This window comes from Henckelia pumila, chromosome 1, assembly GCF_033568475.1.
Source record: "Henckelia pumila isolate YLH828 chromosome 1, ASM3356847v2, whole genome shotgun sequence".
NCBI classification, from domain to species: domain Eukaryota; kingdom Viridiplantae; phylum Streptophyta; class Magnoliopsida; order Lamiales; family Gesneriaceae; genus Henckelia; species Henckelia pumila.
Genome location: NC_133120.1, coordinates 124,663,695 through 124,724,642, shown reverse-complemented (window position 1 = coordinate 124,724,642; position 60,948 = coordinate 124,663,695). Strand labels below are relative to the sequence as shown.

Here is a 60,948-nt window from a genome sequence, read left to right as displayed (position 1 = left end):
GTTTCTTTAATTGAAGATCATCCGAACTCCATTGTTTGTTAGGATTTATTTCTCCAATAAATATTTGCTTGGGCGTTTCAACCCTTGTAATGTCTTGAAAGATCGTTGGAATCTCAATCATTTCTTTAGATTGTGAATTGTGCGAATGCACACTGTTTGATAATGCTAATCCAACAACATAATGTATGTTGATTGGTGCATTTCCTGATCTCATTAGATCATTTCTCTTAAAATGGTATTCGAGTGTTAAGACTCTATTAGTATCCTTATCTTGAATAGAAACTGAGAATTGTAAATAAAATTTAAGTTTTGAATAACATAAATTTCCTATAATTATTCCTAATATATAATCTTCATAGTTGTTTATTCGTTTATCTCGTACAAAAATTTCAATTGGTGAATCAATTTCTTCCCTGAAATGAGCTGAAACTGTTATTTCAAGTCCTCCGATATATATATATATATATATATATATATATATATATATTAGTTTATTTCTTTCGGATTCTTTTGCTCGTTTCATAATTGACTCTACTTCTGTTGCTGTTAGTAACAATATTTCATTTTTATGTTCAGGATTTATTCGTAAAGATTTTTCTTTTGTTTTTAGAGAATAAAATATATGATTATTTTTTGAGTTTAATGTTTGAGATATTTTAGTAAAAATACCTTGACTGATTAGCAATTGTTGCGAAGAACTGTAGTTTTTAAGTTTTTTAATTTCTAAAAACTTTTGTTGATTGAATGTAATATTGTTCTCAAATTCTTCGATTTCCAGATCTGCCATCAATAAATAATAGAAGATCTTTTCTTTTTGAGATCTATAAGTCTCTGTATTTAATATCTGCTATATCTTGAATTATTATATCATCTTCTTCAGGATTCGAAGAATAATTTAGAGCCTTTATGTGAGATTTTAATTGTTCTTCAGACATATCAATTCTAAAACTGATATTTTTAGTTGCTAAATTAAATATGTTGAGTTTATATTTTGATCGTACTAAAGTACATCTTTTATTAATCCAAGATTTTCGTTCTTGAATACTGTTTCCAGATCTTATATACATACATGTTTCTTTGAATCCTTTTCCAAAAGGATATGTGGATTTGTTGGTTTTGACATCTTATAGTAATTTTATTTCTGGCTTTGATACTAAATTGCGGAAATCAATCATCATTATGATTAGTATATATCTTGTAAACTGTTTTCAACAAATTGTTTAATTAATTTGGATTCTAAATAACATATTAGTCGGTTCACCAGATTATATTCTTTCGTATATCAAAAAGTATAATGGATATGTATTTGACATATTTTTTATTTGATCTTTTAAGACTTGAAGCTTTCTATTTAAAATGCGTATTTCTAGTTTAATAGTCATTCCAGGCATGTTTAGAATTTTTGAGAAATTTTTTTTAAATTAAGGGGAGCAAAAGGTTTAGGAAGGTTACCTTGCTTGATCAATCCTTGATCTGGAGTAGAGGCCAAATCCTTGTTTTCCCTTGACGAACACCTGTTCAAATGGTACTCACTTTTTGTATCTCCAGGTTTACTCTGATCATGAATTATCAATTGTTGGCTTCCAACCTTCTTCCTCCTTAAGCCCTGCTTGTTTAGTTAAATTCCATAAGACTTAATTTTATGTTTATGATTTTATGTTTCTTAGTTTTTGATAATTTTCGTACGTCTTGTATGAACCAGAGGGTAAGAAACTTAAGAGGAGAGAGGGAGACTCAAACTTCACTTGTTATTTCCATAACAATCATCTCCCTTTTATAGAAGGAGAGATCACAAGGTACAAATATAAAACAAAAACAAAAGGGACCACCCCTGACTCTACATAATTTTAAAAATACATAATGGAAGACAATTCATTTATCGTCTGAATGGACGCCTTTACACTTGGTGTGGTCCACGATTATAATTTTATTACATTGATTCGCTGTCTGTATCACTGGTGGCTTCAGACCACTTCTTTATTGTTTTTTTTTCTTTGAAAACTGTTTTTTCTGTATTTTCGTCTGTCTTTAGGCAATGTCCACATTTGTGAGTGGAAATTATTGTACCTAATTTCTTGCATAGCATCTGTTGAGTTTTTCTGGTCAGGTCAACTCTTGCTTCATAGATCGGAGCTTCAAATTGGGCTAACATGGCTTGATCTTTCTTTTGAATGATCTTCTTGTGTCTAGTGGTTAATAAAATTTTACTAGATGCAAAATTTATTTTAACCTTTGAATTTTCATCAATATTTCCAGTTTTTGAGATCATGTCGATTAGTTTTTTTATTCTTATCTCCGGAATTGTCGAGATATCCATAACTGGTTTTTCTTCATTTGATCCTTCAAATAAGAGCTTTTTTTTATTTCTTCGACATTGAATGTATAACATTGGTTGGTAGAACTTGTCATTATCCTAATCTGGAAGGGTTGAATTAATGTTCAGTGTTAATACTGGATCGTATTTAAAGACTGTTTTCTTGAATTGGATGATATTATTTTTCAGCTGGTATGAAAATAGTTCTATCTCTTGATTTTTGGGACTGACTTCTAATCCGCTTAATAATCCATTTGAAAAGAATCTTGCAACTTCATGCGCTGGAGCACCTTGCACTGTCCTTGCTCTGGATATGTTTTGTGTATTACAAGTTTGTAGCCAAAATCCTGCAGATGGTTTGACTATTCTCAAATAGTTTAATGTTTCAAAGAACTCAATATTGATTTTTTTTTTTGTAAAATTTGTTTTTCCAAAAATTTGTTTTTGTGGTCGCAAATTTACCATCTTTCTTTCTCTTTTTCAAGAGATTTTTTAAACGTCATTCCTTCTTTTCCATTTTTCTCGGTGCTGGCTGTGACCACCAGTTATTTTTTCTTTTCCTTTTATTTTTCTTTGTTTTCAATGTTGGCTGTGATCACTGACTGTTTTTCATTCATCTCCATTATTTTGTCAAATGGAGTTGCTATTTTGATTGGTGTTCTTCGTGAGGATGATGTCATCTTCTCCTTTATCCTCTGAAATTTTCTGAGTACATTATTTTCTCTTTGTTGAAGAATTTGAATTTCTTCTTGTATGTCGATCAGTTGTTCCTTTAATTGATTTAATTGCTCTATCCTGCACAAGAAAACATATATATGTATATATATATATATATATAGTTTCTTTCAAGTGCTAACCTACCATGCCCACCAATGATGTGGCACTATTCTATTGGATGTGATAAAGATGTGATAAACTGTAGGTCCAATAGAACAGTGCCACATCATTGGTGGGCATGGTGGTGGGCACTTGAAAGAAACTATATATATATATATATATATATATATATATATATATATATAAATGGTTAGTTATTTTACTCTTTATCGTGAGTAATTCGGATAGTTTTATTATGCATATCATTGCATTTGTGGATCTTTTTACAAGAATCGAACCAATTTTCATAAATGAGATTGATTATTTTACTCATAAAGTAATTTATGTTTTTGAATATAAATCTCATTTCATCAATTTATATTCCCCATGATTTCTGAGGCATGTTCGGATGACTTTAAATCATTAGGTAATTAATGTTTCTGAATATAAATCTTATTTCATCAATTTAAATTTCCCATACTTTCTGAGGCATGTTCGGATGACTCGGAGTCATTTTCTGGATCTTTTAGGATCTCTTTTGTTATTCCGTTACTACGGATAGTATAATTTGGATGAAGCTCTCTTGTTAATGCGTCGGGTAATGAATTATTTGTTCCTTTGACATGATATATCTCGAACTGATAATGATTCAATTCCAATTGTCATCTAATTAACCGTGCTGCATTTCTTCCAGCATTTCTTGATATTTTTCTTGATTTGAAAAAAATTAAAGCTAGTAATTCTTTTTCATTTGAGTGATAATTTAGTTGTGCATCTTGAAAGGTTCATGATGTATAATTACATAATTCTTCGTTATTCCTAGTAGCTGTTTTAGTTAGTTCTTCTAAATTTCTTTATCCTGTGTATGCTTTTAAACACGCTCCCCAGTATTCATCTGAAACATCTGTCTCAATTATTATTATATCTTTATTTGATGGAAAATATAATTCAGGGAGATTATTAATTATTTTATTTTTAATTGTATCTATGTAATTAGTATCTTATTTTGACCATTTTCATTTATAGTCCTGTTTGAGTTTTGTCAGTAGAAGTTTTCTTATTTCTGCTAATTTCTTAATGTAATTTCATGAATATGTTAGTATTCCTAGAAATCTTCTTAATTGATCTTTATCCTTAATTTCACTTGGAAAATCATGAATTTTTTTGAGTATATGTTGTTGTAAACAATGTTTTTCGTTTTCAATTTGTAATCCTAAATAAATTATTTTTGTTTTAAACAATTGAGTTTTCTTTTCAGAAAGTATAATTCCATATTTATGAAAAATATCTAATACTGTCATGAGGTCTTTATAATGTTGATCTAATGTTTTTGAGTAAATTAATATGTCATCTATATAAACACAACAAAAATCTACATATGGTTTAAATGATTCATCCATATATCTTTGGAAAATTCCTGGTGTTTGTTTAAGTCCGAAAGTTAATACAGTCCATTGATATTGTCCTTTTGGACAACTGAATGCTGTAAGTAATTGTGTTTCTGGATCTAGCTGAATTTTTCAGAATCCCGATTTCCAATCTAAACTGGAGAAATATTTCATTTCTCCTATATAAGATAGTAAATTATTTTTGTTTGAGATGTAATATCCATTCATAATTATTGCATTATTCATTTTTCTATAATCAATTACCATTTTTTTCTTATAAGTATCTTTCTTACTAACATAAAAGACTGGTGAAGAATTTAGACTCTTGCTTGGAATGATTATCTTAAGTTTGAGTAATTCTTGGACCTCTTTTTCGAATATTTTTACATCATCCATGTTGCATCTTCTTGGTGTTTCACGTATTGTGATATTAGGATCTTTAAGTTTTATTGAAGCGATAAATTGTTTTCTTTTCTTAATTTTGTCTTGAGGATTTTCAGAACAAATATCATGAAATTTTTTCATGATTTCTTTTTCAGGATTAATTGTTAAAATATTTTCTATTTTTAATTTTATTGCGTTTGTATTTCATTTATGAAAATTCTTTGTAAATCCTTCGTTTCCTACACGAAATGATGTTCGTATTTTAGGAATGTAAATCATTGATGATCATTTGTTTAAATTTATGTGATCTTCAAATTGTGTAAATGAAAGATATTGTCTTAAAAAGTTATTCCCTATTATAATATTCATTCTTGATTCTATTTGGTATGTAATTGGTATTACAAATTTTGTTTCCTCAATTTTTATTTTTAATTTTTCTACTACTGTATCTAGCATAATAATTTATCCATCTCCTATTCTAACTTTTAATCATTTATCATATTTCTTCCAATAATGATTTGAGAGTATATGTTTGCTTGCTAAACACATACTTGATCCTGTATCAACATAAGAATGTATATGATATGATTTATGTTCTTTAATTTTAATTTGAATTTTTATATAAATACCATTTGGATTAGTCTTGTTTTTTTTATGTCCATTCTCTCACCTTTTTTTTTTAAATAAGGGTATTTTGGAGATTTTTGGAAAAATTTTCTCTTTCAAGGGAGTGAAAAGTAAGTTTTATTTAAGTAGGGATTTATAAATAAGTTGAGTTTAGGTTTAGAGATTTATTAGTAATTTATCGTTGAATTAATTCTTGAACCGTTACCTAATTCGTATGCCTAATTTCAACCAAATTTTCTTGAATTGTTAGGTAGGTGGAAAATGCCAGTGGGACAAAGAGTTAGTGGTCAGCTACTTAATATCTTCATATGATTACAATAAATAGACTTTTTTCTCTAAGAGAAAATTGTATTTATAACGACTTAGCATATATTATAATAGAAAATTATTTTTGTTTACTAGCTGTATATTATGGTACCCATATCAAAAATTTTCAAATTAAGCAAATGAGTAAGTTATCATGAGATGGTCTCATATATATTTATGCGTGAGACTTGTGAACTCTGTTATATTTATAATAAAATAATATTTTGACGTAAAAGTGATTATTTTTTTATGTGCGATCCAAATAGAACATTCGTATCACAAAATGCAGTGACTCGACCCAGATCACCTACTAAACAGATACTTAAGCATGAAATTATTTTAAACAAAAATAATAATAAAAGTTAACCCAAAAACTTAAATAAATGGCATCGGAACTAATATGAAAACCAAAGATAACTGAATAATACAACTCAATCGAAATAAATTAAATACCAAAAATAACTTAAACTAATACTAGCGGCAACCTCAGCTCTTACGCCTTGGTCTCCAACCAACCACTGATTCAACCCTAGATAACCTGCAAACCTACATCATTGAATGGGGTGTCTATGATTAAAAAAAAACAAAACAAAGACGTGAGCGAAACTCGCTCAGTACATATATACGAGTACACAGACTGACATGGTGCATGCAAATGAAATGACTCGGTATACTGGGTAACGAGATCAATCCTTCTCAGACTAGGCGCCAATAAGTGAGTAGTATCATCTAGGGTCCAATCCGTTGTGCAGCTCACACACTCGTATATATCACCGTAGCCTCGGTCTCCATCATCACGGTAGCTCCTAGTGTCAGATCATGTAACTGAGCAACCCTGTCAGTACAAATATCTTGAAGGAGATTGTTAGATAACAATATGATTTTTTTGCATTACTTGAGTTTAGATGTTCATATTTTTATCCAAGTTTTGTGATCATAAAAAAGGAGATTTTTGAGTCCGAAAATACAAGCAATCTTGATTTTGATGATAACAAAACTTGTTATTGTATTTCTAACATATTTACTTAAATGTCTAGGTCATACCTCTCATTTTGGAAGTGATAGGCTTCTGAAACAAAATTCTAGCACAATTTAGTTTCTGGCGAGCTGAATTGTTTTGATAATATCTCATAGCTCGATGATCCAAATGACCAGCGGAGAAATTCTGATATTTGGGTCATATCTTGCAGCTCGGTTATCCAAATGGAACGATTAAGTATGCATTACGAAGATAATACAATGATATACAAATTATATTCAGAAATAAAAGTCTGAATCGGAGCATAAGGAGCTGATAAACTGCAAGTTTATGGTTTTGCACTGAAATTTTGCAGAGTAGAATTTCAGACACAACTGAGTATTTGAAGCATATCTCTCTCTTACAAACTTGAAAATGAATGATTCTTGATTCTATAGAAATAAAAGATGAAAGGATACAACTTTCATGTTCATCACTTTGCCCAAAAGTTAATGAATCAAGAGATATAAACAAGAGAACATGCTACTGAAAATAACGGGATTGAAATCAGAAGTGCTCAAAAGCAGTAGGCTCCAAAATACAGCAAAGTCCAAACCATTAGTCACTAAAAACCAGTAGCCGCCAAAAATCAGTATCTGATACAAATAGTAGACAACCAGTAGCTACTACACCAGTAGAGCCCAAAATCAGCAGAAGATGAGGAAAGTGGCTAGAAGCGTGAATATGACCGTTTAAATAACAGAAACAATACAAAACCACTACTAACTGTCATATTCTTGTATCTAATGTATATATCTCTTTTGGAGGATATAAATACAACATCATTCAGAAAATCAAAGAGAGTAGAAGAGCGCCTAAACAGATTATAAGCTAGAATGAGAGCAAGCCAAACAAAAGTTGGGTGTGAGGAACAAGAAGAGAGATGATATTTCAAAGTTAAATCCTCCAAACCGAATCAAGTTTGTAGAACACTCTTTAATGTTCAAGTATCTAAGAATACATCATTTGAAGAGATCTAACTCACACAAAATAGAGATATATTTCATAGAATAGTTGAGTGAGAAACTGAATCTTACCACTTGAGACAATTCTTAATCTCAATCAGAAAATACATTCCCTACCATAATATTGTAGATATAAATATCTTCCATTATTGTGTAAACTACCATAACCGAGGTAGCCTTCTGAAAGAGTGGGTGTCCGGTTAGCCAACTTGTGGCTAAGGGCTTTTATGACTCTATGTATAAACAATCTTTGTTTAATATAATTTACATTCATTAATGGCATTTTCTTTGTCTTTCTTCATATTGTTATATTGTGATATACTATTGTTGTTTTGATAAAGACCTTGAATATACTATAGTGTAAGTAAGATGAGATAGTGAATAAAGAGAGATCACTATTATGAAATACATCTTATAGTCACTGTATATTCTAAACAGTTCCTAGTCAATTGAGCCGTCCACTAATAAGGATAAGGATCGTTCGAGATTGAGACTAGCATTTGTGATGCCAAGTACCACGTTTCATTGGTAATGGACATGGAGATGTTCAAAGAATGCAAATGGATATTCATATGATGAATGATCGAACTACCCTATTCGAACTTTCCAAGTGGTTATCACTTACCGAGTGGATAAAGTCCGCGATTTTGGTTGTACATCATTAGTCCTTACTACTTGAAACATCATTGAGACTCTATATGCTAGTACTGTATTTTAACTCGTTTACCGACTCTATTGGGGTCATCAAGTGTTGGGATTGGGTACAGTTACGACACATATAGGAATCGATGCTTTGTTGTCAAGGATTCACCACATACTTGCGAGTGTGAATATCCTATGCGATCTGAGGAGATATTAGTGTGAAAAATCTCTGGCCAGAGTACATGATGTGCTTTAAGAAATGGTTTCCTAGTAGCACATGCGATGTCACTATTTGATCTTCAAGATGCATTGCATAGTTTTCGAATCTCGAACGACTCTCGATATACTATTGGTTGTTGATTCGATCGGGATATATGGATGAAGGGACCGTACTGTACGATAACCAAAATCTAATGGTTCTTGCAGGCACTATCAGTGATACCTAGGAAATCATGGGGCGATGTTGCTAGACGCTCTTACCATGATTCGATGGGTAAGTCGGAAATTGTTGTTCCGAGTCACAAGAAGTTGTGAGCCCACGGCTAGCTGTATCCCTGAACCATTGAGGGTCACACAAGTAATGGATTACTAAACCTCGTTGAGATAGTTAAATTTAAAGAGTTAAATTTAATGAAAGAGAAGTTGGACTTTTTAACTAAAGGGAGTGGAATTTCCTAAAATGACATAGGGATGGACATTTTTGGAAATCACTGAATTCGGATTCAGAAAAATTATCTTGACTTTAAAAGATGCAGAAATGATTTCTGTGCACATTGGTGAAATTGGTTTATCAATCGGAGTCATGATGAATTTTATATTAATTTCTATAATAACAGGCTTGGCTTGTTGGGCTTAAGTTATGGATTGTGGGCCCTAAGGAGTTAGAGTCCTAATACAATTATAACTTAATCTAGTCTAGAAATTATCTATAAATACATGTGTAGTGTTCGAAAATCATAAGCTTTCAGTCTTGAAATTTTTGAATTACACACATATATTTTCAAGAGGAATTTTCGAAAATTCTCTGCTCCTTTTTGAGATAATTCAGTCTGTAATTTTTGTGAAAAATTACATTCTGAATTGACAGATCAAATCTGTTTATTCTCTTCGATAAACATCTGATTGATTTCTAGTGCAATCAATCAAAGGGTTTTAGTTTTCTATTCGTGGACTTAATTCCGGAGGTTGATCGTGATAGTCATCGGTTCCCGGGATTTACAAGAAGAGCAGATTAAATTCTGTTGGAGTCCATAATCAAGCCTTTGCTTGAATAGGTAAAATATTTAACTGTGTTTATTATTTTACTTGCAAAAATTTTAATCGTTAGGATTTGATACCCACGATATGGAATCGTTCCATATCGAAAAATAAAATTTTTAAACTTCCGCTGCTCCGGGTATCACATCCGTGTGATCAGAGAACGCGTGTTTCAACATTGGTATCAGAGCCAGGTCGTAAACTTTGATCAAACGATTAAAATTAATCGATTGTACAAAATTTTAGCCTCGGTTTTTGAAACAAAACGAAAAATTTTTAAAAATTAAATTTGAAAGGAAACAAGGCAATCGGGCAGCGATTGTCGCTGCCTGTCCCACGTGGAGGCGGGACTGCCCGGGAATGCCCCGGGCAGTCCGGAAATTTTAAAATTTGATTTTTTGGAATTTTTGAAATTTTTGAAATTTTAGTTTTTGGTCCGATCGAAAATTGTTTTTGATTGGTCCACGAGGCATCGGATCAAATTGTTTGAGTCCGAAATTTTTAAAATTAATTTTTGGATAAATTTGAATTTTTGGAAAATTTATAAATTTTATCCGTTAAATTAGATTTTATAAAATTAATTATTTTGGTACAATTGATGATAAGATATGATCTTATGAAAGGATAAGATAAAATTTGATTTTATCTTTTTAATTATGATGTCATTGCATGTTATCCAATTATTTAATTGTTGAATTAATTATTGGATAAAAGAATGATCGATTGCCATGACCAATATTATAGGTGTATGTTAGGTTGTTTATATTTGGTTTTATTGTTGTTAGGTTTTATTAATGGGCTTGGTTTATGACCCAATTTGAATTGTCATTTTTAATAAAAAGTGGGCCTGGTTTATGGCCCGTTCCCACCCTTAAATATGTATCCCCTACTTGTCATCGAAATTTATTGTAAATTTATTAAACTTAGTGAGAGATAAAGATTTCAAAACAAAGGTGGGCCCAGCAGACAATAAAGACCAAAGAAATGTAAATTGAAAGCTCAATGTAATAGGATTGCATTGCATACTTGCTTATCACCTAGGATTGGACTTAGACTTGTGATTGGCAATCACGGGTCGATTAGTGATTGGGATCGATCATCCTTTAAATAATATATGATATTATTGTTGTATGCATGTTTAGACTAAATTATATGAATCCCGCAAGCATACAAATATTGCATGATGAGACAATTTTCAAAATTAAAAATCCAGCATTTTAAATATGATTTAAAATTGATATCAAGATAAACAAAAGGGAATTTAAATATTGTTTAAATGTTCCTACCTTCCATCAACGATCAATGTATGAGATGCTACCCGCGGACACGGTCCGAATCATATTATTGGGGGGGCCCGTTCGTCGAAAAGCTGTACATTGGATCGACACATGTTGTAAGTTGGGTGGAACTCCCATGGGATTGACTCATATTATTGGGGATCCACATGGTGACCGTCCATCACAACTTAATATTGATGGGTCATCTTGACATGTCACATTAAACGACGTCATATTATTGGGCCCTTATTGAACATGAGGTAAAAACAAGGGGGTTTCTTTGAAAGCAATTGAGCTCTACCTTTTGAAAATTATGGTTGACTGATATTATTTGGGACTATAATTTGTCAATTGGACTCCATGTTCCCACTAAGGAAACAAGTTTCCCGTTTTCACTAGAGGGTAGTGAAATCGTTAAAACAGTGGGAGCGAAATTCATAAAATTAAATCTCGCCATATTTTATGTCTTAGTAAATTAATTAAACAATCACTGATTATTGTCTGTTTCTTTTCAGTATTTCATTACAATGAATTCGCGAAATCCACTATACTCAATTTTCGAACAAAACAAATTGACTGGCGCAAACTATACGGAATGGTTCCGTAAATTAAAGATTGTTCTAAACTCGGAGAAAATTTTCTACGTGTTAGAAAAGAATCCTTCAAAGGAAGCACCAGCTAATATAAGTCCGGAAGAATTGGCAAAACTTGATCAATGGTGGGACCATGATATCAAGGCTAAATGCTATATGCAAGCTTCAATGTCTGATGAACTCCAGAGGCGATTTGAAGATGCCGTGAATGCTGCTGACATACACATGCACCTCAAGGAACTTTTTGGAGCTCAGTCAAGGTCGGAGAGGTATGCCACCATCAAAGAGCTCATGACATGCCGCATGCGAGATGGGACTTCGGTCCGTGAGCATGGGGTACACATGATTGGGCTCATTGAAAAGTTGGTAACACTCGATTTTGACATTGGAGCATGAGCTAAACGCGGACTTGTTACTTCTTTCACTTCCTTCGTCGTTTGACGGATTTGTGGTGAACTTCAATATGAACAAGATAGAGGCCACCCTTGAAGAGATGGTCAATATGCTTGTGTTTTATGAGGCCACATTAAAGAAGGATAAACCGATACTCTTGGTTGGCTCCTCTTCTTACTCCAAGAAGGGGCCAAGTGGAAAGGGTAAGAAATGTTCTGCCCCACCCAAGAAAATTGTACCACAGAAGAAGGGCAAGACAAAAGCTTCAAATGTGAACATATCTGGAGATGTTTGCCATCACTGCAAGAAACCCGGTCATTGGAAACGTAACTGCAAGGAATACCTCGAGCAGTTGCGAACTGCAAAGGGTATGTTTTACATTGAAATAAATGTTTCACTTAATATTACTTCTTGGGTATTGGATACCGGATGTGGATCTCACATTTGCAATGATTTGCAGGTAATGACAAGAAGTCGTAAGCTTAGGATGGGTGAGACCCAGCTGAGGCTCGGAAATGGTTCCAGAGTTGAAGCCAAAGCAGTGGAAGACGTTTATTTATTTTTGCAGAACAATTTTAAGTTATTTTTGAGAGATGTTTTATTTGTGCCAGATTTAGTTAAAAACATTATTTCTGTTTCTATGCTTGATAGAGATGGTTTTTCTTGTAATTTTGTAAATGGGATTTGCAATATTTACAAGAATGAATGTTTGATAGGAAATGGACAACTTGAAAACGATCTATATAACTTAAAATTGAAAGACGTTCCAATTAATTATGTTGATAAACCAGTAACAACAAATAAAAGGAAAAATGATAGTCAAAACCCGGCAAACCTTTGGCATGCTAGGCTAGGTCATATTTCCTCAAGGAGGATGAACAAGCTAGTGGGAGAGGGCATGCTTGATATGTCTGATAGTAACTCTCTACCTACTTGTGAGTCCTGCCTAAAAGGAAAAATGACTAAATCTCCTTTCAAAGGAAAGCCTGAGCGTAGTCAAAATCTGTTGGATTTGATCCATATAGATGTTTGCGGACCATTTAGTATCGGTACTAAATTTGGTCACACCTACTTCATTACCTTTACTGATGATTATTCTAGGTATGAGTATTTATATTTAATGAAATATAAGTCTGAATCATTTGAAAAGTTCAAAGAATTCAAGGCTGAAGTAGAAAACAAACAAGGTAGAAGTATTAAAGCACTTCGATCGGATCGAGGTGGAGAATACTTAAGTACCGAGTTTTTGAGCTATCTAAAAGAGAATGAGATTCTCTCTCAGTGGACTCCTCCTATGACACCTCAGCTAAATGGTGTCTCGGAGCGTCGCAATCGAACTTTGTTGGACATGGTTAGATCTATGATGAGCTTCACTGAGCTCCCTCCTTCGTTTTGGGGCTATGCACTTGAAACGGCGGTGTTGTTGTTGAACAATGTTCACACCAAAGCAGTGAATAAAACTCCATACGAGTTATGGAATGACAAAACTCCTAAGTATTCGTACTTGAGGATTTGGGGATGTCCTGCTTACGTGAAGCAGACAGTGGGAGATAAGTTGGATAGTCGATCCACCTTATGTTATTTTGTAGGCTATCCGAAGAATTCAATCGGGTATTATTTCTATCATCCTACTGAAACAAAAGTGTTTGTTTCGAGGAATGCCACCTTCATGGAGAAGGAATTTTTATTAGATAAGAAAGGCAAGATGATGGAACTCGAAGAAATTCAAGAAGAACCTGAGATACAAAATAACGATCCCACACCTCAAGAACCTTCAGTGGACATGCCTACATCTAGGAGATCCGAGAGGACTTCTAGACCTCCTATTCGATATGGTCTTCTTATTGAAGGGGATCAAAGTGAACCCGACATTGGATGTGATCCAAGAAACTTCAAGGAAGCAATTTCTGATGCGGATTCGAATTTATGGCTTGATGCTATGCAGTCGGAAATAGACTCGATGCATACAAACCAAGTTTGGTCTTTAGTAGATCCTCCCGATGGAATTGTTCCAATAGGATGTAAATGGATCTACAAGAGAAAACTTGGGCCTGATGGCAAGGTACTAACCTACAAGGCACGATTGGAAGCAAAAGGTTATACTCAAAGACAAGGAGTTGACTATTATGAAACCTTTTCACCAGTCGCAATGTTCAAGTCCATAAGAATCCTTATTGCCATAGCAGCATGGTATGACTATGAGATATGGCAAATGGATGTGAAGACTGCATTTCTTAATGGAAACATTAAGGAAGAAATCTATATGATGCAGCCTGAGGGATTCACATCCATGGGAAGCGAGCATAAGGTATGCAAGCTTCAGAGATCAATTTATGGTCTCAAACAAGCATCAAGAAGTTGGAACCAGAAATTTGATGAAACAATAAAGGACTTTGGTTTCATCAAAAACCCGGAGGAACCGTGCGTGTACAAGAAAGTAGTTAAGGATGCGGTGACGTTCTTAGTGCTTTATGTTGATGACATCCTACTCATTGGGAATGACGTAGGATGTTGCAGTCAACAAAGATATGATTATCAGGTAGATTCTCGATGAAGGATTTGGGTGAGGCCTCCTATATTCTAGGGATACAGATCTATAGAGATAGATCTGAGAGAATGATAGGACTCACTCAAGCAACCTACATCGATACCATATTGAAAAGGTTTTCTATGGATGAGTCCAAGAGAGGACATCTACCTTTGTGTCATGGAGTTTCTCAATCCAAGTCTATGTGTCCCAAGACTGACGAAGAGATAGAGAAAATGACACACATACCATATGCGTCAGCCATAGGTAGTATTATGTATGGGATGATATCTACCAGACCGGATGTAGCCTTTGCTCTGAGTGTCACGAGAAGATATCAGGCCAACCCCGGTCAAATGCATTGGAAAGCCGTGAAGGATATTCTTAAGTACTTGAGAAGGACTAAGAATATATTCATGGTTTATGGAGGAAGAGAATTGAAATTGGAAGGCTATACCGACTCTAGCTTCCAAAGAGACGTGGATGACTCAAAGTCAACCTCTGGATTTGTATTCTTGCTCAATGGCGGTGCTGTCTCTTGGAAGAGTTCCAAGAAAGACACCACAGCGGATTCCACCACTGAGGCAGAATACATTGCAGCATCAGCTGCTGCTAAAGAGGTCGTTTGGATGAGGAATTTTGTCCAAGAGTTGGGCGTAATTCCTGAAGCTGTTGGTCCAGTTCCGGTGTACTGCGACAACACTGGTGCCGTTGCTCAGGCAAAGGAACCAAGGTCTCATCAAAGATCCAAACACGTACTGAGGAAATACCACATCATCCGGGAGATTGTGGAAAGAGGAGACATCACTGTCGAGAGAGTGGCCTCTACAGACAATATCGCTGATCCACTTACTAAGCCCGTGCCAGGACCATTGTTTGACAAACATCGCGAAGCAATGGGATTACGTAGTATGACTAGTTGGCTTTAGGGCAAGTGGGAGATTGAAAGAGTGGGTGCCCGGTTAGCCAACTTGTGGCTAAGGGCTTTTATGACTCTATGTATAAACAATCTTTGTTTAATATAATTTACATTCATTAATGGCATTTTCTTTGTCTTTCTTCATATTGTTATATTGTGATATACTATTGTTGTTTTGATAAAGACCTTGAATATACTATAGTGTAAGTAAGATGAGATAGTGAATAAAGAGAGATCACTATTATGAAACACATCTTATAGTCACTTTATATTCTAAACAGTTCCTAGTCAATTGAGCCGTCCGCTAATAAGGATAAGGATCGCTCGAGATTGAGACTAGCATTTGTGATGCCAAGTACCACGTTTCATTGGTAATGGACATGGAGATGTTCAAAGCATGCAAATGGATATTCATATGATGAATGATCAAACTACCCTATTCGGACTTTCCAAGTGGTTATCACTTATCGAGTGGATAAAGTCCGCGGTTTTGGTTGTACACCATTAGTCCTTACTACTTGAAACATCATTGAGACTCTATATGCTAGTACTGTATTTTGACTCGTTTACCGACTCTATTGGGGTCATCAGGTGTCGGGATTGGGTACAGTTACGACACATATAGGAGTCGATGCTTTGTTGTCAAGGATTCACCACATACTTGCGAGTGTGGATATCCTATGCGATCTGAGGAGATATTAGTGTGACAAATCTCTGGCCAGAGTACATGATGTGCTTTAAGAAATGGTTTCCTAGTAGCACATACGATGTCACTATTTGATTTTCAAGATGCATTGCATAGTTGTCGAATCTCGAACGACTCTCGATATACCAATGGTTGTTGATTCGATCGGGATATATGGATGAAGGGACCGTACTGTACGCTAACCAAAATCTACTGGTTCTTGCAGGCACTATCAGTGATACCTAGGGAATCATGTGGCGATGTTGCTAGGCGCTCTTACCATGATTCGATGGGTAAGTCGGAAATTGTTGTTCCGAGTCACAAGGAGTTGTGAGCCCACGGCTAGCTGTATCCCTGAACCATTGAGGGTCACACAAGTAATGGATTACTAAACCTCGTTGAGATAGTTAAATTTAAAGAGTTAAATTTAATGAAAGAGAAATTGAACTTCTTAACTAAAGGGAGTGAAATTTCCTAAAATGACATAGGGATGGACATTTTTGGAAATCACTGAATTCGGATTCAGAAAAATTATCTTGACTTTAAAAGATGCAGAAATGGTTTCTGTGCACATTGGTGAAATCGGTTTATCAATCGGAGTCATGATGAATTTTATATTAATTTCTATAATAACAGGCTTGGCTTGTTGGGCTTAAGTTATGGATTGTGGGGCATAAGGAGTTAGTGTCCTAATACAATTATAACTTAATCTAGTCTAAAAATTATCTATAAATACATGTGTAGTGTTCGAAAATCATAAGCTTTCAGTCTTGCAATTTTCGAATTACACACATATATTTTCAAGAGGAATTTTTGAAAATCCTCTGCTCCTTTTTGAGATAATTCAGTCTGTAATTTTTGTGAAATATTACATTCTGAATTGACAGATCAAATCTGTTTATTCTCTTCGATAAACATCTGATTGATTTCTAGTGCAATCAATCAGAGGGTTTTAGTTTTCTATTCGTGGACTTAATTCCGGAGGTTGATCGTGATAGTCATCGGTTCCCGGGATTTACAAGAAGAGCAGATTAAATTCTGTTGGAGTCCATAATCAAGCCTTTGCTTGAATAGGTAAAATATTTAATTGTGTTTATTATTTTACTTGCAACAATTTTAATCGTTAGGATTTGATACCCACGATATGGAATCGTTCCATATCGAAAAATAAAATTTTTAAACTTTCGCTACTCCGGGTATCACATCCGTGTGATCAGAGAACGCGTGTTTCAACACCTTCCTTGTACAATATTTTAAAGCACGATAGGATTTCAGAATAAATACTAGCATAGGGTCGCGCTTCCTCAAATATCAAATCAAAGACAATCGTTCCTTACCGAACAAATAAAATACACTATACAGTACTTGATATCCTCCAACATGTGCTTATGATGCAACTAGTCATCCTTGGAAATCATCATCATTATCAGATACTCAATAAACTTGTCCTAGAACTGTAGTAACCCGACCCAAATAACCTACTAATCAGAAATGTAAGGATGTAATTAACTTAACTGCAGAAACTTAATTAACTACCAATCCGACAGTAAACAACCAGAAGAAAAATGAAAACCCAAGTAATATCAATTATACAATCCAATCTAATACAACAAATACCGAAAAAAAACTTAAACTAAACCACCGATAAACTCTGCTCTCACTGAACGAATAATGTTCCCAAAACAGGTCAACCTGAAAACTTGTCCCGTCGAATGGGATGTACGAGAAAAAAGCGGAAACGTGAGCGCTAATGCCCAGTACAAAAATATGAGTATACAATTCTATGAAACACATGCAATAATGATACATGAATGAACTAGAAAACATGGATCAAACTCTGAAACATCATGTTTAGAACATAGGCGCAACCAGTATGCACACAATGCTCCGAAGATCCATTGGGTTCCGTATATACTAACTCATATCTTGGACTATCACTGTCCTGGGTGACTGCACATGTTGTCTCGTTGGTCTAATGAGTGTCATACCGTACTCGATCATACGAGGAGTACTAGGGCTGAGTGGCCCTAGACATAACTGGTTATCTCAAAAGAATAACAAGATCAACATGGTATGAAAATGCTGCATACATAATCATGCATCATATGACAAGTAATAATTCAACAAATAATAACGCAACACATAAGTATGCATACTCAGTTGAATATCTCATTCCGTACTTCTGTACCTCAACTCACTAGTCTAGTAGTACAACTATATGTAGTCCAAGCCTACAAGTCAAATGAATACCATATAACTATAACTTATCCAAAAGACTTAACTTAGCTACTCCCAATAACTGTTAAGATCCAAGTCTACACCTTCGTCTGTCGCCAGCCCACTGATGTCGAGAGCACACAACTTGAGCATTTCTTTGCTACAAGCCCAGTAGCCTCTTGTTGGCCCGAGTGCTATTTGTAGAACACTGAATTAGAAACCCACACAATCAAACACACATCAACTATGAGAAATCCGAGATCTATTTATATAGCACGATTGGAAGGTCCTATACTGAATTCGGAAGGTCCAAAGTCCCAAATGTATTAACGTGTCAACAATGTTTAAAAACCTCAGTGGATGACTGCGTTCGAAAGGTCTGAACTCACCTTCGAAATGTCCGATCTTCCACGTTTTGGTGCACTCTTGAAACCTCACAAATTTCATGGCCTAACTTATCTTAGGAAGGTCCTATCTTGGGTTTGGATGGCCCGACCTCGTCCTCTGCTTCCGAACTCAATTTAGTCAGTTAGGTGCTTCCGAACTGCAGTTCGAATGATCCGTTATATTCGAAGGGTCTAATGCTTATTTTTGATCTGTTTAAACACTTGGTTACTTCAAATAATAATTCCTTAATCACGTTTTACCATTAATCTCATAAAAAAAGTAGAGTTACTACAAGAACACCCGCTAGAATAATCACTGGTTAAGTACGTAAGATTTAATCCCGATCAAACTTACATTGAAAGATGTACCGGATTACCATAAATTCTAAACCATAGAATCCAAAATATCCTGAACCAATAACAATCAAGTGATTCAAATGTTTACACAAGAAATAAATGTTCTTTCAAAATCAAGTCTGTTTCTTACAAAATTCGATCTTTAAAATCCAAATTATAATACATGCAGAAATCTTACATTATATCTAAACAAAACATGATAACCTTATTTCAGTCTTCTTACCGGACTTCTTCCTACCAAGGTCTACCCAATCTTTTCAATATTGAGGACAATGATTTGGTAGATGTGAAGGATACTCATTACTTCCTCTGTGACAACATGCGGAGAATCTTCACAGGTTTATCCTCTGAGCAATATAAAGTTTTGAAGAAACGTTCCATCTGTTCCAACCAATCCTCAGTTACGTCAAGAGTCTCACTTTCCGTCAAGAGCTTAGGTCCCAACTAGAGGAATCCACAAACGTCAAGCATGCAATGGCAATCTTCCTGACGATGATGGTGACTACGAGGATGTCTTGGCTCCTGATGCCCCAATGTCCATCACTTTCATAACTACTGTCATTGTAGTACCCTACCATATAATAGAGACAACAAACATTAACACAAATCTACAACAACTATGTCCCAAAGATTATAATGCAAGGTCTAATATCATAAATGTAGTGACCCGAATCAGATCACCTAATACACAGAGACTTAAGCATGTAATTATTTTAAACAAAAAAAATAATCAGAGTTAACCGCAAAAAATTAAATAAATAATAAACCGGAAGAATAAAGCTAGAATTAAACTTAAAAACCGAGATAACTGAATAATACAACTCAATCGAAATAAATCAGATACCAGAAATCACTTAAACTAATACTAGCGGCAACCTTAGCCCCTACGCCATGGTCACCAACCAACCACTGATCCAAACATGGATAACCTCCAAACTTACCCCATTGAATGAGGTGTCCATGAAAAAATACACACACACACACACACACACACACACACACAGACGTGAGTGACACCCGCTCAGTACATAAATAAGTGTACACAGACTGACATTATGCATGTAGGGATGACAAAAATTCCCGAAATCCTGACCCTTTACGAATCTCATCTCATTCTCGTCCCAAAAAAATCTCAACCCGACGTTTTTCCTACTTGAATTTTTGGGATTTTTTCCGTCTCGATTAATATCGGGAGAGAGATCGCAAATAAAACCTTTTCCCGACGACATTTCCAACCCGTTCTGAAATAATATTATAATATATTTTATTAATAGAATGAGCTAAATATTTTGGGTTTCAACCCATATAACAATTAATTATGGACTTAATTCGCTTAATTTTTTATTGTTGGAATGATCGAATTGTAGAATCACGAAATGACATTTTATTTTTGTGTATTTTTTTTAAAATTAAATTAATTCATATTTATAATTATATAATTAGAAAAAATATATAAAATAAGATATGCAATTTGACAATCTATTTAACAAAATTTATCTAGTAATTTGTATCTAATGCATATTATGATATTCTTCTGATGACAAAACCTTGAAGAATTATTCGAAATATTTTAATATTATATGTTTTAATTTGAATATTTATATTTTTAATTTAGAAATGTAATTTTCTAAATAGTATTTTTTTAATAAAATAATCACATTATTTTTAATTTTTGAACAAAATCTTAAACATGAAAAAAAAACTTCGGGATTTTTTCTCCCTACCCGAAGGGATCCCGAACATTCGAGATCCGAAATATTTCGGGTACGAGATGAGAAAAAAAAACTTTTCTTGTTTTTTTGAAAAAGAATTAGGTAGGAGGTTTACGGGACTGGTCCCGACCTTATTCCACCCCTAGATGAATGCACATGAAGGACTCGGTATACTGGATAACGAGATCAATTCTGCTCAGACTAGGTGCCAAAGAGTGATTAGTACCATATGGGGTCTAATATGATGGGTAGCTCACACACTTGTCTATATCATCGTAGCCTCGGTCCCCGTCATCATGGTAGCTCCCAGTGTCATATCATATACAAGAATGTAATGCTAAGCGACCCTACTAGAACGAATATCTTGAAGAGATTCAAGCTCAACATGGAATGTGCACATGTAACATATATATAAATGCAGTAAAACATGTACCATGACACATAAAATGTAATATATAAGCATGCATACTCGTTGGATATCTCAGTCAGTACTTAAGTACCTAAATTACTGGTCTGTGTTATAGCTGCCTATAGTCCATCACCACAAGCTAAGTGAAAATCATATGATTATTACTTATCTAAAAGTCTTAACTAAACTAATAAATACTCTCACTATCTAATGGAGATCTCGGACTATAGCTGCGTCCATCGTCACCCGCTGATGTCGAAGGCCACAACTCCGACATAGCTCCGCTACTAGTCCCGTAGCACCTTTCTATCACCCGAACCTCAAGTTTATGAATAGAAGCACTCAAAATATACATTGTATTTCAAACACACCTCAAACACATACAGAATTGTGAGAAATATTGGCTTATTTATAGACGGAGTTCGGAAGGTCTAAACCCTAGATTGAAAGGCCCAATTTTGCATGTATGCCACGTCTTGAAAAATCTGTCTTTGGAAGCTCCCAACTCGACTTCGAAAGATCCAATAACGTTAGGAATCTCCAATCTTTCATTTCGGATGTCTCGATCTTGCATGTATCTTACGTGTCAATAACAATTTGACACCTCACTGCTCATGTAGTTCGAAAGCTCCGATCTCCCAGAGGGTAAAACTTACCACTTGTCAATCTCTTTCTGACAACTCACTGGGGCACGCGTCTGCTTGAGTTCGGAAGCTCCGAACAATGGTCGGAAGATCCGATTTTCCTCTTTAATTTGCTTCCGAACCAGTTCGGATGGATCCGAACTACTCGGAACTTCGAACTTCTCGGACCATTTTCGGACATCTCGAGTTGATTTTTCACTTGTTTTTAACATAATAAAATTTCTTAAATCATTTTTATCACTTTAAACATGTTTAGTAATTTTAATCACGTAAAACAAAATTCAGATCAGTACACCAAATTGAACTGTAAAATCGTCTCACATGAGTTTTTGTATAAGTCAACCGATGCAAAAATTTTGTACGGGTATTGTCTCTTTAATATTAGTATTATAATTTTAAAAGATCAATACGAAGACATAATTAGTATAAATAATATTAATACGATGATAAGATCAGCAGCGATGGAGATCAAAGTAATTACCCAAGGAATAGAATAATATGATGACATGATTTTCAGAATAATATAATTTGAATTTGAAAATAATAAAATTGTAGAGACCCCCCATTTTGAAGATTATGATACAAGTGAAAATCATGAGATATTAATATGAGATATTTTTATCTATAAAACGGATCAATCCGATCTATATATAGAGTTAAAAGTATATTTTTAACATAAGAAATAATATTTTTTCATGTAAGATATGACTTATAAAATTAACTCATGGGACGGTTTCAGAAGAGTTTTTGTAACAATAAATTTTTTGAGAGACAATCTCACGAATCTAAATTGGTTAAATGGATTAACGAGATCAATTTTACAATAAAAATAATATTTTAACATAAAAAAATAATATTTTTATAAATTAGGTCATAAATCCATCTCATACAATCATTCCACGTACGAGATGATCTTATGGGAGAGTTTGTGAATTAGAAATTCGTGAGTTTCCATATCAACTTTGTTTCAATAAATAAAACAATAAAAATATCAATATCATGATCAATTAAATGGCAATTTAGAGTTGCCACCACTTTTCCAAAAATGCGTGCATAAAAAAATATTTATTAATTAGTCTTTGTCATGTGAACCTGACCTTAAATTTAAGCCGATTTGGACAGCCAAGGTCCATAAATCAATTTCTATTTATTTATGTGTCGTGTGTTGATTTCAAATTTAATTATTAAGTTAAAAATAAGTATATGAATTTTGTGTTTTATTTAAACATTGGTTGTTTGATGGGACATGTCAGAATTTCAATATATAAACATAACCAAGTTGAAAATGTCATTGAGGTATCTAGACATGTTATTGTATGTACATGAGTATTGTCATTGAAACTGTAAATTTTACATTAATTTACTTCATTGGAAAATAGCATAAAAAAATAAAATGTGAAGCAAATTTTTTTGGTTCATTGACTTGTTCGATTTCGGGTTTTAGTTAACTAGATTTTCAAAGTTTTGTTTTGATATACTAACTTTTAATATTCGATTGACTTTTTCAATTTTGGGTTTTAGTTAACTAAATTTTCAAAGTTTGGTTTTGATATACCAACTTTTAATATTCGATTATTTTAGTTCAATTGTCAATGTGACATCAGAAAATACTGATTGACGTGACCTCGAATATGAAGAAAATGACTGACTTTACAGTTGTTATGACAACAATTAGAAGAAAATATTCAAAAATTAAAATATGTGTAACAAAACCAAAATTTGAAAACTTAATAGATCAAAACTCAAAAGTAGACAAATATTTAATGAAAAAATAATAATTTTCCCAGCTATAATTGGCTTGTATAAACACTTCCAGTTTTTCTTGATTATGGTACGAAGTTAGATATAAAAGCACTTCAAATTTTATTTTTTTGGAAAAAAGTTTATGAAACAGAGATCTTTAAATTACTTCTAAAGTAAAAGGCAATAACAATTTTATATTTGATTCTGCTAGCTTAGAAGAATTCTTTACTTTGGAAAATGAGAAAATAAACATAGAACATAAAAACTTAAACTATAATAATTATGTGGAGTATTAGTTAAATTAGTACTGCAACAGTACATAAATCATTGGAGTTCCTTCATTTCTTTCCCCACTTTTGTTTTTCTAGGAAGAAGTTTGGAGTTCCTTTTCTTGACATATATGCAATTATTATTTATTCATAATTTGACGTATAATTCTTGAAAATGCTATACCAACTGTTCTTTAAAATTATGCAGGAGGAGAAGGGCCAAGTTTCAATTCTTGTTAAATATTTTATTATTTTTGGTGGACTTTCATTATGTGTGATACCAACTTTTGCCTTGGGGAGTAATTCTTATGGGTGGGTTGGTTGGTCAAAATTCGGCAGTGTTTTTTCATGAACTTATTCCTCTTCTTGAGAAATTTTCAAGCTGCTCACGGTTTCACATAAGCCCAATTTTCCCCCCAACCAAATTGCACTTTTTATGGGCACTTTTGCAGTGCTGTGCAGATATTATTATATTTGATGCATCATCAAGGCTATGGGAAGCTAACACTTTTTCAAGCACAATCGGTTTTCTTGAGTTTATTATGTTTCATCTTTGATATTTAAGGTAATTTCTTGTTGAACTTGGTCAATTCAGGCATGTGAACTTGTTTTTTTGCATATGATTAATGTTTTTTTGCTGTAAACATCAGTTCTTGTCCTGTTTTCATGCTATGTAAACGTTTCTGTTTGAGTTATGGTGATGAAAATTTTTTTTAGAGATTGTATTTGATTCTCATGTAGCATCTTACATCAATGGAAAATCCCTATCACATGTCTGCTTGCAGGGTTGTCTGGAATTCAAGGTTTGCACCGAATTCTTGAACTCGGTATCTGATATGAGGGAGGCATTCCTTCTTACTTGGCTTTGTGAAATTTAGTCACCATCATGGGTGGTTGTGCATCAAAGCCACATAAAAAGCTGAAATCCAAGGCAAAGTACTTGTACAAGTCATGCAAGTTTCGCAGGAAGGTCGCGCCATCGACTTCGATAGGCCACAATACGGATGTGGGAGTTTACAGTGGTGACTTTACTTTCAGAGGTTTCGTTATGAATGACACTGATAGCCCGGAAATGATGAGGTTCAGGAGATCTCACGTGCCGAATTGCACTTTCCATCTGCCTGATCAGTTGCAAAGGAACCATAGAGAAGTTTGCGCGAATGGTACCTAAACTCAATCCTGTATCTGAGATTTTTCTTAAGACTTTAAGGCTGAATAAACATTAGCATATGATGAGCATTTAGCATTCACTTGAAGCTTCCATCTATATAATTTGGGGTGTCTTAGTTCAAGAGTAAAGATATGAGATGCAGGGGCACAAACAAAATGTTACAAGGAATGCATGACTTATATTGTCATTTGTGGAAAACTTTGGTTATAAGTCCTTGCTACTTGATGAAGGTAGTTCATAAATCCCCTTAAAAAGTTAAGCTGATAGAATATTTATTGATTTCTTTTAGCTGAAAAGCGGCAAGAGGAAGAATGGTTCGATTCTCGAAGCATCCTTGATTCTGATGCTGAAGATGATTTTGTTAGCATTGATGGAGGTTGTTTTCATTAAATTTATATATATCGTTTACCATTTGCCGCCGAGCGCTCTCTTATTTGGTAATCTTTTTGCCTTTTCTGGCAGATGGTTTCACATTTTTAGACAGTGCAACAGTGAGAACATCAAATAGCCCCGTGACTCAAAATGAAAGCAACTCATGCTTCACTGACTATGGATGCAATGAACAAAAGAGAGATTGCTGTCAAACAGATCAAGTTCTTTTTAGTAGTAAAGAAAACGTAGAATATGGCGTTAACAAGAAACAAAAAATTGATAGTTCTTGTATGGCAAAAGTTGAAGAAACCTGCACCAAGAGGATGATAGTGGATTTAGAGCATTTCGTAGATAAACACGATGATAACAAACCGGACCATTCATCAACTCTGTTTCGTTCTTCAGAGAACGTGTTGGACTTGAATCAGACTTCAGCATTTTCAGGATCAACATCAAAAGGAAAGAAGGCAACATTTATGGTGACTGCTGTGAAGAGGAAGCTTAGTGATGAAGATGGTCAGATAGAATTCCATTACTGTAAAATAACTAGTAACATGATGTTATTCAGTATATTTAAATGACAAATACGATGACCGGATTAAATTAATACGAGTATAGTTACAGGTTCCTCCAAGAGGTGTTTATATCATCCTAGAGCAGGTTTCCTAATTCCAGTGTCATTGGAGGATAAGCCAAATCAAGGCTGCTGGTGCCCCGTTCCACCTTCAGCCTTTAAGCTACGTGGGGAGAATTATTTCAGGTGTGTTTTCAATTAACTTCGAAAACATCATGATTTTTAGTTTTCTTTCAATGGCTTAGTGATTAGAGTATGCTTTCTTGACTGCAGAGATAAAAAGAAGTACCCTGCTCCCAACCACAGCCCATACATACCTATTGGCATGGACTTATTTGCCTCCCCTCGGAAGATACATCACATTGCGCAGCACATTGAACTACCCTTTGTCGGATCAGAATGTGAAATACCTTCAATACTCATCGTTAACATACAGGCAAAGAGTTCTCTCTTCGACTTTCAAAGTCTTGCATGTAGCCCAAGAAAATACATGTCTAACTTCTGATGTTTTTTGTTGCAGCTTCCTGCATATCCTGCTACCATGTTTGGAGATAGTGATGGGGAAGGGATAAACCTTGTGATATATTTCAAATTGTTGGAGAATTTTGAGAAAGAAACTTCTCCTTTATTTGTGGAAAGTATAAAGGTACTAAGGATCCACTCCGACCCAAAAATTTATGAGTCGCCTTGTGTTATTCGAAAAATACTCCAAATTTTATGCCTTCATTAAAAAGCTTTACAGAAATGCTAGCACAAGAATGATCTCTGGCACAGTTGCAAAATCTTGTTTACTGTGTTAACTTGGTAAATTGATACAGAGAATTGTTAAAAATGAAATGGAAGTGGTGAAGGGATTTCCAAAGGAATCTGTAGTCCCTTACAGAGAAAGACTAAAGATAATGGTCAATCCCATAAATCCTGAAGAACTCGGCTTGAGTTCTGCAGAAAGGAAGCTTGTGCAGGCGTACAAGGATAAACCGGTGCTTTCACGTCCCCAACATTCTTTCTACAAGGTATTTTTATAAAACGGTATGGATCCTCGTTTCAAACTTAAGAGTAAATTATCAAAAAATGATCCAAGCGATTATATTATTGAATTTTTAGCTTGAACTATAACATCATAACGATTCTTGTTTTCGGCTTAGAGTGTAACATCATGTTGACTCTTGTTTTTGCAGGGACCTAATTACTTTGAGATAGACCTTGATGTACATCGGTTCAGCTATATATGCAGGAAAGGACTTCAGGCATTTAGAGAGAGATTAAAAAACGGGATATTTGATCTTGGACTAACAATTCAGGTGATTCTTTGAGTATATATCTTCCAAGGATCTCTTACCTCTAAATTCTGCAGAACATAGTATTATACTTGACAAAGTCTCCATCCCGATCGTTTTCGTGTGTATGATTCTCATCAAATGCAAGTTGGAACAAATTATTGGAAGAGAATTGTTGGGTAGTAACTAGTGATAACTATCAGCTATCTTGTTTGGTGGCCTATGTGACACTGACACAATAATCAAAACATGATACTTTCACTTTGCTGCAGTAGGATTTTAAACATTTTGAGTTGCATTTTCGTTATCATGGACAAGATTGATGGCTGCAGGCACAAACCAGCGAGGAATTGCCTGAGAAAGTTTTGTGCTGCGTTCGACTAAACAAGATCGATCTTGTAAATCTTGGACAGATGCCAATACTTGCAACTGCTCTCTGTAATGAATAAGCTAAAGGGATACTTACTACACATTGTTGCCAAGTGCAATCAGATTAATCATCTGGAATATGTTGAGCCAAAGCAAGGAGTTGAGTTTCAGCAAATCTTGACTTGTTGATTGTATTCTTGAGTCCCAAGAGCCTCAAGATTCTTTAATTTGTGATCTTTCGAATCACTGTTTCTAAAAAGCATTTCGATAACAGAATCTCAATCTCTAGCTAATTTTATGGCATATACTTTTGTGTCGATATCTAAGACATCTTCAACACATTACGCTATATTAGCGTAACACTAACTTCAAAACATTATACTTTTTACACCAAATATAAAACTTATCTTCAACCCATCAACTTTAAACTTTACGCTAAAACGAATAGTCGGAGAATGTTTAATATTAATATTTTATTTACAACAAATAATAATTTATTTCACAAATTATTTAGTAACACTTTAATTAATATATCGATTAATATATCGATATATACACTAATTTATCTTTAAGTAATTTTTATAGTAAAATTCATTTAAATAATTAATTAATTTAAATTACTAATTAAATTTGTTTTAAATATTACTTGAAGAAATTTACATATTAAATTTAAAATTTACATCGTACGGTTTTTTTTTTCGTTGTTACATAACGTGTCAACTAATTAAATGATTGTTTTAAGCAATTAAATATGCAATTATAACATTATAATTAATTTATATATTTATTAAATAAAAGGTTAAATTTACGAAATAATATAATGACATTATTATTATTATTATCATTATTAGTATTATTATTAAACTTAAAAGCATTACATTAAAAGTTGCAATAATTAAATATTAAATAAAAACAAAATAAAAAACAAAACCATAACAATTATAATTAATAAATGGAAAACAAAGTGGTGTCGACAAAGGCCCTATATATACTATGATAACAACATATTTAAGGTTTAGAAAGTATTTGTTATTCTCTCTGTCTCATTGATATAGCAAGTGTGTGTACACCAATTAATAAAGTGTTTGAAAAAATAAATTTTAGAAAATAATTTTCTATTTTATCTTTATTTATGAAGATTTTAATAGAATAAAATAATTTTACAAATAGTTAATGACATTAATTTAATAGAAATAAATTGGTAAAAGAGTAGGAAAGGTAATATAAATTTAGAAACTAGACTATATGTAGGACAGATGAAAAATAAAATGTAGCCTAAATTGGATGGAGGAATATTGATTTTTTTTTAGTAATGCTACAGGTACAACAAAAATTGTACAAAAATTATTACATCATAAAAAAATTAATACAAAACTTTATTTATCAAATTTTATTATACATTAAATACAAAATCTCACGATATAACTGTTGTAAATATCATTGTGTGATATATTGGTTGTACCTTTAGCATTGTTTTTTAAAGATATTTTTCAATGAGGAAAAAAATGAGTGAAAATAAACCTTAAAATTTTAGGTTTTAATTCGTGGGATATTTCTCCGCTTAATGGTAATACATTGTAAATAGACCTGACCAAGGGTCGGATCAAAACCCGGAACCGGCCCGTGGTCAATGGGACGATTAACCGGGTCAATGGGTTTGACCCATAACCGTGTCATTATGAAACCCGCCGACCCGGCGGGTCTGACCCGGCGAGTCGGCCTGTTTTTAAATTATATATTTATTATTTTGTTAAAAATTTAAATATTATTATATAATATATTTAATACCCACACATGTTGGATTTAATATCAAGACCAACTGGTATTGAGACATCACTCTTGACACTAGGCCAATAGATCATTTGGTATTAGAATGTGATTGAACATAATTAAATGTAATAAATTTTGTATACAAGATGTTTAAATTGAAATGTAATAGATTTTTTATTGAGATAGATATAGTTTTTAATATAAGATGTTGAAAGTTGAAATATAATATATTTTTTATTGAATAAATGTAATAAATATTTTATTGAGATATATATTATTTTTAATATAAGATGTGAAAAGTTGAAATGTAATATATTTTTTATTTAATAAATATAATATATTTTTTATTGAGATAGATATAGTTTTTAATATAAAATGTTGAAAGTTGAAATGTCATATATTTTTTATTGAATAAATGTAATATTAGAAGATGTTAAAAGTTTAAATGTATATACTTTTTATTTAATAAATTTATATATTTTTTTATTGAGATAATGAAATATTTGATAGAGTTTTTAAAGTTCAATTGTAAAAGTTTTTTTAAAAAAAATTAATTTTTTTAAAAAAACAAGGGTTGACCCGTACCCGAAACCGGCAGTTAATCGAACCCGGACCAAAACCGCCGGTTCACCAACCCGGACTGGAACTGGCCAAGAGCGGGCCGGTTAAGGGTTGGTAAAATACCAACCCGGACCCGGCCCGTGACCAAGTCTAATTGCAAAGAACAAAAAAATCCTATCACCTCAACAAAGACCTGTTTTTTTTCATAAAATAAAAATTGAAATTGACTATTATGTCCAACATAGATAAATAAATAAAAATCTAAAAACACACTTAAAAATAGATAAATAAATAAAAATCTAAAAACAAACTTTAAAATAATGATAATGAAAAGTATTGAACCATGCACCTCTAACCATGCACTCGTCGTTGCTTCCGAAATGGGAGTTCGGATCTTTTGACCTGCTCTGTTTCCGAACTCATAACATGTGCAGTTCGGTGCTTCCGAATTGTAGTTCGATCTTCCGATCTCTCCGGTGGTTTTGAAGTCCGGAATTCATATTTTAATCCACTTGAATCATTTGATTTATTTAATTAGTAACCATTAATCATGTTTAATACTTAATCAACTAAAAACAAGGTACGGGTTACTACATTCTCTTCAACTTAAAAAATTTCGTCCTCGAAATTTAAGTCTGGGATAACAAATCAAGATAACTGAAAATCATGCTTTATTAATCAAAAGACATCATACATCTTTACATGATATCTGTAGTGACCCTTACCGAGATTACCTACTAAACAGAACTTAAACATGCAATTAACTTAATTAAACATATATTCAGAATAAACTGCGGAAGCAATAATCAAATATACAACCCCAAGGAAAGGAATCTGTAAATACCCCGAATAATTATACAACCAAATCGAATAGTGTATAATCCAAATACACCGTAAACAGAACCCTAGGCAGAATCCCAGCTGTCAACCACCGCCTAGTCCCTCCTGGATCCACCCGCATCATCCAATCGCAAACCTGCCCTATGGAATAGGGTGTCCAGATACAACAAAATACGAGATGTGAGCATAAAACGCTCAACACGAGAGTATGAGTATACTGTGTAAAAGTGAATGCAAGTGTACCATCTACTGACTAGAGGCCAAGGAACAGATAACAAAGACAGACCGGGCCCTGGTATGTAGCACGTTGTGTCATCGCTTCAGTAGGTGGCTCCCATACCAAAATACCAGTGGATACTCCGGACCCAAATCGATGGAAGTCCATCCACTAACAGGATAGAGTAAAACTCTACTAACAGACATCTCAAATGAGACAGCTCAATATGCAAATGAATGCAACATAAATCATGTCATATAAATCATGCAGTCACATAATACATGCATACTCAGTCAGGATATCTCGAACAGTACTTTCGTACCTCAACTACTAGGCAAGCTCTACCAGCTCAAGGTCCACGCTTAAAATCCGCACTATACTGCCAAATGATACTAATATCATTATAGTGCTTTAAAAGCCTTAACTAAGCTATTGCATACTTCTAAATATTTTTAGGAAGCCAAAGCTATACCTGCGTCCGTCGTTAGCCCTTTGATGTCAATGTCCTCAGAACTTGAGCACAACTCCGCTGCGACTCCCGAACGCCTCGCCGACCCTTGTTCCAAGCCTAGGAAGGCTAGAACTACTAATATAAGCCTATAATGAAGAGAGAACTCGTGGAATTGGTGCTGAAATGAGGCTCCTCGGCCCTATATTTATAGAACACGATCGGAACCTCCGTTGGCTCCATCGGAGCTTTCGTTTTGCCTCATCCACCACATGTCAAAATCTGATTGGATGGCTGCGGATAGACAAAATCGGAACCTCCGTCCCGAACCGGAGAATCCGATGTCTCACACGTCATGCATGACGTAATACTACCGGAGCTTCCGTTGCACACCGGAGCTTCCGTTCTTGCCAACGGAGCTTCCGTTCTGACCAACACCCAAATTGTTTAATTAGCACTGATTAATACCTTAACCACTTTATTTGGGTACGGGCTACTACATTCTCCCCCACTTAATATATTTTGTTCTCGAAATCAGATTTTAAGTACCGAAATTGAACAATACACAAGAACATTCTTTATTCCAATGAAACTTTACAAGGTATAACTTAGTACAATACTGAAATAACATCAAAATAACTCAGGATGTTCTGAACGCATCCTGCTCTCAAGCTCCCAAGTAGCTTCCTCAGTGCCTCGGCGTTTCCACTGAACTAAAACCAGAGGAATGACTTTATTTCGCAACACCTTGTCCTTATGATCTAAAATACTAACTGGCCTTTCTACATAGGTCAAATCAGCATCCACCTGAACCTCAGACGGTTGTAGAATGTGAGACTGATCCGCCACATACCCTCGCAACAGAGACACGTGAAACACGTCGTGGATACTGGAAAGATACGGTGGCAAAGCCAAACGGTAAGCCAGATCGCCAATGCTATCCAAGATCTCAAATGGACCGATGAATCTGGGAGACAACTTGCCCTTGAGACCAAATCTGAGAATCCTGCAAAAAGGTGAAACTCTCAGAAATATTTTCTCCCCAACATCGAACTGCAGAGGTCTACGTTTAGTATTAGCATAGCTAGCCTGACGATCCTGTGCAGTCTTAATCCGTTTCTTGATCAAACCAACAATATCAACTGCCTGTTGGATTAGCTCTGGTCCCTCAGCCTATCTCTCCCTCACTTTTTTTCAAAAGAATGGAGTTCGACAACTTCGTCCGTACAACGCCTCAAAAGGTGCCATCCCAATGCTACTATAATAGCTGTTGTTGTACGCGAACTCAATCAATGACAAATGATCTTGCCATACTGAACCAAAATCCATGGTACACGCCCGAAGCATATCCTCCAAAGTACGGATAGTGCGCTCTGTCTGACCATATGTCTCCGGGTGATAGGCAGTACTCAAGCTAAGAGTATTGACCATGGCACGCTGAACGCTCCCCCAAAATCTGGAAGTAAACCTGGGATCCCGATCGCTGACAATGCTCACCGGCACTCCATGAAGTCGAACGATCTCCTGGATGTACAACCGAGCCATACGATCAACACTGTACTCTCGGCTATAGGGAATGAAATATGTTGACTTGGTGAGTCGGTCCACCACAACCCAGATAGCATCATAATTCCTTGAGGATACCGGCAAATGGGTCACAAAATCCATCGTGTTAAGCTCCCATTTCCACTCAGGAATAGGCAGACTGTGAAGCAAACCTCCATGTCGTCGGTGCTCTGCCTTGACCTGCTGACAAACCAAGCATTTTGAAACATACTGATACACGCTGCATTTCATTCCTTTCCACCAAAATCGAGTACGTAGATCCTTATACATCTTGTTGCTCCCTGGTTGAATACACAGCTTAGAGCGATGAGCCTGAGATAAAATCTCTTCCCGTAGATCCTCCTCCTCCGGAATCACAAGCCGACCCAACAGACACAGAAAACCATCTGACTGATAGTGAAATCCAGACGTACTACCCTCGTTGGCTAGACGAGCCAAACACTGGGTCTTCGAATCAGATATCTGAGCCTCTCGAATCCGCGAATACAAAGCTGGCTCAGATAATATTGCAAACATCTGGATCCCCTGCATACCTTTCTTGTGCCTGAAGGTATACCCTGAAGAACAACAATCCTCGATCTCACGAGACATCGAACAAATCTGAAGTGCGGATAATCGCACCTTGCAGCTCAAGGCATCAGCAGTGAGATTAGCAGCTCCCGGATGGTACTTAATCTCACAATCATAGTCCTTCAGCAAGTCCATCCAACGTCTCTGCCTCATGTTCAACTCCGCCTGAGTGAACAAATACTTGAGACTCTTGTGGTCGGTGAAGATCTCAAATCTCTCGCCATAGATGTTAGAACCTAATGGGGGGGGGGGGGATTTAGGTTCTATTGACAACTTTAGCAATTTAAAGCAATTATGCTAGTACGCAAGCGGAAGACTTAAAGCAATTAATAATAAGTGCGGTAAATAAATGCGTAAGTAAATAAAGCAGTAAAAGGGATAAGAGATGTTTATGGAAGTTCGACGATAAATCGTCTACGTCTCCCCTTCTTGGTTAAGATCGATTAACCAAGGATCCACTAACACTTCAACTTCTTGGCCTTGATGGCTCCAAGGATAGCCGTACTACTCAACACGATCACCGCGCTGATACAACTCGAACACTTGGCCTTAAGGGCTCCAAGGATAGCCTCAACACAACACACTTGGCTTCACACTCAAGTGCTTACAACGATAGCACAACACACTTGGCTTCACACTCAAGTGCTTACAACAATAGCACAACCAACTCACAAACTATTTTTACAAACACTCTCAAATATATCACACAAACACTTTGATAGTGAGAAATTGCTTGCAAAGGAGAGAAGAGATGAGTTGGGATGTCTCCAAATGACCTTGGATGGCCTTTATTTATAGTTGACAAAGATTTGAATCTGATTTGAGTGCATGAGGCGTGTGTTGAGAAGTCAAGGAGTGACAAAAAGTGTTCGGCGCCGCTGCCTACTTTTTCCCAGCACTGAGCGGATTTTGTGGAAAATTCATATCTCACAATCTAACCGTTGGATTGATCTGAAATTTAAACCAAAGCTTTAAAACATCTGGATCTTCATTCTGAATGGTGGAGACTTGATTGGAACGAAAAATCATGCCCAGTAGTTTTCGGAAGTCGCTTCATCATGTTTTCGAACTTGTTTTGTGCAACAAATTTGAAAAATTCATATCTCCCAATCCATCCGTTGGATTGACCTGAAATTTGGACAGAAGCTTTATAACAACATAATATTGTATCTGATTGGTAAAGATTGGATTTGGATTTTTCAAACATTCCCAGTTATTTTCTGAAGTCGAATCTTCATGGTTTCGTTCCTTGCAGAAGTGGGTACTGTGCAGCATATATGAAAAAATTCATATCTCTCATTCTAGCCGTTGGATTGCTATCAAATTTGGACAGTACATGTAACACTTCTTTATCTATATTATGACTGGTGGAGATTTGATTTGGAGTCATAGAAAATTTCCAGTAATTTTCGGAAGTTGCTGCTCCATACTTTGGCTTCTTCTTGTCTTTTTCTTCATATCTCTTAACAATGTTCCACTCATTCAATGAGTAATACAAGACTTTATAAATACATTTATAGCTTCAAAATAGCTTTCAAGAATTTAATCATCAATAAATCTAATCTGTAAAATCTCACTTTAAATAGTTAGTAACATTTAACCGAGTTTTGTAATCATCAAAACATAATATTATGAGACTTGTTAATGCATTAAAAATATTTATCTCATATCACGAGATTTGTATGCGTTTAAGGCGTAACAATCTCTCCTTTTTTGATGATCACAAAACTTGGTTAAGTAGAGAAATAAATGTACAATATTAAATAAACAATTTAAATTTGCACAATATAATTGCATGAATAAAACTCCCCCTAAATTAAACAATTAGCTAAGAAGAGAGTGTTTATCAACTAACCAATTTTATTCTCCATGCATTTAACCGAACTAACTCTCCCCCTTAGTTAAAGTATTTAACCAAACTAATTCTTCCCCTTTTTGTGATAATCAAAAAGACTGAAAAAGTAAATGCAAAACAAGAGAATTGAAATATGATTTCTAAAAATCAACACATATATTTCACAAAAAATGTGAGTTTTATAACTTTGAATAAATACAATTAATTTGTATTATCCAACATTAAATTGCTCGAATTTAATATTAAGCTCCCCCTTAATATGACATTAAATTTAAACTTATGTCTACAAGCGATTACAACTCAATCATGTCAAGTTCATCACGCAAACGAATAAAAGTATTTTCATCTAGTGGTTTTGTAAAAATATCAGCAATTTGATTAGTTGTGTCAACATATTGAAGTTCAACTTCATTTCGTTCGATGTGGTGACGAATAAAATGATGACGAATGTCAATATGTTTGGTGCGCGAATGTTGAATTGGATTCTTTGTAAGACATATGACACTAGTGTTGTCGCAAAAAATAGGAATTTTTTAAAAAGATACACCATAGTCGAGCAATTGATGCTTCATCCAAAGAATTTGCGCACAGCAACTACCGACAGCCATATATTCGGCTTCGATCGTTGATAACGCAACACAATTTTGCTTTTTGGAAAACCAAGAAACCAAACAGTTTCCTAAAAAGAAACAGGTTCCACTAGTGCTTTTCCTGTCCACCTTATATCCACCAAATTCGGCATCATAATAAGCTTTTAAATCAAAGAAAGAATTTTTCGAATACCACAAGCCGAGATTTGGAGTATTTGAAAGATATTTGAAAATGCGTTTTAAGGCGAACAAATGTTGTAAGGCCCGAGATTATTTAATTTTAATCCGAGTATATTTAATTTGAGAATTTTGGAGTTTGAGTTTAAATTCTAATATTCTTTTATTTAGGATTGAAATTGAATTAGAATATTTTCATTTGGATTGAATTGCAAATAGTGGAGTCTTGAGGGGCCAAAATGCAATTTTTGGAATTAGTGGATGACACATGTCTTGGTCCTAGCTTTGTACGTGTATGTGTATGGATTTCATCAGATTTACATTCTTCTTCAACAGCAAGAAACCGAGAGCCTATCTTTCTTGTCCAAATTTCATCTTCAACCTTCATTATTTCAAGATCCGTCCATCCGAATAAAATTCTGAGCACGGTTTTGGAATCCTTGCAACAAGAGCTTTGTTGTGATGTAAGTATCTTCTTGATTCAGCTAGTTTCGAAATTTATGTTGGTAAGGATCAGATTTGAAGGATGAATATGGGTTCTAGGTGTTATGTATCTTGTATATTCGAGGTCGAAGCGAAGAACGAGTGTCATCAGCATTTTATATGAATTGTTGAAGCTATTTTCGAACTTGTAACATCTGACATGGTTGGTTAGTTATGAACTCTTGCTGGTATGAGTATGTTATTGAGTTTATACGATGGTTAGAATTGGTATAGATGGGGTTACGGTTACCGATTTTAGTCGTTACGCCGCCGGTTCACAAAATTGATAGATTTTGTATTCTTGTGATTGGGCTGTGGTATAACTGAGTTCTTGATGATGTTATGGCTTTGAATACCATTCATTTCAGATTCAATCAAAGGACAATAGCTTCGAGAGTTTCAGTTTTGAACCGGGAAAGATTTGATCAAAGTTGGTGAGCTTTAGACTTTGATTCTTGAGTTTACCTTGAGCAGATTTGTGATTGCAATTGTGTATTTTGTAGCTTGTGGATCTAGCTCATTTCTTATCAAGACTAAGGTATGATACGACGATGATCAAGTCGGGGATGTTCGTCGAGACGAGTTCACTTTCTCGATTCTCTTAAATCACACAATACTTGACATATATGTTTAGATTATGATTATGTTATCTTGTTATCTTTGTGAGTTTAATATTTATTCAAGTCTTGCCGATATCGTTGATGAGTTTTAAACTTTGATATCAAATATCAATGACGAGTACTTATCATTGATAGATCAACTTCGGTTATAGCATCAGTGATGAGATTAAGCCTGATGATGAGGGATGTGTTCTAGCATCTAACCGTGTCGTTCATATAGCCTTGAATCCTTATTATGGAGATAATTGCTTTGTGGTATTCAAGTTGGTGTTATATTGAAATGCATGAAGCTTGTTATTTGTGTTTCAATATATGTTTCCGTAGTTTCATACTAAGTTTATACTTACCGGTTTTCCGGCTGTTGTTTTGTTTCGTGTGTGCATTACAACAGAGGATGCAGGGCCGAGTCGTAGAAGGTCATGAACGATGGGAGTTAGAGAAGGGGCGTTCCGGGCTAAGTTTGAAAAGTGCTGTCAAGAATATTAGTTTTGTTATAGCATTTGTGTTGGTTGTGTTTGTATCAACATAGTAGTCTAAACTTGAAGTTAGTTTGAATACTTTTAGTATCTTGTAAACTTGGCTTTTGAATAAAGTTTTCATGTATGTTGTACATGTTGTTCTAGTATATATAGCCTTGTTTACATTGATTTTATGTTATTAGATAGCAAGACACAAGCCAAGGACAGCACAAGAGCATAAAAGGAATTTGCAGATTTTTCTGCACTGCAGGTGCCGCTCGATCGGCGCACTTTGCCCGATCGAGTAGTGTATTTGAAATGCCAACCCGAGGGTTGGTATCTCCTTGACCGCTCGATCGGTCAAGTTTGGCCGATCGAGCGGTGGGTCCAAACTTTTAAAAAAAAACAATTTTTTTTAATTATTTTTTATTACTTATGCTTAGTCCTAATGCTTAGTATTGAGTTGATGGATTAAAGTAGACGAGCCCGGGGTTGCCACATTGTTTGGTATCAGAGCTTAAGTTGTCTTGAGTCGACATTAGAAGCTGAGCGGGGTAGAGTGAGTCGCATAAATTCATGATGTATGAGTTTACTACATGGTTGTTTATATGAATGTTATGCAAGCATGTTCTACTTTTGTAATCACATGTTATATGCTAGCATGTTTACTTAATGCAAGTATGTGCTTATATGAGTTAATGGCTAAACATGTAAAGGAAATTTTGTGTGATGGGATAAAGCATGCTCATGAGATTAAAGAGTATGAGTTATTGGAACTGAGATATGATGTTGTTATGTGCCGAACTGTTCTTTACTCTCAGTTATCAGCTATGCCTCCTCGATCTTTACCTCTTCGCAGTGGTCGTATTAATCCACAGACACCACCGGCTGAGCAAGTACCTCTGAATGAACAAGTTCCTCCTCCAATAGTTCCTAATATTCCACCAGTACAGATAACTGAGCAGGGTAGTACTAATGTTACTCCAATGGATACTACTGCTAATCCGATGGAGGTGTTGTTGAAACGATTTCAGTCATTCAAACCACCTAGTCTGCATGGTACTGAGGATTCCGTAGCATGTAAAAGCTGGCTTGATGATATCGAGCAACTGTTTGAATCCATTGATTATACTGATGATCTACGAGTTCGATTGGTTATCCATCAGTTGCATGATATGGCTAAAAGTTGGTGGATCATGACTAAGAAAATGTTGGAAAATCGAGGTACTATTATTACCTGAAATGTGTTTAAAGCTGAGTTTTTCAAACGTTTCTTTCCTCAGTCATACAGAAAAGACAAAGGAGCGGAGTTTGCTAATTTGCAACAGGGTAATATGTGCATTGAAGATTATGTTGCGAAGTTTTCTACTTTACTCCGTTTTGCACCTCATATTGCGGATAATGAGGAAGCGAAGGCTGATCAATTCATCAACGGTCTTAATCCTGATGTCTTTACCTTGGTTAATGCGGGGCGACCTAATAATCTTGCTGATGCTCTGGATAAAGCCAAGGGTGCTGAAGCCGGTATCTTTAGACAGAAAGGAATCCATTCAGGCCTCAACCATCTCCACAGCCACCACCAATACAACCTCAAGCATCCTTTCATCAACAGCAAAGTAGGTATGAAGGAGGTGGCAGCAGTAACACCAAAAAGGATCGATTTAGGCCCAAAGGTAAACAGTTCAAGAAGCTAAGAAGTAGTTCCTCTTGTTCTAGTGGTTCAAACCATATGGATCAAGTCAGGGTTCAGGGTCTATAGGTTGGTTTTGTAGCAAGTGTGGGGGAAGACATTCTAGTGATGCTTGCAAAGGAGTTTTTGGAACTTGTAATCTCTGCAACCGGCCTGGACATTATGCTAGAGTGTGTCCTACACGTGGACCATCACAGGGAGCAACTCAAGCTGATAGACAAGCTCCTACTGTGCATTCCTTCCAAACCCCAAGTAGACCAGCTCAGAGTAGACATGGAGAAAGTCAAAGTGTAGCCCAACCTTCACGACAGCTAGCTAGAGTTTTTGCATTGACAGAAGATCAGGCACAAGCAGCACCGGAAAATATGATTGCAGGTAATTGTGTTCTCTCTGGTTATCCTGATTATGTGTTGATTGACACTGGAGCATCACATACTTTTATAGCTGAAAAATTTGTTACATTGCATGCTTTGCCTGTTGAGAATTTTTCTTCTGTATTTGCTATCTCATCGCCCATGGGAAAATATAAGACATCTGCAAGTATAGTCAGGGGTTGTGAGTTATAGTTTGACAGTAATGCACTTGAGTTTGACTGCATAGTACTTGGTATTTCTAATTTCGATTGTATTATTGGCATCGATACACTAACCAAGTACAGGGGCACGATTGACTGTTTTCATAAGATTGTTAGATTTAGACCAGACATGGCAGATGATTGGAAATTCTTCGGTAAGGGTTCTCGTGCTAAGATTCCTTTGATTTCTAGCTTATCTATGGAACAGTTATTGCAGACTGGTGCTAAAGGATTTCTAGTTTATGCATTAGATGTGTTGAAAGCTAGTTCTGTATTGGTGGATATTCTTGTTGTATGTGAATTTGAAGATATTTTCCCAGATGAAATACCGGGATTGCCTCCAATGCGTGAGATTGATTTCAGTATCGAGTTAGTACTAGGTACTCTGCCTATCTCTAAAGCTCCTTATAGGATGGCACCACTTGAACTGAAAGAGTTGAAAGATCAACTTGAAGATTTACTGAACAAAGGTTACATTAGGCCGAGTGTGTCACCTTGGGGTGCTCCGATTCTGTTTGTAAGAAAGAAGGACGGGTCGATGAGATTATGTATCGACTATCGCCAATTAAATCAGGTTACGGTAAAGAATAAATATCCATTACCTCGAATAGATGACTTGTTTGATCAATTACAGGGTTCTTCCGTTTATTCAAAGATCGATTTGAGGTCTGGTTATCACCAGTTGAGGGTCAGAGAATCAGATGTGTCTAAAACTGCTTTTCGAATGAGGTATGGTCACTATGAGTTTATAGTAATGTCATTCGGTTTAACAAATGCTCTTGCTGTCTTTATGGGTTTAATGAATAGAATATTTCAGAAGTACTTAGATGAGTTTGTTATCATTTTTATTGATGATATTCTGATATATTCTAAAACTAAGACTGAGCATGCAGAGCATTTGAAGATTGTTTTGCAGATTTTGAGAACTGAGCACTTGTACGCTAAGCTGTCCAAATGTGAGTTTTGGTTGGACAGAGTTATTTTTCTTGGCCATGTTATTTCAGGAGACGGTATATCAGTTGATCCTAGTAAGGTAGAGGCGGTTATTAACTGGCCTAGACCTACGTCCATACCTGAGATTCGTAGTTTCATGGGTTTAGCCGGGTATTATCGTCGATTTATTGCAAGATTTTCTAGCATTGCGAAGCCGATTACCCAGCTAACACAGAAAAATACTCCGTTTGTTTGGACACATGAATGTGAAGCTAATTTTGTGGAATTGAAGAAACAACTGACTAGTGCACCTGTATTATCTATTCCATCAGGTACAGGTGGTTTTACTATTTATTCTGATGCTTCTCATAAGGGTTTGGGTTGTATTTTATGCAGCGAGGTCATGTGATAGCATATGCTTCCAGGCAATTGAAACCTCATGAGATCCGATATCCAGTACACGATCTTGAACTTGCAGCTATTGTCTTTGCATTAAAGATTTGGCGTCATTATTTATATGGTGAAACTTTTGAGATATCTGTTTTCTCAAGCTGAGTTAAATATGAGAAAAAAACGTTGGTTAGAATTGCTGAAAGATTTTGACTGTGAAATTAAGTATTATCCAGGGAAGTCTAATGCAGCAGCTGATGCACTGAGTAGAAAGTAATGTGATTTATCTTTATCTACTATGCGTGTCTCTAAGTTGATTGAAGATTACTGTGTTTTTGGTATGGATTTTGAGACAGATATACAACATGTACGAGTTTATGCAATCACAGCTGAGCCAGAGTTGTTTGTGCGAATTAAAGAAGCTCAGAAAGCTGATCAGAACATTCAGAATTCGATTGAAAAAGTTAGGACTGGGCATGAATCAGAGTTTCAGGTCAGTATGGATGGAATTTTATTTGTTAATCGACGTATTGTTGTGCCTGATATTGAAGAATTGAGACAGCAAATTCTGAATGAGGCTCATTGCAGCAAGTTTAGTATCCATCCAGGGGGTAGAAAAATGTATAATGATCTGAAACAACAGTTTTGGTGGAAAATAATGAAAGCTGATGTGACAAAGTTTGTATCTAGATGTTTAAACTGTCAACAGGTAAAAGCTGAAAGGAAACGATCAAGTGGTTTATTGCACAGTTTAGCAGTTCCTGAATGGAAATGGGATCATATCACTATGGATTTTGTCACAAGACTACCGAGATCTTCGAGAGGTTATGATGCAGTTTGGGTTGTGATAGATAGATTGACTAAATCTGCATGTTTTATTCCTTATCAGATGACGTATCGTCATGACCAGATGGCCAATATTTATATCAGAGATGTAGTGCGATTGCATGGTATACCTAAGTCAATAGTATCAGATCGAGATCCTCGATTTACTTCACATTTCTGGCATAGTCTACAAGAAGCTTTAGGAACTCGTCTGCATTTGAGTACAGCATATCATCCTCAGACTGATGGGCAGTCAGAACGTACTATACAGATTCTTGAAGATATGTTGTGAGCTGTGATACTTGATTTTGGTACAAGTTGGTAAGAATCTTTGCCACTTGTTGAATTTTCTTATAACAACAGCTATCAGTCAAGCATTCAGATGGATCCATTTGAAGCACTGTATGGTAGAAAATGCAGATCGTCGTTGTTTTGGGATGATATTTCTGAAACACCAGTTACAGGGCCGGACATGATCAAAGAGATGTCTGATAAAGTGAAATTGATACAGATTAGAATAAGAACAGTGCAAGATCGACAAACAAAATATGCAAATGTGAGGCGTAGACCTTTGAGTTTTGAACAAGGTGATCGGGTGTTTCTGAAGATATCTCCTTTTCGAGGCACTGTACGATTCGGAAAGAGAGGTAAGTTATCACGAGGTTTATTGGACCTTACGAAGTTCTTGATAAAGTTGGTGATTGACCGGCTAAATCGGTTTGATAAAATCTACTAGCAAGCGCACCAGGTCAAGTAATATTAAAGTGGACTGAGAGTTCAAGTATCGATTCCACAGGGACTGTTGTCAATTCTCAAGATTTAATTATTTTACTTAATCTAGACAAAATAATAGAAAATATTTTGAATTAAATAAAATAAGAATATAAAATAAAACTGTTTAAGAAATACGAATAAAAATAACTAAAGATAAAAATAATTAAAATAAAGACAACCAAGACACACGTAGGTACCGAACAAATCTTGTAACATGTAGTCGATTCAGGACTCAGATTTAATCTTAATTCACGGGAATTCTCCTAATTTGTTCAAAGGACTATTTCTAGAACAATCAAACCTATTCAAATATTGATGAACTAATCTTTCGTAATTCTAATCAAATTTGAATGCATTAAATATTTGTGAAAATTCAGTTTACACCCAAACCGCACACTGAAACCGAATTCTATTTCTAGTCGATTTTACAATATGTTAATTATCAGAGTGATCAAAATCAATACCTCCTCTGTCGACTTGGAATCGATTAACATGCAAGCAAACAGTTGATCAGACTATTCACAAGATAAATATAAATCTAACAATCAATAAAATAAAATCAACTCTGAAAAATCCCAAACAAACATCCAAGTTTTCTACATGAATTTGTTCGGCCCAATCACGCTGTCTTGGTTGAAAATAAACTACTCAATAATTAAAAATAATAATTCAAAAATAAAAATAAAAAGAAGAAAAGAAAGAATAAATCTTCTCTCCCAAGCCTTGTAGCCGCCTCCTCTGTGTTGTGTGCGTTCTGGAACTTCGAAACCCTCAATAATATGTTATATCTTGTATATATATGGTCCGGAACGCCTACCAGTTAATTTCCTCTCAAAACAAGGATTTTTCGGAACACATATGACCTCCGAACATGCGCGCGCGCGCGGCATAGGTCTCGCGCGCGCGCAACACATAAAAACAGAGGCCTGGACATGAAACTCGCGCGCGCGCGAGCTTGATTCTCGCGCGCGCGCAGTACAAAAATTCTGCACCAAGCGATGATTATAAAAAATTCATATCTCAAGATCTAGCCGTAGGATTGAGTTGAAATTTAGACAGAAACTTCCAAACATCTTGAAATTTAATCTGAACGGTGGAGATCGGATTTGGAGCTTTCTAAAATTAAATTTGATTTTTTGAACAAAGCTGATCCGTAATTCACTCTTCAAAAATATATTTTCCTACAAAATTAACCCAAGGAGTGAAATACACACACATGCACTAAAACACATAAAAACACATAAAAATAATATGAATTCACACACAATAGACATAAATATATCTTGAACTTATGCATACAAAATGCACTTATCAACACCCCCATACTTAAACCTTGCTCGCCTCGAGCAAGACATGAAAAAACAACATGCAAACAAAAATATAAGTGAGGACGATTCATAAATGTGCAAAGACAACACAAACGAACTTAAACAAACAATATGAAAACAAACACGAAACATGACAGATGCAACACAAACAATGCAAATAAACTATTCTACCCCCCCCCCCCCCCACCCCCATACTTATCCAAAGCATTGCCCTCAATGCTTCAAAACAATGAACAGAATGTATAACAAACACACAAATGCAAAGACGAACAAAAAACACAATGAGAACAAAAATAACACTCCCCTGGTTTTCGATTCATCCTCTTCCTTCTTGACCGCATCAGCTGGGACAGAAGCAACAAACTGTGTATATCGGCAGGCTCGGCAAACTGGAATGGGAAAGAAGTAAAAATTAAATAAAAAAAAACCAAGAATAAAATAAAAAACAAGGGAAAGAACTCTGGGTTGCCTCCAAGTAAGCGCTAAGTTTATAGTCTACAGCCCGACTATGCAGAAGCAACCATCAAAGAGCGGCTGCTACCCATAGTAAGAATCATACGACTCTACGTATGGGTCTTGATTTCCTTCGCCCTCAAGCTTGGCGTGATATATGCATGGAAAGCTCGTCGGTCCAATAACACTCAGTTGGAACTGATCAGTTCGGAAGGAGACTCGGATTGCAGGTTGAAGCTCATGGAGGATGGAATATTTTGGAGATGGCGTCAATGGCAAGAAATAATCTTCTAACGGTGTACATGGAATGACCATTGACGAGGTAAAATCTGTAGCCTTGTATGTTTATTCCTCCTCCAAGCCCACTATTGGCTCTTCTTTACAAGAAAATTCCTCAAAAATTATTTCTTCATGCGCTGGCTCAGTTAGTTCACTCTCTTGGCAGATCTCAAAAATTGGTTCTCTAAAAAGCGCAATCTGTTCATCAAAAAGACTCCAAGACTTGATATGGCTTTCTAAGAATTGATTTGTCTCTGTCTGTTGCCGCAAAATATTCTTAAACTGAGCCACATGATCCTCAAAATATCCTACACACTCTTCTTAACGCTCCGGTGGTTGGTTCGAAAAATTTTCAGAGTCGATATCTGGAGGATATTGGTGACTCCAACCCTGCAGTGAAGGATCACAATGCCAATGGTAGTCGAAATCTGCCATATCATTTAACAAGTGCATCGCACTGTTTTCATCTCTGCTGAACAAGTGACTGCCAGTGGCCAAAGCTCCAGAATCTACCCAACTTCTTGTAATCTCATCCAAACCACCATAAAAAATTTGAACTAGAGTGTAGTTCGAAAAATCATGACATCTAAACCTGTTAGCCAAATCATTGAATCTCCCTCAAGCAGCATGGAAAGGCTCCGAGTATTGTTGGCCAAACCTTGTGAACACCTGTCGATGATCCATCTCCAAGTACCTCACAAGTAAGAAAAAAATAATTAATAATTAAAAATAAAAAAATAATGCAAAAAAAAAAATGTCTGATTTCAAGCAAATAATCTATCATAATATTAACTAAACAGTCCCCGGCAACGGCGCCAAAAACTTGACCGGCTAAATCGGTTTGATAAAAATCTACTGGCAAGCGCACCAGGTCAAGTAATAGTAAAGTGGACTGAGAGTCCAAGTATCGATCTCACAGGGACTGTTGTCAATTCTCAAGATTTAATTATTTTACTTAATCTAGAAAAAATAATAGAAAATATTTTTAATTAAATAAAATAAGAATATAAAATAAAAACTGTTTAAGAAATACGAATAAAAATAACTAAAGATAAAAATAATTAAAATAAAGACAACCAAGACATACGTAGGTATCGAACAAATCTTGTAACATGTAGTCGATTCAGGACTCAGATTTAATCTTAATTCACGGGAATTCTCCTAATTTGTTCAAAGGACTATTTCTAGAACAATCAAACCTATTCAAATATTGATGAACTAATCTTTCGTAATTCTAATCAAATTTGAATGCATTAAATATTTGTGAAAATTCAGTTTACACCCAAACCGCACACTGAAACCGAATTCTATTTCTAGTCGATTTTACAATATGTTAATTATCAGAGTGATCAAAATCAATACCTCCTCTGTCGACTTGGAATCGATTAACATGCAAGCAAATAGTTGATCAGACTATTCACAAGATAAATATAAATCTAACAATCAATAAAATAAAATCAACTCTGAAAAATCCCAAACAAACATCCAAGTTTTCTACATGAATTTGTTCGGCCCAATCACGCCGTCTTGGTTGAAAATAAACTACTCAATAATTAAAAACAATAATTCAAAAATAAAAATAAAAAGAAGAAAAAAAAGAAGAAATCTTCTCTCCCAAGCCTTGTAGCCGCCTCCTCTGTGTTGTGCGCGTTCTGGAACTTCGAAACCCTCAAAAATATGTTATATCTTGTATATATATGGTCCGGAACGCCTACCAGTTAATTTCCTCTCAAAACAAGGATTTTTTGGAACACATATGACCCCCGAACACGCGCGCGCGCGCGCGAGCTTGATTCTCGCGCGAGTGCAGTACAAAAATTCTGCACCGAGCGACGATTTTCAAAAATTCATATCTCTAGATCTAGCCGTCAGATTGAGCTGAAATTTGAACAGAAGCTTTCAAACATCTTGAATTAATCTGAACGGTGGAGATCGGATTTGGAGCTCTTTAAAATTAAATTTGATTTTTTGAACAAAGCTGGTCCGTAATTCACTCTTCAAAAATATATTTTCCTACAAAATTAACCCAAGGAGTGAAATACACACACATGCACTAAAACACATAAAAACACATAAAAATAATATGAATTCACACAAAATAGACATAAATCTATCATGAACTAATGCATACAAAATGCACTTATCAGTGATCTTGCATATCGACTCGCATTACCTCCAGTACTGTCAGGTATACATGACGTATTTCACGTGTCTATTATAAGGAAAGACAGCTTCGAAACAAATCCATTCCGCTTGTTAAGGTGCAATGGAGTAGACACGGGATTGAAGAAGCTACTTGAGAAACAGAACATGATATGAGACAGCGTTATCCAGAGCTATTTCACTGATGTGAGTTTTCTTCAGTGTTTCTGTTATTTATTTATCTTATGTATGTTCAGATTGCATGCGATTTCGAGGACGAAATCATATCTTAGTAGGGGAGAATTGTAAAGCCCGAGATTATTTAATTTTAATCCGAGTATATTTAATTTGAGAATTTTGGAGTTTGAGTTTAAATTCTAATATTCTTAAATTATTTAGGATTGAAATTGAATTAGAATATTTTCATTTGGATTGAATTGCAAATAGTGGAGTCTTGAGGGGCCAAAATGCAATTTTTGGAATTAGTGGATGACACATGTCTTGGTCCTAGCTTTGTACGTGTATGTGTATGGATTTCATCAGATTTACATTCTTCTTCAACAGCAAGAAACCGAGAGCCTATCTTTCTTGTCCAAATTTCATCTTCAACCTTCATTATTTCAAGATCCGTCCATCCGAATAAAATTCTGAGCACGATTTTGGAATCCTTGCAACAAGAGCTTTGTTGTGATGTAAGTATCTTCTTGATTCAGCTAGTTTCGAAATTTATGTTGGTAGGGATCAGATTTGAAGCATGAATATGTGTTTTTGGTGTTATGTATCTTGTATATTCGAGGTCGAAGCGAAGAACGAGTGTCCTCAGCATTTTATATGAATTGTTGAAGCTATTTTCGAACTTGTAACATCTGACATGGTTGGTTAGTGATGAACTCTTGCTGGTATGAGTATGTTATTGAGTTTATACGATGGTTAGAATTGGTATAGATGGGGTTACGATTACCGATTTTTGTCGTTACGCCGCCGGTTCACAAAATTGATAGATTTTGTATTCTTGTGATTGAGCTGTGGTATAACTGAGTTCTTGCTGATGTTATGGCTTTGAATACCATTCATTTCAGATTCAATCAAAGGACAATAGCTTCGAGAGTTTCAGTTTCGAACCGGGAAAGATTTGATCAAAGTTGGTGAGCTTTAGACTTTGATTCTTGAGTTTACCTTGAGCAGATTTGTGATTGCAATTGTGTATTTTGTAGCTTGTGGATCTATCTCATTTCTTATCAAGACTAAGGTATGATACGACGATGATCAAGTCGGGGATGTTCATCGAGACGAGTTCACTTTCTCGATTCCCTTAAATCACACAATACTTGACATATATGTTTAGATTATGATTATGTTATCTTGTTATCTTTGTGAGTTTAATATTTATTCAAGTCTTGCCGATATCATTGATGAGTTTTAAACTTTGATATCAAATATCAATGACGAGTACTTATCATTGATAGATCGACTTCGGTTATAGCATCAGTGATGAGCTTAAGCCTGATGATGAGGGATGTGTTCTAGCATCTAACCGTGTCGTTCATATAGCCTTGAATCCTTATTATGGAGATAATTGCTTTGTGGTATTCAAGTTGGTGTTATATTGAAATGCATGAAGCTTGTTATTTGTGTTTCAATATATGTTTTCGTAGTTTCATACTAAGTTTATACTTACCGGTTTTCCGGTTGTTGTTTTGTTTCGTGTGTGCATTACAACAGAGGATGCAGGGCCGAGTCGTAGAAGGTCTTGAACGATGGGAGTTAGAGAAGGGGCGTTCCGGGCTAAGTTTGAAAAGTGTTGTCAAGAATATTAGTTTTGTTATAGCATTTGTGTTGGTTGTGTTTGTATCAACATAGTAGTCTAAACTTGAAGTTAGTTTGAATACTTTTAGTATCTTGTAAACTTGGCTTTTGAATAAAGTTGTCATGTATGTTGTACATGTTGTTCTAGTATATATAGCTTTGTTTACATTGATTTTATGTTATTAGATAGCAAGACACAAGCCAAGGACAGCACAAGAGCATAAAAGGAATTTGCAGATTTTTCTGCACTGCAGGTGCCGCTCGATCGGCGCACTTTGGCCGATCGAGCGGTGCATTTGAAATGCCAACCCGAGGGTTGGTATCTCCTTGGCCGCTCGATCGGTCAAGTTTGGCCGATCGAGCGGTGGGTTCAAACTTTTTTAAAAAAAAAATTTATTTCTTTTGTATCACTTATGCTTAGTCCTAATGCTTAGTATTGAGTTGATGGATTAAAGTAGACGTGCCCGGGGTTGCCACAAATGTGATTCCTTTGGGCATGACTGAAATCGTGCACACAAGCAAACACTAAATATAATGTTCGGTCTACTAGCAGTAGCATAAAGTAAGGAGCCAATCATACTACGAAAGGAAGATTGATCTACAGATTTACCATTTTCATCCTTGTTGAGTCTGATTGTTGTGCTCATTGGTGTGGATGATGATTTTGTGTTCTCCATCCCAAACTTTTTTAGAATCTCCTTGATGTATTTGCTTTGGTTCACAAAGAACCCATCCTTGCACTGTTTGATTTGCAATCCGAGGAAATAGTTAAGTTCCCCCATCATGCTCATTTCAAAGTGTTCCTGCATAAGCTTGGAGAAATCTTGACAGAGAGTTTCGTTAGTAGAACCAAAAATTATGTCATCAACATAAATTTGCACAATCAATAAATCATCTTTGACATTTTTGGTAAATAAAGTAATGTCAATCTTTCCTCTTGAAAAATCATTTGAAAGAAGGAAAGTTGATAATTTTTCATACCAATCTCGAGGAGCTTGTTTCAAACCATACAATGCTTTGTTAAGTCTAAACACATGATCATGCAAAGAAGGATCAACAAAGCCATCAGGTTTTTTAATGTAAACTTTCTCTTTTAATTCACCATTAAGAAAGGCACTCTTAACATCCATTTGAAATAACTTAAAATTTCTACAGCAAGCAAAAGCAAGTAGCATGCAAATAGATTCTAGTCTAGCAACAGGCGCATAAGTTTCATCATAATCTAAGCCTTCTTCTTGACTATATCCTTTTGCTACAAGCCTAGATTTATTTCTAGTGATAGTACCATGCTCATCAAGTTTATTCCTAAATACCCATTTAGTTCCAATAATAGATCTATCATACGGCTTAGGAACAAGATACCAAACATCATTACGTTTAAATTCATTCAACTCATCTTGCATAGCAATAATCCATGAATCATCTAATAAAGCATCATCAATGCACTTAGGTTCAACATGCGAAACACAAGCAAGATGATTGCAAATATTATTAAGTGAAGAGCGAGTGGTTACTCCCTTCGAAGGACTTTCAATGATAAGATCTATAGGATGATCTTTGTGAAGCGTCCAATCATTCGGAAGTGGTGTTTTCTCAACAGAAACATCTATTTCATTTAAGCTTGAGGAGGCCATCTCTTCTTCAAGTAATTCTATATCATCGTTAGTATTACGAGGAACTATAGACATGGATTCATCAAATACAACATGCATTGATTCTTCAACAAGTAAAGTGCGTTTATTAAATACTCTAAAAGCCTTACTCGTAGTAGAATATCCAAGAAAAATACCTTTGTCGGATTTGACATCAAATTTGCCAAGGTTGTCCTTACCATTATTATGAATGAAGCATTTTGATCCAAAAGCCCGAAAGTATAAAATGTTAGGCTTTCTCCCTCTCCATAATTCATATGGAGTTTTCTTGAGAATTGGCCTTATTGATACACGATTGATAATGTAACAGGCAGTATTCATTGCTTCAGCCCAAAAATATTTTGGTAGAGAATGCTCACATATCATGGTCCTTGCAATCTCCACAAGTGTCCTATTTTTCCTCTCAACGACCCCGTTTTGTTGAGGAGTCCTAGGACAAGAAAAATTGTGACCGATGCCTTTCTCTTCACAAAAATTTGTAAAACTCTCATTTCAAAATTCAGTTCCGTGGTCACTACGGATCTGTTTGATTGAAATATTTTTCTCATTCTCAACACGTTTGACAAAAGTTTTAAAATAATCAAAGACATCATTTTTGTGGGCTAAAAACAATGTCCACGTTTAACGTGAAAAATCATCCACAATGACAAATGCATAAAGCTTCCCTCCTAGGCTAGCGTTCCTCGAGGGACCACATAGATCTAGGTGAAGACGTTCAAGGGGCATAGAAGTTGATACAAAATTTTTGCTTTTAAAAGATTTCCTTGTATGTTTGCCAAGTTGACACGCATCACAAACAGAATCTAATTTTAAATTGAGTTTTGGCATACCAACAACTAAATCAAGTTTAAAAAGCTTTTCTATGGTACTAGGACCAACATGACCTAGTCGTCTATGCCAAATAATGTTGTCATCAACATTCAAGGATACAAAGCTTTTAATATTTGATAAAGATAAATTATTTAAAGAAACCTTGTATACATTTTCACTTCTATATCCTTTGAAATTTATGGATTTGTCAGATGTGAGTGATATAGTGCAGTGTTGGGGAGTGAATTTGACTTCATAACCTCTATCGCACAATTAACTTATGCTTTGTAGATTATGCTTAAGTCCTTTCACTAGGAGTACATCATCAATCAAGCAGGATTTAGAAATACCTATTGAGCCGATTCATTCGATAACTCCTTTGCTGTTGTCTCCAAATGTGACAGATCCCTTCTCCTTTGGTTTGATGGATTGGAGTAGGTCCTTGTTCCCCGTCATATGTTTAGAACATCCACTGTCTAGATACCATATGCTAGGAAGAACATTTTTCCTATTTTCCTACAAGAATTTGATTTTGGTACCCTTTAGTTCTTTTGGGTCCACAGTGTTAGAAAAGAGAGATACAAAATAGACTTCTAAGAGTTCAGTCTCTCATAGCAACATCATCGCCACTTTCTAAGAGTGCTCCCAGTAGTAGGTAGGGCTATGGCCTCTTTAAAAACCTATTTTTTTGGACAGAGCAGCGTTCATCAGGAAGACCAGTCGCAAGTCAAGGCAGTTTAAACCGGTCTATGATGAACTCCCTTAGATCATGATCTCATAATGCCAACTGATGAGTTGTTAAGTACTCTTAGGCCTCCATTTCCTATAAATCTTTTGATTATATTGAAATCTTAAAGATCTACATTTATGTCTAGCATGACCAATTTTACAACAATAAGAGCATGTAGGGGGTGATCTCATTTTAGCTTTAGCAATGAGACTAGTAAATTCTATAGATTTTTTTCCATACCCTAAACCACCTCTATCAAAGCTACATTTTTGCATGCTTAGTAAGTTATTCAATTTATTACTACTAACATTGAATTTATCAAATGATTTTTCTAAGTGAGCTATGTCATCCTTTAACCTTAGGTTTTCATGCTCCTTAGTTTTTAATTCAAGTTTGAGGTTTCTATTTTTCTTTCTAAGTGATTTAGCCATATCAAACATATGTTTATATGCATGCAATAGTTCATCATAGGAAGGTACCTTGTCATCGTCGTCAGAGACGATGCCATCACTCTTAGTCATGAGGCATATGTTAGCTTCCTCCTCGTCATCGTCACTGTCGCTCCAAGTGGCTATGAGTGATTTCTTCTTTCCCTTGTCAAATTTTTTCTTGAGAGGGCACTCATTTGCATAATGCCCTTGTTGTTGACAATTGTAGCATGTCACTTCCTTGTCCGTCTTCTTGTCCTTCTTGAAGTTGTTTCCTCGCATAAATCTTTTGAATTTTCTTGCGAAGAGTGCCATATCGTCATCTTCTTCTTCTTATTTGGATTGGCTAGATAAGGCAATCCCTTTTGCCTTGATATCTTCTTTCTTTATTTCTTTTCTTGTAGACAATTCCAACTCATAGGTTTTTAGAGTCCCATGGAGTTTGTGAGACCTCGGTTCTAAATATCTAATTAAGGAGTAAACAATAATTAAGCATCCAAGATCTAAGAACTAAAAGCAAAGCAAAGGAAAAATTTTTTTGTTTTTTTTTAAAAGAGGGCCGCGCTCGGGCGGCCAAAAACCACCGCTCGAGCGCGCCCTGGACAGAGGCGCTACTGGTCTCGGGGTGGGGTGCGCTCGGGCTGCTAAAAATTGCAGCTCGGGCGCCCCCTACAGCAGAAACAGAACAGCAGAAAGCATGCTTGCAACTCCATCTAAATCTAGTCCAATGTAATCCAAATCAACACATACATTATAAATGCAGTTCCTCCGATTAATACATGAAGTTCTAGGGTTTAACAACTACTCCAAAATAGAACATGCCACGGTAACAATACGGCAAAGCTTGCATGTCAATACAACATAATAACGAAGTTCGATATCTAAACATGTTCTAACAATGCTAGGTAGACATGCTGACACGACTTCTAAACCGAGTCTCACTGCTACAACTTTCCCTCGGAGCTAACCATGCCTCTTCTGACTTGATCCTGCCCCACCTGTTGCCAAGTACACATACAAAACAAAACAATAGCCGGATAACCGGTGAGAATGATAATCCCAGTAAAAGCAACATATCAAATAATGGATATACAACATGCTATCAAACAACATATTCAAGTCGAAGCTAAATATATGCATGTCTTTAAAACCAGGATATCGATTCTGATAAACAAGGGAGTGCTGCTCTGCTTTTGGGATCCCGAGGATGAGATCACGTAACAACTCACCGACTCTCCCAATCGAGGTGGTGCCACGTATCCCACTCCTCTAGACTTTGAGCAACCATAATGAGTATGCTAGCACTAGGCAAAATACTACAACCTAGGCCACTCAATCATAGTTCCCAAGCATCTAAACAAAAAGGGCGGTTCTGCCCGCTGAAAACAAGATTGGCTCAAGATGAATGCATAACAGAAACATAACACATAAGCCATTTAACAAAAGCCAAAGCAATCAAACAAAACACAAGTTCCTCATGCTAGAACAAGTGTAGATGCAAGTACGTGATTTCAAAAGGGAAAACTCGAGAACCACAGTCCCGAGTATGCTATCCCGCTACGATGACTGCTTTTACCTTTCAATGCAGTAGCTTCCAACTCTGGATACGCTACAAAAGAGACTGTATCAACAACTATACAATCTAACAACAACAAGGCAACGGTTCAAGGAAATGCTCTATACCGTTCTTTGTTCAAATCTCGGAAACGATCAACAGCTGCTAACACTGGGCTTGATACCTCCAAACGGATCTGTACGGAGACAAATGAATGATCAATAACCAAGATCAACTTATAAGCCAAGTTCCAACAACTCAAAAATGGTTCAAAATCCCCAAAACTCAAACCGACGGCATAACGGCTATAAACTGAACAAACCGGCAACGCAGACAGCAGTTCAATACCGATATCAACTCAACTCAATGCTAATACAACAACAACAAGACAAAACCCAACAAATCTCAAAACTCACATTTTCGAAATAGCTTCCAAAAATCATAACAATTCCGAACGTCGCTCTATTTCAAAACCGACAGATAATTAACGATCAGAACTCTGTCAAGAACAACATACTCGAATCTAGAACGATTCTAACAACATCCAAAAACTAGAATGTATCGGATCGAAGAAGAACTTACGATATAACAGAGCTCTCACTGCAGTGATCGATAATCTGCCTTCAGAAATAATTTCCAACAGACGGATCGAGCCCGGGATGAAATCACAAAGCTCAAAAGCTCAAAAGTGGCATCTACAATGGAGGAGGCGTGCTTGAGGAAGGAGAAGAAAGCTTCTCCAATCAAATCCAAGTGTAGATAATATATAAAAATCAATATTTGCGTTTTAGTCCCTGAAATTTCCAAAATTTGCAAAAAGGACCCTGATCAAAATCAAACCGGCTCGAGAACTCTGTAATCTCTGATTAACTCAAATAAACTCATTTAAGATAAAAACGGGGCGTTACAATTCTCCCCCACTAAGAAGAGATTTCGTCCTCGAAATCAATGAGAACCACAACTCAAAAGATAGAATAAAGAACTAAAGACAGTAAGAAGAACTCACGTCATCCGAATAACTCTGGAAAATGCTGTCTCATGCTAGACTCTGTCTCCCAAGTTGCTTCCTCGATGCCGTGACGGCTCCACTGCACTTTCACTAACGGGATCGACTTGGTTCTGAGTTGCTTTTCTTTTCGATCAAGAATCTGAATCAGTCGTTCAAAGTAGCTCAGAGTCTCGTCTAACTCGGCTTCGTCAGGCTGAAGGATATGAGAAGAATCTGGATGATACTTTCGCAGCATAGAGACGTGAAAAACGTCGTGAATACCAGATAAAGACGGAGGAAGTGCAAGTCTGTAGGCAAGATCGCCTATCTTCACGAGAATCTCGTATGGCCCGATGAATCTCGGAGATAACTTTCCTCTCTTATCGAATCTGACGGTGCCTCTGAACGGAGAAATCTTAAGGAAAACACGGTCTCCCTGCTCAAAACTCAGAGGTCAACGTCTGACATTCGCATACTTCGCCTGTCTATCTTGTGCTGACTTCATTCTGGTCTGAATGATCTTAACCTGCTCTGCCATATCTCTAAGCATATCCGGTCCCAAATCTGGTGACTCGGACAAATCATCCCAAAACAACGGAGATCGGCATTTCTTACCATACAATGCCTCAAAAGGCGCCATACCGATACTCGCTTGGAAGCTGTTGTTGTAAGAAAACTCGACAAGAGTCAAAGAATCCTGCCAACTAGTGCCAAAGTCTAGCACTACCGCTCGCAGCATATCCTCTAACTTCTGGATAGTCTGCTCTGACTGTCCATCGGTCTGAGGATGATAAGTTGTACTCAGATGCAATCGAGTACCAAGTGCCCCCTGAAGACTGTGCCAAAATTGAGAAGTGAATCTAGGATCTCTGTCTGAAACGATCGACTTCGGCACCCCATGCAGTCTCACAATATTGCTAACATACAACTCAGCCATCTGATCATGACGATACGTCATCCTGTACGGAATAAAACACGCAGACTTCGTCAATCGATCGATCACTACCCAAATGGCATCGCATCCTCGAACGGATCGTGGTAGCTTCGTGACAAAATCCATAGAAATGTGATCCCATTTCCATTCAGGAACAGATAGACTGTGCAACAGACCTCCTGGTCGCTTCCGTTCTGCTTTCACTTGCTGACAGTTCAAACACCGAGATACAAATTTCGCAACATCGTCCTTCATTTTCTTCCACCAAAACTGAATCTTTAGATCATTGTACATCTTACGACCTCCAGGATGAACACTGAACCGACTGCAATGAGCCTCTCGGAGAATACGCTGTCTCAACTCCGAAATATCAGGCACAACAATACGGTTATTTACAAACAAGACGTCATCTCTAACCTAGAATTCTGACTGATGCCCAGATCTGACTTTCTCTACTGAAACCTGAATGTTCGGCTCAGACTTCTGTGCTTCTCTGATTGCAACAAACAACTCCGGTTCGGCTTGAATAGCAAACACTCTGATAGTCTCCCTATCTGTTTCAAACTCTAAACCAGAAGTGCAACAATCATCGATCAACTGAGAAACACCAATAATAGAAAGAGATAAAGAACAAAGCTTTCGGCTCAAGGCATCTGCAACTGCATTCGACTTCCCCGGATAATACTTGATCTCACAGTCGAAATCCTTCAACAGATCTAACCATCTTCTCTGTCTCATATTCAGCTCTGCCTGGGAAAACAAATATTTAAGGCTCTTATGATCAGAAAAGATCTCGAAAGACTCACCATAAAGATAGTGACGCCAGATCTTCAGTGCAAAGACAATCGCAGCTAGTTCAAGATCATGAACCGGATAACGAGTCTCGTGCGGTTTCAGCTGCCTCGATGCATATGCTATCACATGCTTATGTTGCATAAGAACACAACCCAAGCCTCGGTTAGAAGCATCACAATAGATTGTGAAACCTCCAGTACCCTTCGGAATAGAAAGAATTGGAGCACTGGTCAGTCTCCTCTTCAGATCAACAAAGCTAGCCTCACAATCTGGAGTCCAAACAAAAGGCGCATTCTTCTGAGTCAGTTGGGTAATTGGCTTGGCAATAGACGAGAAACCCTCGATGAAACGACGGTAATAACCAGCTAAACCCATGAAGCTTCGGATCTCCGGAACTGAAGTAGGTCTAGGCCAATTCATAACCGCTTCAATCTTGCTGGGATCGACAGAAATCTCATCTTCAGAAATAATATGACCGAGAAAAACAACTCGATCTAACCAGAATTCACACTTAGACAGCTTGGCAAACAACTGCTCAACTCGCAAAATCTGCAGTACGGTCCTCAAGTGCTCTGCATGGTCAGTACGGTTCTTCGAGTAGATAAGAATATCATCTATGAAAATAATGACGAACTCATCTAAATAACGCTGAAAGATATGGTTCATCAAACCCATAAAAACCGCTGGGGCGTTAGTCAAACCGAACGGCATGACTATAAACTCGAAATGTCCATACCTCGTTCTGAATGCGGTCTTAGGAACGTCTTCCTCTCACACTCTCAGCTGATGGTAGCCTGACCTCAGATCAAAAAGGTCATCTATTCTGGGTAAAGGATACCTGTTCTTGACTGTAGCCTGATTCAATTGGCGGTAGTCGATACAGAGTCGCATAGAATCATCCTTCTTCCGAACGAATAGAACAGGAGCACCCCAAGGCGATACACTAGGTCTGATGTATCCCTTGGCAATCAAATCCTCAAGCTGCTCCTTCAACTCTCTCAATTCGACAAGTGTCATACGATAAGGAGCTTTTGAAATAGGTTGAGTACCTGGCACTAAGTCAATGCTGAATTCGATTTCTCGAATAGGCGGCAATCCAGGAACATCTTCCGAAAACACATCCGCAAATTCTCTAACCACTGGTATATCGGCCAAAGCTGGGCTAGATTTTAGTACATCAACGACATACACCAAAAATCCTTCTGCACCTTTCTGTAGCAAACGAGTCATAGATAACAGTGAAATCAAAGGAATTCTAGATCGAGAACCCTTACCAAAGAATTTCCACTCGTCTTCCCTTTCAGGTCTGAACCGGACAACCTTCAGAAAACAATCGACTGTTGCCCTGTACTTGGTCAAAGCATCTATACCGACAATACAATCAAAATCTGATAACCCAAGCACAATACAATCGAATTCTAACAAATTCCCCTCAAAACAAAGTTCACAGTTCCTGACTAGTCTGACAGAAACAATTCCTCCACCCAAAGGTGAAGTAACAGCTACTACTGTAGGCAACAATTCAGTTGGCAAAGCATGCAATAATACGAATTTCTCAGAGATAAAAGAATGGGAAGCACCCGTATCTATCAAGACATGAGCAAAATAACCGAAAATCGAACAGTTACCTGCTATGACATCGTCAGGTGCTTCCTGAGCCTGATCCTCTGTCAATGCAAAGACTCTTGCTTGCTGTCTCGGAGGCTGATTTGCACTAGAGTTATCTCCCTGTCGGTTCTGCTGCTGAGGCTGGAAAGAGTGCACTGCAGAAGACTGCCTCTCAGGCTGAGCTGCAGGTCTAGACAAACTCCCACTCTGAGCTCTATCTTTGTTACGTTGAGGGCACACCTTAGAGAAGTGTCCCGGTTGCTGACATGTGTTATAATTGCCGAAGACTCCCACACACTGATCCGGTGAGTGTCTTCCTCCACACTTGCTGCAGTACAAGGATGAGGACCCAGAACTCGGTCCTGAACCAAATCGCTTCGAACCACTGGAACTGGACGAACTATTTCCTTGCCTCTTGAACTGTTTACCTCTTGCTTTGTACTGATCCTTCCTGTTTCCCCCACTGCTACCACCTTCGTACCTCTGCTGCTGGTTCTGATGTTGAGGTGGCTGATTCTGGTACTGAGATGGTTGGTTCTGATACTGCCTCTGCTGCTGAGGTGCCCCCTGATTACCTCTTTGCCTCCACAAGCCTGCTTCTGCTCCCTTTGCGTAATTCATGGCATCCGCAAATTTGCTAGGCCTGTTGGTGTTAACCAACGTGAAGACATCGGGGTTCAACCCGTTGATGAACTGATCTGCCTTAGCTTCTTTATCTCCGGCAATTAGCGGTGCAAAACGCAACAGACTATCGAACTTAGCCACGTACTCTTCAATGTTCAGATTCCCTTGCTTCAGATTTGCAAACTCTGCTCCCTTATCCTTACGATACGAGATAGGGAAAAACCGCTTATAAAACTCAGATTTAAAAAGAGTCCAAGTAACCTCTGTACCTCTACTCTCAAATGCTTTCTTTGTCATGATCCACCAGCTCTTAGCACCACCACGCAGCTGATGAATTACTAACCTGATTCGGCGATCATCTGTGTAGTCAATGGAATCAAACAACTGATCCATATCATCCAACCAACTTTCACAGTCAACTGGATTTTCTGAACCCATCAACAACGGCGGATTGAACGACTGAAACCTCTTCAGCAAGGTTTCCATAGGAGTCGCTGAAGCATCCAACTGATCAACTTCAGTGCTAGCTTGATCAGTCGCAGGGATAACTGGCGGTGTGTTTCTGTTTATTACTCGACGAGGACCCATTTGATAATCAAAGGTTAGGACACGAGATATTTCAATCGCTACAATCAGTGCCCTTACAACTGCTTGGAATACCGGATACCACTCGATAACAGAAACAGTTATATTTCAAGTAGATCATGCTTTATAAATTAAATCACAAAACCATGTAATTCAATAACTCTCAATAATAAAGCATGCTCGCATGGAATTAAGTACACAGTTAAAATAATTCAACACATGCGAGGAGCCAATACATGCAGACTCGATCTACCCGCTCACTCTAGTTCAACCAAGAATCTTAACGCTCTGATACCACTTAATGTGAGACCTCGGTTCTAAACATCTAATTAAGGAGTAAACAATAATTAAGCATCCAAGATCTAAGAACTAAAAGCAAAGCAAAGGAAAAAAAAAATTTAAAAGAGGGCCGCGCTCGGGCGGCCAAAAACCACCGCTCGAGCGCGCCCTGGACAGAGGCGCTACTGGTCTCAGGGTGGGGTGCGCTCGGGCTGCTAAAAATTGCAGCTCGGGCGCCCCCTACAGCAGAAACAGAACAGCAGAAAGCATGCTTGCAACTCCATCTAAATCTAGTCCAATGTAATCCAAATCAACACATACATTATAAATGCAGTTCCTCCGATTAATACATGAAGTTCTAGGGTTTAACAACTACTCCAAAATAGAACATGCCACGGTAACAATACGGCAAAGCTTGCATGTCAATACAACATAATAACGAAGTTCGATATCTAAACATGTTCTAACAACGCTAGGTAGACATGCTAACATGACTTCTAAACCGAGTCTCACTGCTACAACTTTCCCTCGGAGCTAACCATGCCTCTTCTGACTTGATCCTGCCCCACCTGTTGCCAAGTATACATACAAAACAAAGCAACAGCCGGATAACCGGTGAGAATGATAATCCCTGTAAAAGCAACATATCAAATAATGGATATACAACATGCTATCAAACAACATATTCAAGTCGAAGCTAAATATATGCATGTCTTTAAAACCAGGATATCGATTCTGATAAACAAGGGAGTGCTGCTCTGCTTTTGGGATCCCGAGGATGAGATCACGTAACAACTCACCGACTCTCCCAATCGAGGTGGTGCCACGTATCCCACTCCTCTAGACTTTGAGCAACCATAATGAGTATGCTAGCACTAGGCAAAATATTACAACCTAGGCCACTCAATCATAGTTCCCAAGCGTCTAAACAAAAAGGGCGGTTCTGCCCGCTGAAAACAAGATTGGCTCAAGATGAATGCATAACAGAAACATAACGCAT

The 60,948-nt window shown here is 36.2% G+C and overlaps 1 protein-coding gene across 2 annotated transcripts; it reads left to right on the top strand.

The window, feature by feature from the left end:
• Positions 1–24,012: 24,012 nt before the first annotated feature.
• On the top strand, positions 24,013–27,913 carry LOC140874734 (uncharacterized). 2 transcript variants are annotated; one of them, XM_073278102.1, is made up of 10 exons: positions 24,016–24,413; positions 24,634–25,011; positions 25,309–25,395; positions 25,482–25,907; positions 26,016–26,151; positions 26,239–26,401; positions 26,486–26,611; positions 26,784–26,978; positions 27,144–27,266; positions 27,575–27,913. In XM_073278102.1, the coding sequence occupies exons 2-10, from the start codon at positions 24,735–24,737 to the stop codon at positions 27,689–27,691; spliced, it is 1,650 nt and encodes a 549-aa protein (XP_073134203.1). In that variant the 5' UTR covers positions 24,016–24,413; positions 24,634–24,734; the 3' UTR covers positions 27,692–27,913. The 2 variants fall into 2 exon arrangements, with proteins under 2 accessions (XP_073134204.1, XP_073134203.1); XM_073278103.1 differs by lacking the exon at positions 27,575–27,913 and having other exon boundaries at positions 24,013–24,413; positions 26,784–26,994.
• Positions 27,914–60,948: the final 33,035 nt, after the last annotated feature.

What these genes read in the sequence shown, in the direction of transcription:
- LOC140874734 (XM_073278102.1), top strand. Translation starts at nt 24,735, where the DNA reads ATGGGTGGTTGTGCATCAAAGCCACATAAAAAGCTGAAATCCAAGGCA. An exon ending in TATTTGTGGAAAGTATAAAG is followed by an intron (nt 26,612 to 26,783) that starts GTACTAAGGATC and finishes AAATTGATACAG; the next exon opens with AGAATTGTTAAAAATGAAAT. An exon ending in ATCTTGGACTAACAATTCAG is followed by an intron (nt 27,267 to 27,574) that starts GTGATTCTTTGA and finishes TGATGGCTGCAG; the next exon opens with GCACAAACCAGCGAGGAATT.